Raw genomic sequence first — 67,021 nt, 5'->3', positions numbered from 1 at the left:
AAAAAGGTAACCAAAACCCCCCCAGAGGAGAGCGCAGCTGCTGAGATACGTCATCAACGTGTAGGCTGGACAATATCCATCAGATATGGCAACAAGAGTTATGCAAAATTGGTCAACCCAAACTTCACAAGGGTTTCACTCAAAATTTTACACAAATTCCACTCAAACATATTCAAGATGTTGGAAATTTGCTGATTGCTTCTTTGGAAAATATGCTTTCCTATACGCCCAACACTTTTCATTATTCAACTTTCTTCATATCTCCACATCTTCCCTTTCAAAAAACCGCTGCAATATGCAAATTCATGATTTTCTCTCCCGTTCAGGTGGAAACACACCTCAAGCACATTGAATATGTGGGAAATTAAGTGAATCCTTCTTTGTCAAATATGCTTCCCTACACCCCCAACAACTTTCATTATTCAACTTTTTTCATATCTACACATCTTCCTTCTCAAAATCTTGTTTGAATATGGAAATTCATAGGTTTCTCTCCCGCTCAAGTACACACTCTACTTAAACATATTCAAGATGTTGGAAAGTGGAAGATTGCTTCTTTGTTAAACATTCTTTCCTACGCGCCCAACAACTTTCATTATTCAACTTTTTTCATATCTACACATCTTCCTTCTCAAAATCTTGTTTGAATATGGAAATTCATAGGTTTCTCTCCCGCTCAAGTACACACTCTACTTAAACATATTCAAGATGTTGGAAAGTTGAAGATTGCTTATTTGATATTGTTTCCCATTTATCCAGAATTAGGTGATTCCTAGCATGCTCTTCAGACATACAAATAAGTACCTCAGTACATACTTTGATGCTATTTTAGATGATGGCTATTATCATCATCTCAATAGATAGCAGTCAAAACAGATTATTTTATTCTTTTCCTAATTAAGACAAACTTTGAAGAACAGTTTTTATCTTGGGCTACCACTAATGAACACATTTGAAATTTTAGAGAAGTTAAGCCACCAAATAAACAGATTGAGCTGAAAGATCTAATAACTTTAGATAAAGTCTTGATTAATACTTTGAATCAGTCACCGTACTTATGAATAGTTGTTGAATTCAAAATAAAAAATAGAGTGGATGTTAAGTTAGGATGGTTCACATTGTTAATCCAAGCTGCTTAACAATTCCAAGATCGAGTTGAATCAACTCGATCTCATTTGATGCTTTGAGTTCCCAAAAGTTGAGCGCATGGATGGAACCGGATAATTTGCTATTTAGATGGTGTATGAGGTATGTGCTTATGGAGGTTGTGAACCCCAACCAACTATTTTGGCTACACATGCTCTGTATCAAGCTTTCTCGTTTTCTTTCAACTGCAAGCTCTCACCTTTTCGAACGGATCAATTTAAATCAATCCAATGGTTTCCACACGATCTCATCGCCAAGATGCCTCTATCCCCACTCACAAGAAATCCGCCAAGACTAAAAAGTCCAAAGGTTCTCGAACCAAACCTAAAAAAGTTAAATCAAACGGCCGTAATTCGACATCAACTCATTTGATTGAAGAAGGATCACCTGATGGTTCAAATCAAGGAGATAACGATAGAGATCTACTTGATCCCACTAATCCGGAAGTCGAAGATACCACTAATCCGCAGACCAATGCAGAATTCGAAGAATCAGTTTTCATGTCTCGATTTCCTGGACTAGAACTTGACACTTTCGAAAGCAAATTATCGGATTGGACGCTGGTTACGCTTTGTGAGGCTATTTCTAAGCAAGATTCAAAGAGGAACAAAGCACCGTCCGAGATCAAAACTTTGATCAAAGGTATCCGTTTGGAGTACGAGAAGAAAATGTTGATGGCTGCCCTAATGGGTGCACTTCCTGAAATCGTTGTCTGGAATTTAGTGTAAGTCCATTCCGCTTCTGGAAAAGGCAAGTCGTGTAGAGAACTGAGTAGGGATTAACAAACTAATGGATCCCAACCTAGATTCTCCCATGGTGGAGTTGGTCTAAACTCCTCAAGTGTGTCCTTCCACCAAGACTACCTGGTCTATAAGACCCAATAACCTTTACGTGGTGTGGGGATGGCCCTGGAGGACGGTAGTTCTCGAGAGTGTATAAATCCGTTTACACCGAGAGTACCGCCCGAGGGGCAAGAACAGACCTGAGAAGGTTCGACTTCTCAACCCGGGAGGTGGGTGGGTTTTTATAAAAAGAATTTCCTAAGAATGAATAAAAGGAAATCTGCGACTCGCTAAAGAGACTGGTGGTGCAATGAGAGAGAGAGAAATGAGACGGAAGATAGAAAAAACTTTTTCCTGTCTTCTATTTCTTCTAAATTCACCCGTGCCCAAACCATGCAATACCTTTGAGGTTTCACACGTGTGACTCTCACTTGCTCCCTTCTCTTTCATTTCCCTCGGGAATGGACCTCAGTGTACAGCCGCAAGCTATAGAACACTAACAATCCATTCCGCTTCTGGAAAAGGCAAGTCGTGTAGAGAACTGAGTAGGGATTAACAAACTAATGGATCCCAACCTAGATTCTCCCATGGTGGAGTTGGTCTAAACTCCTCAAGTGTGTCCTTCCACCAAGACTACCTGGTCTATAATACCCAATAACCTTTACGTGGTGTGGGGATGGCCCTGGAGGACGGTAGTTCTCGAGAGTGTATAAATCCGTTTACACCAAGAGTACCGCCCGAGGGGCAAGAACAGACCTGAGAAGGTTCGGCTTCTCAACCCCTCTCCTCACGAGAGCCTGCAGAACCGTGAGCCTTGGGAAGTCGAACCCCCCAACTCTGCGCTCTCGCTCATCACAAGGCCTTTCACAACCCACTTCACACTTCTGTCCCCCTCCCCCGAGATTCTTTTGAACCCACGGGAGTATAGATTAGATTACAGGATCTGCAAACTCGCGGTGTGGCTGACCGCCACCACCCACTGTACATGTACTGCATACTGCATCAGAACCTTAAATGCAAATGATCGCGAGCACGTAATCTGAATATCCAAATCCATTTTACAATACTTCTTCAATGAACAGTCTGTCATCAACTTTCCGACTTATCCAGCTATCAACATTTCAAGACGGTACAACTAAGCCTAATCCAATTACTCTAAGCGATTTCCCTAAACAACAATCAACAGATCTCTGAGCTCTCAGTCCTCCACCCTAATAGACTTCAGCAACTTTATCGTATCTTTTAACTCTTTCTCAGTAAATTTACGTAAGTATATCATATAGGCGTCTGAAGCCCACCAACCACTCACACTGCCAGCATTAAATAGGTTCCCTGGTCGGAACATGACCTAGGCTGGGAATATCATTGAGAGAAGAATGGAGCATCACATCATCTCGCACTGCACATCTGAGCCATAAAGCATACACTACATATGTGCAAACATCTGAGTAAATCCTTAGCTATCAGCTACATACAGGTCCGCTCAGTTATCTGCTCATCTAGATAAGAAAATCATGTGTAATACATGCTGTAACTTTGTTCAGATTGAGACACACATTTCAAAATATTGACTACATATATCACAATGGCTACTCAGGCAATATTCATGGAACTGTGTAACAGTAGCAGAATGGGAATCTGATCACTAGGACCCATATTCCCATCTGGGAACCTCTTTAATGCTGGAAGTGTCAATTTTATCTGCTCCCTGGTTGCCCCCAAATTCCAGCGTAAGGAGGCCCCCCCGATCCTAAAGGAGTGGCCGTACAAAACTTGTTCTTCCGGTGATCTACTCTTGTTCCATAAGATTCTTAACTGCTCTATCACCGCCCTCTTTTTAAATCCCACTATTCTATCTCCAACAGCAAATCCGAAGACGGGGTCCGTTGGTCGTTTAGGTCGAAAATCGTAGAGTAACTTCAAAGCTCTCACCGGGTCCAACATGGATTTTTGGCGTACCAATTGGATCTTCTGGACTTCTCCCGGTTTCGCGGTCTTCGCGTTGTGGAGATCAATTGTGGCATATGAGAGGTCTTCGGCCCATTTCACATCTCTCCAAGCCGGGACCCTCCTATTCGAATCATCCGACACCAGTTCTCCCAGTCTAGCTGTTCCCCAAAAGGCAACCAGAGCGATCGTCAAGAGCGCTAGATCGGCTTCTTCTTTCGGAGACAGAAGCTTTACTAGGGATAGAAGATCTGAAACTAGGACCGGAGGTCGAATCTTCTGTGACAACTGTTGATCGGATTCCACCTTCAACGACGCTTTTAAAAGTAAGTTTACTGACTCATCCTGATCCCGTGGATATTCTTTTCGGTGGAACTTATGCCAAGCCTTCACTCCAGCAATATATGATTTTAAAGTAGTCGACTTCACCGACTCGTCATTTTCAGCTAAGCTTTTGTTTTTCTTCGAGCCCCAAACCACGAAACGTAAGAGAACTTTTGGTTCGATTGGCAAAAGTCTTGTTCTACTTATTTTCTTTACTTCTGCAAACCGGAGTAGTTTTACTACCCCCGAGTTATAATGTCTTAAAGTTCCATCTTTCCAAGAGCCTCTCAGGAAGTGTAGCTGAATCTCATCTGTATCTGACCGATCTATACCCAAGGCGTCTTTCTTAAATGCTCCGAATGGCTTCGTCACCTTCTTTAAATTGATAGCTTTCGAATCGAGGTCAATGTCAGATTTCGTTCGTTGAGGGGCCATCTTCTGCCCTAGAGTATGTTGGTGTGACTTGGGATAGGAGGCACCTCAGATCGTCCGGTACGGAGATCAGGACCTCGTTAAACCAAAGGAGGTTCTTCTCCAAAATACCCCTCGACAATGCATCAGCTTCATTGTCCTTTGACGAAACACGTTTCTCTTTAATATTGCAATTCAGGTGAGTCAGCAACCTCTGAATTATCTTCCATTCGTCATTAACATCTATGTCCCTTGACTTTTGTTTCCGTATGGCATGCTGCGTTGTCGTATTGTCGGTCAGGACCTTGAACCTTCGCCCTTTAACATTGGTCGTCTTGGCTAGTACCAATAAGCCTAATCGTATGGCTACCGTCTCCGCCCAGGCGATCCGCCGCTTTCCTTCAGCTCGACCCTTGGTTTCCCAGTCGGACACAAACTTAAAACACGCCCAGAATTGCCCAATTCGAACCCCTATCCTGAATTGACCAAAACCAAGAAGGAAGCCATCGGTGTGTACACCAACCAAACCAATTTTGTTAGCCGAACTCTAAGCTGACCACCTATTGGCCTCTCACTCACCCGTAAGACGCAGCGGCATCTCCTACCCAACCCACCTCCTCAGAGACCGGGTTGGGGACAATCGGGCATGCGTCAAAGGACTCCAAACAACTGTCCCATTCTTTGAGGTCGTCAACCACATCAGTAGGAGTTTTCCGTAGAGCATATTTGTTCCTCCAGCCTTTCTTCCATCTGTACAGCGAACTGAGGTATGCGGCCATATGGGGGACTATATAAACCGTATGGACGAGGCGACCCACAAAGGTATCTACTTGAGAAAGTTTCCATTCCTTCCCCTCTGTCAGAAATTCTTTTATCTGTGTCTTTCTCTCGTGAAGTTTCTCTTTTGGTAATCGAACCGTGTGATTTGTCCCATTCCAGACAAAACCTAGGAAGCGTTGTTCCTCTTTAAAGGCCCTGTTCTTCTTTGGGTTGGTTTGCACACCCATCGACGTGCTTAGATCTTCTATGTCTTTCAACGAGGACTTTCCCCCCGGACGGCGTAAGATCAAATTATCATCTACCCAGCGAAAGATGACTGGGAATCCAAGTTTCTTCTTCACGATCCATTTCCATGTCTCAGCCGGTGCTCCAAACACACCACAGCTGGCTACTCCTCCAAAACCCATAGCTAAGTCAATCCATACTTGGCCCTTAAAGTCGACAATAACTAAGAATCTCCTTTGTGAAGGATGTACTCCCAGCTGCCTAGACGCCTTGGCCCAGTCAACTAAAGCCATTTCCCATTTACCTGGATTTGCTGCTAGGAAACGAGCTACCGTTTTGAAGTCGTCCCACTTAGTTTCGTAGTTCTTTTTGTCAACAAAGGAGTTTACCGAAGGAATCTCTGGGTCCCTTTTCGGATAGGAGAGATTGTTTATCAGACGCAGGGAACCATCGCCATTAATAGCGCTGCCCATTGGGTTAGAGCGAAAGAACCCGTATTCTTTGAAGACCTCTTCGTGAGTGTACGGACCCGCGATTCTTCCCGCTCTCAACTCCCTTTCTAAAGTCCTCTCTATCTCCTCTTTCACGTCTAGAGCTGATGAATGGTTTTCTGGAGTGTACCAGGACCTATTCCCCAACAAATGCTGAGGGATACCTAAGCAAAAACCCTCCTTAAAGCCTTCCAGTATATAAGGGATGTCATCCACTAGACCTGTTTCCTTCATCAGCGACTCCCACACCTCTAGTACCATCTCGGTCCGAACCGGTGCTGGCCACCGTCCCACCCCCTCTACCTTATAGGTTTTCCTGTCTTTCAGTGGCAATATTTCTTTCTCCATTTCTTTCTTCGAATCGAGAGACAAAGAGCTAGCTCTCGAGCTATCTTCCTCAGACAAACTATCACCTTCAACCTTCGCTTGTTTGGCAATACAATTCTCTAAAAGATTCAAGTCTTCTCTACGTCCTGAAACACTCGAATTCCACCTTCCTGTGTCTGACACGCTAGTCACTAGGAAACGGGGTTCGCAATGGAGTGGGGGCATAACGGGGCAATAATAGAGACATGTTGGTAAGAATTCCATGCACCCTTTCACATCTCTCCATATCACACGCTCATAGGAGTCTATATACAATAGGACTGTCTACGAGGCCTAACAACTGCCCAACATTTCTAACACAGCAAGGATCTTCTAGCCCAGAGGGAAAAAAAAAATGCAAAGAGAGGATCGTACCAGGAAAACACAGATCAACCAAGGACGGGTGTTAAAAAACCAACATCAGCACCCATGTACCCCATCGATAAGCAATATAGTTCATCGGCAAGGTGAAAGTTCCTGAGACCAAAACAACAATGGAGGGGGGTGGGGGGGTGGGGGAATAAGTGAGTAAAGTGGACGATAGTCAGTAACACATTACTTCTTCCCTTAATCAGATAGGAGCTTACCAAGCTACACTATCTCCTCCTTTTTGACCCTTCTCGGTCTTCTGCGACCTTGCGTTTTTACTCGCATGTTGCTGGCCCAGCGACACCCAGTCCTGGCCATTTTGGAACGACTGGCCCGAGCACTGGCTTTTCTGATTCTGGTAATAGCCATAACCACCACCTCTCCCTCAGTTGCCTCCCCTCTTCCGTTTTGATTGCTTTCCCGAACTACCACCATCGAAATCCTTCTCTTTCGACTTCGACTCGCTATGGGTCTTCAAGGTACCCGCGACTGGGGTGTTCGAAGCGCGTGGTTGTCCCGTCAAGAAATCGTAGCCGAATTTCTCTTCACCCGGAGCATAGGGATTGCCGTCATATTTCAAATCACCTGCTGTCTTACAGTCCCACCTGGCCTGTCTTACCGCCAACTTCAGCATCCCTTTCGGTAAGACTACCTCATCCACCATCTTTCCCCTCTTCCCGTTTTTCTTGATCTCGTACATAAGTCTCGACCGCTTCCTAAAGATGGAAGTCCTGATCGCTAAATGGTACCTCAAGCCTACCATCCAACACTTATACTTGACCATCAGACTATTCACAACCTCCTTGTGCTTTAATAGATACTCCGCATACGCATTGTGACCATAGACCTCCGATGCATATCTGGCCTCTAAATCGCAGGCCATTACAAACTCGCCGTAAGTCATCTGTCGTTCTTGGTCTCTCTCAGAAATATTAGCATTGACGCCTTTCTTCCATTCTTTAGAGCCATCGTCCACAGCTGAATGATAGGCTGTAATGTATGAACGACGAAAAACAGAAAGAGGGACATATTTCCTAAATCTCTTGAATGCCTTATCCCAGTTATCTGGAAGATCTGGTAAGTCTAAACCGGAGATGGTGTTTACCCCGAATCCGAAACGCTTCTTCTTAGACTTCTTCTCTTTTTCCGAGTCCTCAGAATCTGAGGAGGAACTAGAAGTACTCGAGGAATCCGAAGAGCTGGAGGAGTCCGACGAGTCTGTAGAATCAGAGCGAGGTCTGGACTTCCCCTTTCTAGGTGGCGAGCTAGAGGACGATGAAGATGAGGAGGATTCATCGACATCACTCGAGTCGGAGGACGAGGAGGAGGAGCTTGAGCTGGAAGATGAGTATTTCCGCTTTCGCTTCTTTGACTTCTTCTTGCTCATCTTTCTCTTTTTTCCTCCCGCTTTCTTGGCTTTCCTCTTCTCCTTCAACCTCTTCACCTCCTTCTCCTTTCTCCTAGCTTCCTTCGCCTCTTTCGAAGCCTTATCAGCCTTCGCCTCTTTCTTCAGTTTCAATATCTCGGCTTCCCTTAGTTCTGATTGCAAAGCTTTTATTGAGACTAAATCTTCATGGTCAATCGCATACAACAACCGATCCATGAGGGGTCTAGAGGGAGCAGGTCTTCCTCCGTCAGCCGTGAGTTTCGTCTCCTTCGTATCACGAAGTAATTCTTTCGAACTCGTCTCGGCTAAGAGTGATGGTGCTAAAACAAGGATAAATCCCCATCCGAATCAAGAGGATGAGATTTCTCATTAGCAAAGGGAGATTCTAGTGATAGAGAGCCATAACTCTCATGGAGTCGCTAATGTTCACACACTCTCGGTCCCCTCTCCATCATATCACACCTATTCGGCTGCTCATTGATTTCACAATCTTGAGGGTGAGTAGGTCTGTCACAACAAAGCAATCCAGGCCATTCTTCTCAACTACCTCCACTAGAAAGTGCAACAAGAGGTCATCATTGGCTGACGCTACAACAAAAGAATTCTTCGCTACGACCGAAGGGATTCAGGAGCCGACAAGAATATTCTGGGAGCTACAAGAGCTTCTACCATATCTAACTGGAGCCTACTTAGAGGCTACACACAGTTCTCTACCCCTACCTCCATCTGCCCTGTTATTCAACATCTCCTGGGGACCAAGTGTGGAGGGGGGTTGCAAGGAAAGAATCTGAAGGAGACAATTGAAGCTTACGGAGGTCATCCTCTATCAAATACTTGTAAGATTTGTTTAAGTCTACCGAACTATTGTTGTCCGTTGACGAGTCCTCCTTCCTAGCTTCTTTCTCCTTTCCCCTTCTTTTCTTCGAAGTTTTCTTCTTCTTCTTCCTACCCTTACTGCTTCCACTACTCAACTGGTCAAAGTCAGAAGAATCACTACCCCCATCGACTCTGTTCTCCTGATCTTTCGGGTCCAAGCCAACGTCCTTCTCTACCTCAACCGTTGCCGCGGACTTCATCTCTTTACCCTCAGACATCGGTAGGTCTCCTTCTTGGTCGACCGAAATCGAACCAGATTGTTTTCCTCCCATCACCGTAGATCCTGGGTCCGGCAAGTTCGAAGCCTCCGTTGGAGGAGCTCTGGAGTTAGCTCTCTTCAGTCTATCTTCGGCTTGTTCCTTCAGTTTCTGAGCGTGAGTCTTCTTCTTTTCTTCCTCTTGGTTCATTGCTTCTATCATTCTCTTTGACTGGTAAGTCGGGGTGGATGTTGACTTCCGTTTGAGCTGTCTCCACATTCACTACTAGGTTTGAATCCAATAAAATCGCTTGTTGTTGAAATTATAGACTTCCTCCGAATCTCTAGTCTAGCACAGTGCGATAAAACAAAAAAGGAATACTATTTTGTAGCGATGATTTATTCTGCTTCCCTTTTTATAAAAAGAATTTCCTAAGAATGAATAAAAGGAAATCTGCGACTCGCTAAAGAGACTGGTGGTGCAATGAGAGAGAGAGAAATGAGACGGAAGATAGAAAAAACTTTTTCCTGTCTTCTATTTCTTCTAAATTCACCCGTGCCCAAACCATGCAATACCTTTGAGGTTTCACACGTGTGACTCTCACTTGCTCCCTTCTCTTTCATTTCCCTCGGGAATGGACCTCAGTGTACAGCCGCAAGCTATAGAACACTAACAAACTATTCAATTTTATCTGGTCAGACTAAACACTTACTCATCGTTCCTTCAATCATCAGGGGAGAAGGGGCAAAGAAGGGCCATGCGAATCCATGGATCCGCTTCTTAGCATTCTGTCCTCTTGCGCTGAAAGAAAAATGTAAGTGTCATTTTTACCAATCAGTTTTCTCTATGACTAATTTGCTTGTTCATTCCACCTCAATCATGTTATGATTATTTATTTTTTTATCCATCGAACTGTTCAACTTGCAGTACCCAAACCGGGCGACAAGGATGGCTGGACTGCTCGGAACCAACAGGTTGCAAAGATATGGAAAACCTTAAGCAAAGACCAGAAGGCTGTCTTTCAAGATCCTTATTTTTTTGCTCTGGCTGGCTTACCCGACCTATCTGCCGTGCCTTTCAAAGGTGATGGCGAAGTTGTTGAATCAGAAGATGGAGAAGTTGACACTAGCCTTCAGCACCTGGATGATTTGACAGTCGCACCTGCGGTTTACAAACTCACCAGTGAAGATAGATTAAAATATCAGCCTATATTTGATGAACTGGTTGACGCTGATAAGCTCCACCTGTGTCATGGTAAACCTGCTTCTTCGGATTCTGTAGCTACACTTCAAAAAAAATCTTTGGTGGAGCTCCGAAAAAGCTCATCATGCTGTAAGTACAATACTGCCTTTTGATTTTAATAGGATAACTAATATCATCCTTATTCATCCTTAAGTTTGCTGTAGTTTGTCAACGATATCAAATAACTTATTATATGGCTGGTGTTAGTTGTGGAAGCACCGAAGGCTGGACTCAAGTATATTCAAACGACACTTCATTTGCAAACTGGGCATCAAAGGATGCCAAAGTTCCCGAGACACTCAGCTCTTACATCCACGGTAAGTCGGCTGTAAAGAAAGTCGAGGGCATTAAGGTACAACAACCAAGTGACAAACGTAAAACTCGCCTAGGGAAGCAACTCAACCACCTACTTGGTAAGCATCTCATAGCAGCAGACGGTTTAGTCCATTTTCATCAACTTATGATGTTTGCTGTTGTGTGATAGATGTTTTCCGTAAAGGCAAGACTTTTCCTAAGCTTGAAGACCCTGTGGATGAAATCAAGATGAAGGGTTGGCCGATTCGTATTGTTCAAAAAGAAGGTAGTCTTCTATCAGAAGAGGAATTGAAGACAGGCCATTGTCTTGCTAAGAGCTCAACGGTCAAGAACTGGCTGAAGGATATAGAAGAAAAACGATTTGTTATTGAACTCATCCCTGATTCAGAGCAATCAAATCGCGAATCACAATGCAAGATCAAAAAGAAGAGAAAAGCGAAAAAAGCTGAACAAGTCTCTACGCAGCATACTCAACGTCACACCAACTCTGATGGTAATGAAAGCCCTCAAGTCACTCAGTCAAATTCAAACGTCACCAATTTAAAACGCAAACTTCAACAATTAGCTAAAGGAGACTGTATGCAGAAAAAGAAGAAGTGCAATCGATCACCAACACCTGAAACCTCAGAGTCTGAAACCTCTGAGTCTGAATCTGACACTTTACCCGAAGACGATATTGATGATTGATCAAAGTCTTTCTATTTCTATTTCTGACTTATCTCAAAGAATTATTTTCTATCAAACACGAAATTCTTGATATCCCAAATCTTTTTATTTCTATATGTGACTCATCCCAAAGAATTATTTTCTATCAATCACGGAGTTTTTGATTTCCCAAATCTTTATATCTCTATTGGTGACTCATCTTTTATTTTCTGTCAAACACGAAGTTTTTGATTTCCCAAATCTTTATATCTCTATTGGTGACTCATCTTTTATTTTCTGTCAAACACGAAGGTTTGATTTCCCAAATCGTTCTATCTTCATCCGGTTCCAAAAACATGTTATGTTTGTTTGCTTGTCCAATCTTGTTACTCTAGCTCCTATCGTAGATGTATAAACTTGGGTTTCAAATGCTAACTACTCGATTCTGGTATCTCGGTTCTGTACAAAATTCAGCTTGAGATATCTTATGTTTACAACTTTGGATCAAATGAATCAGAAAGTTAGTTCAATTGAGCTTCTGTTGCTATTGGTTTAGTTTCATTTGCTTTCTCTGTTCTACAACTTTAGTTATTTTTTCTTTTCGTTTCTCACTGAAACTAGTCAATCACTTAATTGTAAGTACAAGTTTGAATCAGTGCTTGTGTTTTCAGAAGACGTGCGACTTGTTACAAATTCAGGTTCAACACAACATGAGAGATGAAAGCAGACGGAAGGGAAAGTTGAATTGATTCAATGTGTCAATTCAGTTGAATTTGTTCAACGTATCGTTTCAATATATTTGATAAATACATATATCTATATACATATTCAGTCTAAATCAGTCTATCAGTGAGGTAGAAAAATCTGATGTTCACACACAATGATACAAATGTCTGATCAGAGCTGTTGGGGTTGATCGAAGTCCATTGTATGAACAACTCGAAGAGATGGTGTATAGAGCTTTTGTCTGAAAATCGATTTGAACACAAGAGGTCTTATGGTTAGACAGTGACTTCTGCGGTTTGCTGTGGAATAAATATCACCTCGAGTTTGTGAAATCAAGATATTATTTACAGAGGGGTTTAAGAGATTATGAAGCCACAGTGAGGATAACAAGGTGAATTGTGTGAAATCAAGACTTGAGAAAGGAGAAGTGGGTTAAATGATGAAGAAATTATAAGTCTTCAGAGCGCCCTGGAGAGCCTACCAGAGCGCTCTGGAGGTCTCAGATCGCTCTGGAGAGCCTACCAGAGCGCTCTGGAGAGCCTACCAGAGCGCTCTGAAGACTTTGATTTTTTGTGGGTGAGGTGAGATCTCCTGAAGCTCAACTTGATTGCTTAAAAGGTGTGCACTGACTGCTCTCAGCTCAAAAAGTTGATAAAGTGTTAAAAAAATGACTTTAGTGACGAAAAAGTTGTGCTCCAGAGCTTCTGGGTGCTCTGCACGCAGAAGACCGGCTTCTCAGTCGTACGTACAGTACACTGTATGTTCGACTTGTAAGTCTCTTGGAGCAGGTGCCACAGGTGGATGAATCATTGGGGACCGTTCTTACCAATCAATGTTTGAGGAATCCCTCAAAGTCATCTCGATAGTAGCTGCCTTCTTGGCAGGCGAGGGCCAATACGCCACCTTTGAATATCGCCGGTAGGAGTGAGTATCGCTTCCCCCCTCGACTCCAAGGAATTCGCGAGGTCTGTTGACCTCGTCTAGCGCGTCCAAACTGCTGGCCCAAATGTCTTTCTTGAACCAAGCACTCGTCTGAAAAGCACAGCACCCTTTATAAGTCAGCTAAGCACTCACATTTTGAAAAAGGATGAATGAATATTACTGACCAAGGAACACCAGCATGTTTGGGTTCAAAGCCCCAGCTGCATATAGGTACTTAGCTCGCTTCGAAGGGCTTTGATTTGGGTGCACAGTACGTGCTTTCTTGCGAGTTAGGTGGAGGCAATCCTTGAGATCGCTGGCGATGGTTTGCAAGGCCACCCATTCGCCGGTACGTCGATAAACCACAAATCGATACTCATCTAAGTATAGAGCAGGATTGCTATCTAACAATTCTAACATAAAATCTCTATCATCGTCGTCCAGACGGGTGCACCTTCCGAGGCGACGGTAATCATCAGGATTGCGAATGACTGAATACGTCCGTCGGTATAAAGAGTGCCAACGGGATATGGTCCGCCCGCTGACTGGAGACTTCAACAGACGCCGCACCTGGTCGATGGTTTTCCCTGTGCGGAGGTGCTGCACAGCCAGCACCTTGATGCCAACATCATATGGTCCGCGGCGAGATCGCATGTCTAGAATGGTGATGTGGAAAAGTCAGCACGGTGTGTTTATCTAAAGTTCAGGGGAGACCGACAAACCTAGGCTTGATCAGGAGGTGTGATGAGGAAACGGATGAGAATTTTTGATTGGGCCAAAAGAAACTGGCGAAAAATTTTCCTACCGGTAGTTACCCCTACCCCGATATGCGCAGTACCTGTATAGGCCGGTGGCGCGGGGGGAAAAAGGCCATGATTTTTGGCGACCACGACACCAATTCCTGGAATAGCTGTAATTGCATCTAAAAGATGATCATGTAAATTGTAATGAGAAGCTACAATTCCATAATTTTGAATTGAAGTTTTACCTAAATAGACATTTGAGGGTTTACCTCACATAGTTGCTACTTTATCATCTGCTTCTTCTACTAACAAACTACCCGCTTCATGATACCTTTTACCAGAGAAACAACACACAAATCATGATCAGATTTCATGTTGATTAAAAATAAAAGTTAACCAAATCTTTTCTTTATGATTTAAATCAGTTTTTAATCTTGAATAAACATGACTGTCACCTCGAGCAATTAAACAATATCTAACTTGAGAATCCAATCCAATCAATTGAGGATTTAAGAATTTTGAAGGGTTTAAGGTTTTTGAATTTAAGAGTTGATTTGAATGATTTGATTTCCATGCTCCACAAAATGTTTCAGTTAACCAAGAGTTTGGGACCAAATCAAGGAACTCCTTTTCAACTTTTGAGATAGTACCGGTCTCGGAAATTTATTCTTGAGTTGAGAGACTTTTCTTTGTTTTGTAGGAGGCCTGAATCCATCTTAAATTTCATAGAGTTTGTATTTGATTGCCTCATGGTCCACAGAACAAGCTTGCATCTTGGATATGATTCAGTTGTACAAATAATTTGTGTTTTTGTTGAAGAACATCAGTATGTTGATTGTGTAAAAGGAAGGTTTAGATAAGATAGAAAATTGACCTGTTTAAAATACTGACAACATACCTTTCAATCTCCTGTAGTAAATCCTTGTTTCTTTCCTTAGTAGTGCTAAGTCCAATTCTGAAACCATTTGAAGTTCTTATTGAGTGACTTCACAATTACTTCTTAATCTGCTAACACGATTGTTTTGCAGTTGTCTTGCATCATAGGCTAGTTTATCTAAAACAATATCTTCTAGTTTCTTTCCAAAAGCCAATTTCAATTCTGTGCTTTGGAGCTCTTTGATTAAATCTCAATGTAAAGCATCTAATAATCCCCGACAACAAAATAAATATACTTGAGCTTCTGGTGTAATTTGATTCGGTTCAAATGAACCATCCAATGACTTCATCTTGATTGGTGGAGTTGCCGCACAGTTGACCCACCCCACTCCTCCTCTGTATTGTCATTTGAAATTGATAGGAAAGATATAATTTCCAACCTGATATCCGCAACAACGTAACCAAATCTATACTAATAACACTTGAGGACAACATGTTTTAAAAACACTGATAGAACATCTTTACATTTTATCTTCCCAAGATCTCCCAGTTCTGCTTTCCTCAAACATTATTCTTGCTTCCCTTCCTGCTCCTTCATTCAAGTAACCAGTTACAGTTAAAAGTCAAAGTATTCATTTCAAGAACTTAACCTCAATTACCCTCTCTACTAATTTTCTCATCCACACTCCTTCAAACACCCTTGGAATTGATTTTACAGCACACAAATTGAACAGATTTTATACCAGAATGCCTGAGGTGATATTCTGGGTGTAATTGAAATTGATTCAAATCAGGTCAAATCACCATTGGATTTATCAAGGCCCCGTTTGGCAGTGTTTAATTACACATGTTTTTTGTAATGTGGTCTGCTTGTAAGTACTACATTATTTGAAACAGAGTTCCAATACTACATAATATTATTGAACTCTTTCTTGACATGTCCCTCACCGTCAAACTCAATCAATGACAATTTCACAATCTCTGGTACCAGTTCTTGCACCTGGCCTTCTACTGCTACTCCACCAATGATCTTGCTCTGAGGATTCAGGTTCAGAGTTTGAGGATCTCATCCAGGCTGCTGTAGAAAAACTTGCCCGCAGCCTTTGCCCAACAACCCCTTGCTGAACTCCAGTGATAACTGGATCAACCCATTTTCAAGAGGTGTTAGCTCAACAAAAGGCTGCAAGAAATTGTATGGGTGTCATAAAGAGGTTGCAAACATGAGGAATGAGTTTTACATTGTGGTAATGTTTATTGAACTGGAAAAGAATAATTCAGAACAATGCAAAAGAGGAAAAATGTCAGTTTTGGGGAGGGTAATTGATTAATCAAGGAAATTTGATGTGTAGCAGGGAGAGGCTTTATTGGAATACAGAGGAGGATCAGCTTCTTATACATTTTGTTAGGCGGAGAACATGGTGGTGATCAATTTATGGGATCAATCAAAAAAATAGTTATAGTAATTTACCAAAGTTATCAGAAAAGTTCAGCAGAAAAGAAAACTCAAATTTGGAGGAATCTGATCAAGAGAAGCTCTTTCGGCTCATGTATTGCACAATATATCATGATTAGGTCATCTTAGCTCAAAAAAAACTTGTTAAGATTAACATTAAGGAGCACACTATTTGGCGCCCGGTTTCGAAAATCCCCAAAACCCGCTTTTCTAGGTACTTTCCCGCGCGTTCAAGCCAAATTAGGCCGCAGCCGCAGCAATTATGAGAAACCGGGCATCAGCCTGAAACCGGTTTGCCTCATCTCGCCTCTCTTGCTCAGCATTCCTCCTAACTTGAAGACAACACACCAATATCAAATCAGACCACCATTTGTCAGATTAATGAATCTTTTAAGAAAGTCACTCCTAAAGATCTTGAACAACCGGTGATGAGACCTTCTCATCTCCAATTCTGAGGATGAAAATATATTGAACCAAACATTTATCTCTTTCAAACTCCTATTTTGACTGATTACAGCTGAAGTTGTATCTCATGAGCTTCTTATCATAACACTCAAGGCACAACCCAGTTTCTCGGCAAAACTGGATTAAACCCCTAAGCCCTTAACAAGCTGTCCACCTAAGACCCCAGTGTCCAACCCCCTTAGAGGACCCAGGAATGCGCCTGGTAATGTATGTGACGTGAAAAAGCCACTTTTTCCGGGTCGATTTGAAAACCGCCCCAAATAATCCCCTTTGGGGTCACATACATACGCTGGTTTTTGAATTTTTGACCCCCAAAAAACCCCTTCTTGGTCACGTACCTCGAAAAAAAAGAAAAAGGAAGTTCTGGAGCACGCAAGATTCCCACAAAGTTATGTAGATGCATGTAAACATTTGATTTATTTTCATAGTTTTTTCAAACAACATAAGCAATCCCTCTACAAGAAAATCATTGAAGTTATGTATCTAATTACTAAAAACTAATCAGAGATCTCTCCATTGTTGGGCTGAGATCTAGAGCGTGCTAATTCATCATAATAGTGATCAATCAGCTTATCAAGATGTACAGATCCAAGCATATTGCGTATGACTGTTGGAATCATAAAGCAACCATCACCAGCGTCACTGAATGTGGAACCTGCAGAAGGATCAAAAACATAAACTACATCCGTAGCATCTAACAAAGAGTATGTCAACGCAGTGGATGACAAGCCTTGAGTTGGGGTTACAACTGGGTAAGCCGGGTTGTAGAAATAAATTTGTACCGCAATGTGTGACAAACCCTTCCTAGCATTTGCACTTGTCACAAATGCATGCTTTTTGTTGACAAGCTTATAGACAACAAGGGTTCGTGCCAAGTACAGAGTCTAGATGATATCAATACATCAGAATCATTATCACCAAATTCATGAAACACAGGTAACGTACATGATGCTTGATAACAATGAGGAAGCTTCCAGGTTTGATAGGGTTCGCGGGTTTAATTTCGCCACCGTCGAGAAGTCCTTGTAGGTGGACCGGACCAAAATTAGCTGTATCTTTGACAATCCCAGAGAGATTGATCTTGACATTGATATTCCAGCGATGACGGCGTGCTTCGCCGGTTGGAATTTCTTCCAAGTTCTTGAAGCACACGGCAATAATTTTTGAGCAAGCACTGGCTTGTGCACCACCACTCTTAGTTTTGCTTGTCAATTCTGGTCGTAATTCATCCGGATGGATGAGATTTCTCTCATTTCCCTTATTCTTTACAACCTCGCTGTCGTGCTGTTTTCGGATACCTATAAGACTGGCGCCGATGAGCTTTCTATCAATGACTAAAGGACCGAAAGCTATATCGCTTTTGGTGTCATTTGAGTTTTGATGATTCTGAGCTACAGCTATTGAAGCAAGAGAGTACTGTGTCAGTAAAGTGTAGTGAACGCTTAGAAATAATAACTGAAAGGGCCTTACGTGCTGGATTGAGAAGATTTGATATAGACATTGCTGCATTCTGTAAGCATTCACTTTCAGCATCTTCAGGCAAGGCTTCAAGACACATGTCTATGGCATTCTGTTCCTTGGTTAAATGTGCAGCTGCTTCAAGGGCTTCCTTTTCGCAAATGTTGCGAGCTGTGTATCCATATTCAATATCATAGAGTTGAGTAGCACAAACCGATATATCTAGGATTCAATGTTTACATGTCAGTAGGAGTTGGGAAAGTGAGTAAAATCAGTGTACCTGATAAGTCTTCAGGTGAATTTTCAATCGATTCATCCAAATTTGGCCCCAGAACGTTCTCAATGAGAGAATTGAGTGAATTCATACCACAGACAAGTGCAAGCTGATTGGCTCGCTCATAGGCAATTGCAAGATCTTCTGAGATCTCTTCATCAGTCGGGAATTCCGCAAGAAACTTGAGATTTTCGTTTTCAGGTTCGTCGGAGAAAGCATACTGGTATCCAGAATGCATGTGTTCAGACGGCGGTATTTTGATTGTTCCCGCCATGATATTCTTGACGATCGCGTGAATCTTCGGCATCATCATCCAAGCGTCGAGAACTGTGAATCTTGGCGAAATAATACGCATCCAGCCAAAGACGTGTTCACAGGGCTCGCTGCCGTGTTTCCATGGGAGTAATGGGTAGGTCGGATAGAACTCTCGATGAGCTATGATGAGTTGGAGTAACACTACACCAAATGTAATCTTTACCGGGCGGTAAAGAAAACTACTGACATAGAAAAGTCCTGAGGCAACAGGAAGAGAGCTAAAAATCTGAAAAAATATGCACCTTGTCCCCAGATGTTGGGGCGTCATGATGAGTATTTTTTGTATTTTACACGCAGATATTGGTTTATGTACTAACAATAAACGCTGAAAATCATCAAAAACTCACATGTAACAATACCTGAAATTTGGGTCATGAGTATGAAGACAATATTTTGTGGTCTAAAAACTTCAATAACTTTTGCAATTCTGCTCCAAATAACTCGATTTTTGGTTCATTCAAAAGCTGAACTATTCCTCTTCACACTTCATAATGTTAGTAAGGTGCTATCTAGTCATTTAAACACTCTACATATGTTCAAACAGTTCTGCATGAATAGCTCTGTAGGATCTTTTTTAGACCAGCTACAGATGTGATGTTACAATAAAAAATGTAGAGGAAAGGCTCACCTTTTTAATGCACTGCAAATCGGGTGATTTGATTCAGAACTGCAAAAGTTATTGATGTTTGAAGATTCCAAAATCCTGTCTTCAAAGTCAAGGGCCAAATTTCAGGTATTGTTACAGGTGGGTTTTTGATGATTCTCAGCCTTTATTGTTAGTACATTAACCAATATCTGTGTGTAAAATACAAAAAAATACTCGTCATGATGCCCCAACATCTAGGAACAAGGTGCATATTTTTTCAGATTTTTAGCTCTCTTCCTGTTGCCTCAGGACTTTTCTATGTCAGTAGTTTTCTTTACCGCCCGGTAAAGATGACATTTTGTGTAGTGTAAGGAGGTAGCAAGAGTTGAAAATATTTTGAAACTTTGAGCCGATATACAGTTTTGAGAAAAACTCATGAGCTTGTGAGGCTCAGCTTGTCGTTTGAGAAGGTCCTTCTTCCAAAGTCTAAAAAAAAACTCGGCAGTCCACGCTGATCGGATGCGTTCACGATTTCCGATCCAATGGTTCAGCCAGGCATCACACATCTCGCCAATCACATAGAGGTAGATCGATAAACCAAGCCTGTCGTCTTCGGCAACTGAAACTGCTAGTGTGGACGAGTTCAAAGTGCGAAATGCTCGCCCATCGTCCTGTTTGTCGCAGTCAAATACGTCTTTATGAAGTAGTGGACTGCGGCCCGACTGGAGAATCGCCGCAACCTGTTGTATAGAGACATGATACTTGCCTATGATGATTAGACGAGCTCCGGATCCCAGCTGGTTTGCACCAGTCTTACGAGCATGTTTGGGGTCTTGTACCATTACAATTGGTCGTGGAGGATGACCCATAAGAGAGACCTTGATGTGGACGTTGTACGTTGAGTTCGAGTATGATATAAATTGAGTTGCTGTTTCCGCGAGTGCAGATTGAGCACATAGCTCAGTTGGTGCGCCGTCTGCACCAAGCAAAAGAATATTGATACCAGATTCCTCTGCTAAATTAAGGAACTTGATGTGGTTGTCGAGTATGTCATTTGAAGTCTCCTTATCACAACTAGCGATCAGAGCCACTACAAAAGTTGGGACATTAGGCAAGGGAACCTGCAGTGTATAAGCTCGAATCTGTTCAAAGGGGATACACTCGAAGTTAATGATTGGAAAGCTCCTTTGAATGATAAAGCAAAGGATGATAAAATCTGAGAAAGTATGTCTTACTTTGGAGCAGAGATCTTTCTTCTTTACAACTGATTTGACCAGATCTGGGAGCTCAGAAGCATCCTTGAAAGGAATATCCCCACCTTGAGCCCCAACCAAACATCCATTATCATGGCAAAGGCGCTTTACACACACTGTCTGATCTGAAGCAGCTGCGACTGGACCAGAGTAGCCAAGATCTTTCAGCACTTGAGAGATTCGATTGAAATTTGCGATGTGAAGACCATCAAGAAGATGCATTCCTTCTTTTGCTCTTATCATCCGTAGACTTCGATTACTACGGCCTGCAAAGTTGTCGTTGAAGAGACTTAGAGCCCGTGGGCTGATGGCACCCAGAGTGATCACAAACTCGTCTAGACACAAATCGATTTTCATCCCTCGAGTTGTCTTTCCAGTGTTTTCCCGTGCAGCCTTGATTGCAACGGCCTTGATCAAGCCACGTGTCGCGTCCCGATTATCAAACAGTCCATTCCGAGATGATGCTGCAACAACTGTCATGAAATTTCCAAAATCGCCATTTGCAGCTGTGTCAATAGATGTGCAGAGGAGGCGACAGTTGCTAAGTTTCAATAAAGTAGGTGAGAAGCAGTTGTTGTTGTCCTCGTGGTAAGTGTTCCGAGAGTACTTGAATGTTTTGTCGTCGGCAAATTTAGTATTGATGGCTCGGAGTAAGCTACGGTTTTCTTTGACTTCTTCACAAGCATCGCTTATCAATTTCTTGTTGTTTCTCTTTCGACGAAGAAAAGTCTTTGTACAGTTGCTAGAATGAATCGCAGATCGCTCGCCTTGTCGCTTGACTTGCCATATAGATCGAGCATCCAGGGTAGCTATCAGTTCAGCTTTCTGTTCTTTTGACAACTTGCTCTCTTGAGCCTGGCTTCCAAAAAGACTTCTACAGATTTCGTGTTGGTAGTTACCACGATAAATGCTAGGAGTCTTTGAGATAAAAGATGTGATGCTTTGTGTAGCTCGATCTCGCTTCCATGTGTTGTCATTGAGTCCAGGACAAGTTACCTCAATCAAATTCGGATTCAGGGCTGTCGAAGACTGGAAATAAGAAGTCAACTGAGTAGTCTTTGTGAGACCACAGGTTTTGTCCTTACAAGTTGCTGTTACAATTGTAATCAAGAATTAGCCTAAAAGCCTACGTAAAATCACAACAATATGACTTACCACTAGCCCAGTGAGCTTCTGCTGATCTTACACGACCACTGTCCAGCCAAATTGGCTTGGCACCACAATGGCATGAGAATTCTTTGCCTCCAGGACGCTCTTCCACCTTGCATCACTTGCAGGTATTGTCTGGGGTTGATAACGGGCACAATCCGAGTACGTTCGTTTTTTTGACTTGCTTTTGAGCTTTCTTAGTGGTGCCTCGAATGGTAACCTTTGTGATTACCACCTCGTCGTCAGAGGACAAGACAATGGTGTTTGAGTCGTTTGTAGAAGTCGTCTTTGGTTGCTTGGCTGGAGGCTTTGGAGTCTTTGAGGTCTTTGGGTTGGACACAATCCGTCGTTTCGTACCACCCACCGATTTTGAGACGCTCGGCTCTTCAGATTCGTTATCCTCAGCTCCTGCATCTTTCAATATTGAGATTTACATTCAAATCAGTAAATACTCCTGCATCATCCTACATATCCTCCCATCATTTCTGATACAGAACTGTAGAAGACTCACCTTTGAGCGCCGATATAATATTGTCCAGCTTGACCCTTATCAACTTATCACAATCACCGTCCCATGTCTGATGCTTTTGAGCTTTCCGGACCCATTCGACCACCAGTGGAAGTCCAAAGGTCCCTTTTGATATGTTCTTCTTGATACAGTCGCGACCAAATACGGAATCAAGAGTTAAGTTAACTGAATACCACATTCCTTCTTCAGCATTGGTAACTGGAGCATTGGAAAACGTCTTGAAGGTGAGATCTTCACGAGTCCCTTCTCGAAGACTAGGGCATTGGTTGCACAGGGTTGTAATTTTTTGTAATGTTTGCTCAAAAGATAACATGTTTGATGTGTTCTTGTAGGTTATTGAGGGATTGTAAGAGTATGTGATCAGATTTGATCAGATGTGATTGTATGCGGAGAAGCTGTGTGAAGAGGTATGAACTTGTGAACTAGTCTGATGAGGTCTGATGTTTTGGGTGGTAAACCTGCCTCTACCTGACATAACCTACCTGTGTGAAAATATCACCTTTCACAACACCTTGAAACCCCCCTTTCACGTTACGTACATTTTGGTAAAAATCCAGAAAAAAACCCCTTTTCGTCACGTACATCTGCAAGTTTTTGCCCTCAAAACCCCCCTTGTTCGTCACGTACATTACCAGGCGCATTCCTGGGTCCTCCCCTTAGGCTTCCTTAGGCTCAGCTGTTTCGACCCCACCTCCTTTCTTCATGGCCTGTCAAACCAATGTGAGTTATAGATGATCGCCATTCCTTCCAGTTGTATAGCAAACTGATTTGTCCCTCTCATCTTTCCTGTTCACAAAAGAATGTGGATTTTTTCCAACAGTCTCTCTCAGTGAAATTTCAAGCATTTTATGAACCTTCCATAGCACCGGGCATTTCGACTTGAGATCACAATACTCTCCCTGGCAGAGTCAACACAACAGCAACGGTTCTAGACCTTTGAGATGCTAAGAGCAGCCCACTCGATATCAACGGTGATCAAGCACTCTTCACACGTCTCCTATCGTGGTCAATCAGTCTACTAGCTCCTCAGAAACTCTCAGTCCCTTCACTTACAAGTGAAACTATGCGACTGTTGACTGCGACTTATCCTGATGAAGGTCCTTCTCGGAACTCTTCCAATCTGGAGGATACCTCGAAAGCTTACACAAAGTATCATCAAACTATAGGCCGGATGCGACTGGGAAAAATTAACAATGATTGGGTTATTGCATGGAAAATTCAAGGCAGGATATGTACGTCAATCGTACCTCCTGCTGTTGTCAAGAAATCTAACAACAATTGCTGAAATTTTGTTCTCCGTACCAAAAATAGATCTTTTCAGCTCCAAAGAACGCATTTGATCACCATATGACTTTGACCTTGTCATTGATTGTGACTTATCACAGTCTGTCTTCCCAAAGCTCATTTGCAGATGATCTAGGCCCGATGCGACATCTTACAACCCGATTTAAATCAAGATTTTCGAAATCACAATAGGAAAACACGAAATCAACACAAGATGTTTAGCGATCAAAATCTTAACGATTGTACATTCAAATGGAGGAATTTTACAAAGTTTAAAAAGAAATCAATTGATGAAATAAATCTTTCATCAAGGAACTCGAATAAGGAAATTGATTAGTAACTTTTTTGAACACTTTTTGAATGAAGTTTATGATTCTGAAAGTATTACAATTGGAACAAATACGGTAAAATATAATTTGATTTTGGATGTCTAGGTGAGTAAGTTTCATTTTTATTTCCTTACACTGTTCAGCTTGACTCTTTTAAATTTCGATTCTGGATCTTGATGTAAGTAAGTTTCATTCCCTCTTTTGTTTGTTCCATTTGGTAAGTCAATTTCAATTCCTTTACTTCATTTTATTATCCATTGCTCTTTATCGTGTTCATTCTTCATACTAATTTAATCTTTCTTTTTGATTTGACTCCTTTTGATTTGCTTCTGTACTTTTTAGACTCAATTTGACTCGGTCCAATCAATCTCAATTTCAGTCTTATCAGCTGATCACCTCACACTTCTTCCTACCACCCTCTATCCCATTTCCCTTTTGATTCCAACAGTTCATCTCAATTTCCATCATTCAATCAAGATCTCAATCTTCTGAATCTCGATTTTGATCGTTATACAATAAGTAAGTCTTCATTCTATTTCCTTCTTTTGAATTACTGAAACTGACATCATCAACTACTCTTCTTGTTACTCTTCAAACCCCCAAAAACGAATTTATTGGTTTAATATTTCAATCCTTGCCTTTCAACTACAACCTGCACTCTTTAATTCAATTTTGATCTCCAGTTATGATCTTGATATAGTTTTAACTTTGAACCTCAAAATCAAAACTTCATTCTCTTTTAATTTCGACTCTAATCTTTGATCTTGATATGTAAGTCTTTTCTTCTCTTAACTTTCTTTCCACCATTCCTCTTGTATAACACTGACAACTTATATTGTTTCTTTATTTGTCTAGGATTCAATTTTGGCCGTTTTTTTATAGAACGACTGTTTGGACTTGCTTAATCTATTAGGTGAGTATTCATTCCTCATTCATCAATTGTAATCTTATTTGTGTAACATCAATGTTGACATCTTCGAGTTTGACCCCTTTTTCTAAGGTATGTATTTCATTTCATTCATCTTTCTTGTATGTATCATGTTTTTTTGACTTCTCCGTATGTATATACTATACTATTTCAAACGTAGGATTGATGTTCATTGATAATGCCATGTAAAATTCATATAGTGATAATTCAAATTGCAATGATGATCTTGAATGATGATTTTGATTATTTTGCTCACGTCCCATGTGCCTTGATAAGAATTGAAGAGTTTTTTTTCTGTTACTGATAAATGATGTAAGGCAAACAATATGAGATTAAGAAGTGATCATAAGAATCGCTTTTCACAATGTAAGGAAACTCATTGGTTCCTTGATCATCATCCTCTTTGAAGTTTGCACTGTTCAAGGCCACTTTGAACACAACCCAAGCTGATAATGATTGAAGTCTTGACCCTGGGAATCAAAACTGTAAAACTGTAGAGAAGACCACATACCCTCCACATTCTTGTTCACCTTTTTCACTTGAAAGACCTTGAAATCAATCATTAACTTCAAATGATTATAAAAAGAATCACAAACCCAAATGTCTCCGATTACTAAAAGGCATGATTGAAGTAAAGAACAGGAAAAGTATGTTTGGGGTCCTCAAAGCTGCATAGTTCTCGACCCAAACATACTTTTTTTTTCTCCGCCAAAAAAAAATCAAAAAGTATGTGGGAAAAAGTATGTACACCCACATACTTGCTTTGAGTACTGTAAATTTGAAAGGAAAATACCTAATTCTAAGAAGAAAAGAATTGATTTGAATGATGATGAAGAAGAAGAAGGAAATGAAACTGTTGAAGTGGATTGAAGAAAGTGAAGGTAGTAAAAAACAAAAGGTTGTGAATGAAAAAGGAAAAGGGAAAGAAGTTCAAAGTACTGATGATCAAGAAGAGGAAGAAAACAAAGATGATAATAATAGAACTGAGATTAGTTCAAGTTAAACGTACAGATTGTAGAGCAGTAAAGAAATAACAAGAGGAAAACAAATTGAGTTCATGGTTTTACACATTGGGGTTGTTTATGAATTTATTTTTCTTTATATTGTTTCTTATTTTTTGATTAGAAAATTACAAAAAACTATCTTGGTTTTTGTTTTGTAAAATTTATTAGTGTTTCATGATGTGTTGGAAAAAGTAGTACTTCGCCTGTATATAAACTATACATTTAAAGTATCTAATGATACATAGAGATTTTCTTTTTTTGTATGTTTCATTGATCTTTTGAAAAAAGGAAAAAGAGAATGTGATTTTATATAGTTTGTATTGAAAGAATTGGTATGCTTGGTGTTCTGATTGAGTTTTCAAAAAAAGATGTGATGCTATAATCATAGATTTGGTGTTTGGATGAAGGTTTAATATGATATGATGTGAAATGCTTCTTTCTAGACAGAATTTTATGAGAATGGTTTTGATTTTTCCAATCTTGCAACTTTATGGCTGTGCAAGTCCAAGTTTATCTGAACCAATTCTTATTCAACCAGTTGCACTCTTCCATTGGCTCCACAATTTTTTCAGATCTCAGAATTAAGCTTTTTTTGAAGTTGGTTCTTGAGGCAAATCTTATGTAGCGCTTGGAGTTGAATGAGTAGGAGTGATTCCAAGGGATCATCCAGAGAAGCGCCTCAGAATATTGCATACATTCAAAAGGCAACTTCAGGTAGCATTCAATTTCAAACTCAATGAGCTATAAGCTAAACTATCAGATGAGTGAGTACCATCTACAGAGGTTCATCACATTTTTTTATTTGGGCAAGTGATTTGTGGAGAAAAATGGGACTGGCAACTATATTTTACTCAGACCAATTGGTTTGCAAGACTGATTTGATATAACTCAAGGCTTGGCATCTTGGTTTGTATCACAGGGTAGAATGATGGTCACAGCCTTAGATAGTCACAACTGAAGGCTCAAGTGGGATTTCAGGTGAGGAATAAAATGCTTAGCAATTCCTGTAAGATGCCGTGCTATGCCGTGATTATTGCGTGATGCAGTACAACACCCCTGAAGATCTACTCTGATGAAAATACATATATAATTATTCTTCTTTCAACCTTTTTGTATCCTGCCTTTCTTGAGGTTCATCACTGGAGTAATAGACTGACTCCAAATTCCTCTGAACTATTTCAGGATCTCCTATCTCCACATGGTCATAACCTTGTGAACCAAACACTGCAGAGATGACCAGACTCACAAGAACACAGAAGTACATTGTCTCAAACTCAAAGCCGTCATTGTGCGTTTGGCAGGGCGGGGGATCATTTCCACAACTCAAAATCAGGACTTGGCAAAGCAGGAGCAATATAATTAGCAACCAAGCTAAGCAAATGGAACATGGAAAGAAGTGGGAGCTGGATAATTCAACTAAATAAACCTGTACACTACCATTGATGACAGGAACTACATTTGAAACAAGTATATTGAGTGCAGTGCGGTGTGCCAATGTTCAGTTGTTGCGCCCACCTAAAAATGAAAAACCCTAGCCGCGGCGCCCGCCGCTGATTTGCTAGTCATTATTGTATCCAAACTCATCATATTTTAATTGATACCGAGTCAAATGATTGTTGTGAATGTATCTTGTTTTTTGATTCTGGTTGATCTTGATTAGAATGATTGTTTGAAGTTGTATCCTTTTGGCCTTGGTTGTTTCTGAGTACAACAGTCGTTCATTTTATTTGAACTTTACAAATTATGACTGTTAACCACCTCACTCCAGGATTACATTGCAATTGGGGTCTTTGAAAAAGGACCTACCAATCAAGACATTGGATTTCAAAAACTATCAACAATGAGCTAGAACTATGGGCAAGTATGCTTATCATAAACCATGGGTTAACCCGACTTGTGTGTATGATTAAAAACCGGTTTGAAACCGGGCTACGGAAAAATGTAAAATTCAAAAACCAGGCGTTGTGTTTTCAAAACCGGGCGCCAAATATTGCAATCCAACATCAATCATTTAGAAATGAATGACAAAAAGAAAAGAAAGAAAAACATAAAAAAATCCAAAAATATAGGTATACACGCTTGGACATGGTTTTTAGGGTATTTATATTAGGTTTATGGGTGTAGTGAGGTTATAATATAAGAGAAAAGCATTATATTATACAGTGGCAACTTTAATATTGATGGTCAATAAGGAGGAATAGAAGTTATTAAGGAAACAGTACTTTTTTCAAAGTTGGTAAAGAAGGGTTTTACGGGTAGTTTACACATGTAATGGTGGTATTAGTGATATTTAGGGTTTGCAAGAGGATTTTCCGGGATTTTTAAGGTTATAGATGATGATGTAACATTATAGGAGCAAGAGGTAGGGGCAATAGCTGTGTAAAGGGGTGAAAAGGTGTGAATTTTGTCAAAAATGGAGGTTTTCAGCTTATTACATATGTCAGATGACAGCTGAATTGGATGTTAGATAGCTCATTCAGCACAGAAGAGTGGATTACATGCTGTATAAACTTTAAACAATGAGTAACAGAGGTGTGTGAAGAAAGTTATAACAGGAATAAGAAATTGGTGGAAACTTTGAATTTTACTCTTACATGCATACATGTGACAACATTTACATACAAATACCTTAACTTCACGACTCAATAACTCATCCATTAATCATCAGAAGTACTTGATATGGCGCCAATTATGGATCAGTATCACAAGCTCTACAAGATGCACTTTTGTAATCCAAATCTGGACGTCATCTGAAAAACTCTGTAACTTCAAAAATAGGTTTTCAGCCAGTTTACAAGGAAAGAATCACCTGTATTCATCATAAGAAGCGCTTTGTAACGTCTGATTACATTGTTGATCACTTTGGCTGTGTAAATTACATCATCTAATAGTAACAAAGTCATTACATTGCGTCATTATGGTTTTTAGGGGTTTTTGGTCAAACTTGGTTGGTTTTTGAGGCTGTTGACCATTGTAAGAGTTGTAACACATTTATATATACAGTCAAACCTGTCTTAAGACATACCCCTTGGTCCAACCAATTTGGCATGCCTTATAGCAGGTTATGTCATATGGCAGAGTACTGCCATATGGCATAATTGCATGCCTTTCAAATTATCCCTATAATCACATATTTTCATGTCATAAGACAGGTTTTTCTGATAGCACAGCTTTTGAGTATGCCTAATTGCTCCATTTAATGATACTTGAATGGGAATAGGATCAAGGGCACAAAAGATGGATCAAATAAAGTACACATAACATATGTATTTACACACTATGTACACTTTGTGGGGTATTTTATGCCTTAATACCATACTAATGTCCAAAAAAAAGCATGCCATAAGGCATTAGACAGAGAAGGCATAATTTGGCCCTGTCCATGCTTGTTCAGGCCAAAATGTATGCAATTTGGCAGGTTAAGCCAATATACAGGTATGCCATACAACAGGTTTGACTGTATACTCAAGGATGATTTTGGGAATGTTGTTCCCCTTTTTTCTTTATCATTTACACAGTTATCATTTTGTTTATCATTATAAACTTATTATAGCAGTACCTGGTCACTTAAATACACCCTTCATTACAGTTATAAAGAGAAATTCACTTTAGTGTTATAGTCAAAAAGACTTATTGGGAATAATATCAAAAATATATTGCTTTATCTTCTTAGTTATCATATTGGAATAACACTATACCAGTGCTCTATAGCAGTGTTGAGCAAAATAAGATTGTGCTTTTGGGTTAAAAACCGTGTGCTTTTGGTCCTTGAAAGTTACTTTTCTCTGGTGCCTTATCAGTACTCAATTCTGTTGAAGTTTTCATATCATTTCTGTAAAATTCCTACATAACTGACACTTGACTTTATGTTATTATTTCATTCTCATTTTCATTCATCTTAGCATATGTAACACTTATCTGTTTTTTTAGGTTTTGTTTCTGTTTCATCACTCTTATTAACCTATGTACTGTTTCAGAAGAGTTGTGATAAACCTCAAAGCGCAGCAATCATGAGACTCCCTTCCTCATCCAAGATATTCTTCATACTTCTTGGGTGAAAGGTGATTTAAACTCTAATTGTGGGATTTGATATAGTTCATAGAGTTCTGTTCTGAACTTTATCTACCCTGCTCTGACAGATTTGTAACAAATTCAACAGAGTTCCCCTTTCTTACACTGGGAAAATGTAGTATTTTTCCCAAGTGAAAAATGATTGACCTGAAGGACAAAAAAAATTGAAAAAGGTGGAATTCTGCATTCATTCTGCATGTGCATTAACACTGCATTTTTCTGCATTGATTCTGCATTTTTTTTCATTAATGGTGCATTAATGGTGCATTTTTATGCATTAACATAGCATTTTTAATTATTTTTGACATTAATTCTAATCATTTTGCATAGCCGAAAAATACTACATCTGTGCAGTGTTATTGTCTTGTTTTAGGAGGGCAGTCCATAGACATGTTCTACTAGTCATTTGTTGGTAGGTTATCCCCTTCACTCTCTGTATAACCCTTTTTGGGTTAGAAGTTCTACATCATAGAGTGCAGAAATAATGTCAATGAGGTGGAAATTAAAAGCAACAAAAACCATGTGCATAGAACAATAACTAGACAGGCACATCTGATTAGTGACACAAATGTGTGCTTTTTGTTAAGTCTGTGACTTTGCTTGGCTTTTAAATCCACTGGCATCTGCAAGATGAACTCAGCTTTTGAATATCAGAAAAAAAACATAAAGCATCTAAATACATGTGATAAATTGCTATTTTTAACTCTTTCACTTTAGTAGGAGCCAATAAAGCGGGGATGTCCTTTTGGATAATGAGATGTGAAAAGCCCACACGGCAGTGAAACTCCATGGAAAATTCTGTGTGATTGGCCGTCAACCAATGTACAGAAATCAATTGATCACAGAAATGGCCTTCCAATTGGAGATAGAAAGTCATGAAAAGCAATAAGACTTGATACTATATAATGGTGCTTGCACAAAAGGGTTAAAGACCAGGAAGGTGAAGAGATAACCAAAGTACACAGAACTTGCCAGTTGGGTAAGTTTCCTGAGGTACCAAGAACTGACCACTTGGGTACCTTTCATCTTTTAGTTCAAGACCCTTCCTAATGTAGAGCAGGACAAAATTAGAGAACTAGTTGTTAGTTCTAATCTACCAAAACAATAAGAAAATGTGATGAGAGAAAAGACAACAAGTTTCAGGAAAACAATAGAGCTTTTATACAAAACACATTTGTTGTGGTGGTTACAAATGACAAATTATGAAAAGAAGAAACCTAGTTTAGATCACAATATTCCTAACTCTTCTAACCTGTCTGTACCAATCAAGGGTGAGAAAAAGGCTAAGTGGCTAGTCCTCTACAATGCCAAGTCAGTCTGGGCCTTAACAGCTAAGAGGTATTCAGGGGCCTGTAAAAATTGTGTAGCAAATATACATGAGACTTTGGATCCAACACACAGTATCAGCATCTTAAAAAAAACTCAATGTAGGGCTTCTGGATCAGCTGTGCACATGCAAATTATTCAAAGATTTGAGGATTTCTTGGGTCAGATTTAAAGGCTGTGACATATAAGCACAGCTGTGGACACTCTAAACCCCCAGTAACAGGAAATGCCAACCTATTTTTCAAGTTTTAAGTGTACTCCTCAAGAGGTAGTGCCAAAGGTAGACTTGCTGAAGGTGGAGTTAAACAAGACTTCCTTCAAATGACAAGAGATCCATATGATTTTCACAGTGACAATATTCAATTTGAGTCCACATCTTGATGATTTAAAAAAGAGAGGACAACAAATGGAAAACCAAGAACCTTCAAAACAAGTCAAGACTGGAACACATCCAACAAAAAAGATCATCAATTCCACCTGTCACAAGGAAAAGCACATCGTATCTTGTGTACAGTGATTCAAGAGAAGAGAAAAATAAAAATTGTTTATTTCCCTAGCTTTGAAATGACAAGAGCAAAAGGATCTTGAGAGACATTCAAATTTCTGAGTGGAACTCAGCCTGAGAATGTGTCAAGGCTTGCAAGCTGTTGTTTATACTCAGATACCTCAGCACTGAGGAGGAAACTTTCCAACCTGGAGGTATTTTTGGGTGGGAAGCAACTAATGAATGAAGATAGTTTTACTGGGATTATATTTGGGTATTGGGACTCAAACCCAGTCCTCATATATTTGTGGTTACATTCTTGAGTTTGAGACCAGTCTCCTGAGAGTATAGCTCTCTACAATCTTGAGGATATGATTATCCTCAAGATGATGTGTTGAGAATATATTTGCCCAAAACATATCTTACACAATGTCAGATAACGGTTTTTTGTGGTAGCAGTAAGGCATGGACCCGGCCTCAGGACACCTGGAACAGTCCTGGTCCGGGCCCGGGCTCAAGCTTTAACAGCCCATTTGAAATGCTCTTGGGCCCCAGAGTAGTGTGCTCACGGGCCAGCTAAAAGGGCACAACCAAAGGGGCCCAAGGGATTATGGGGATGGGAAGCGATCTTGAGATGCTTAGAAAGATGGCAGGAGTACTGACTAAGGCAGAAAAGGGGGTTTTGAAGGATATCATGGCAGATATGATCCTCTAAACTCATGATTTTGCCCAATGCTGGGCCACGCAGCCAATTTTTTTGTATCACCGGGCCGGGCCGGGCTGGCCCAAGCAAAATAGGGGCCCAAAACAGCTCAATTTCTGAAAGCCGAGTTGGGCCGGGTCCAAGCCTTAGGTAGCAGCAGAGGCCATTTGTCTCCAGTTGGTTCTGTGGAACCAATTGGCTTCTCAGAACCCAGTAGACTCCTTTGGCTGGCCTCTCAGCATTGGGTCTTTAGGCAGGTCAATCTGTCTGGCCTGGTTTGGTTGGGAACACAAGAAAGCTCTTGATTACAAGAGTATACAGGGTGGGATGGTGCATTTTTAATTTGATTCAGACATAACCTTGTTGGGATGTGCATATGAGGAATTGGCTGAGTCTGATTGGTGGGTGAGGATTGGAAATCTTTGTGGTAAAGTTTCATAGACACTGTACCAGATTTCCTGCAGGGGGGTATTTGCAAAGTCTCTGAAGATTCTCACTTACCTGCCTGCCAAGTCCCCATGGGCTTTGAAACCAACTGTGCCTTGTCAGTTCCATCAAAGATGAAAGAGAATGACCTATCAATTGTATATTGTAGTATTATAGATCAGGTCTATGAAACACCATGTCTGCATCCTTGTAGCATGTTTACGTGCACACACAAAGGACTTTTCTTAGACCCTCAAAAAGTCCTTCAAATAGGTTCCACAACAGGTGCATATTCCCCTTATCAAATGGGACATTCTGGGACCTTGACACTCAGTTGACCCCAGCTGCTGACAGAGGATTCTGCATGTCCTATAACTGAATCATTATTCACACTGGGTGCTCAACAACAATCCCAGGCTAAATCCAACCAAAAGACTGATTTTTTTCAAAACTCTCCATGTGTGCACCTCAACAGGCTAACAAGATATTGACATGGTGAAAGACATGCTAAGGAAATTGTATTCTATCTATGACTTGAAGTCAGCAGGTCAAATGTTTGTTTCAGCTGTTCATGATCAATCAACTTTGTTGGTGGGGATTTGTCCAAGAAAGTATTTTTCTGGATCAACTAAAACATATGATGATTCCATTTAACATCTGAGAAATACATACATACAACTGTAATTGTTATGGATTGAAGAATGTCTATTTGATAAATTTAAATGCAACTTTTTTCACTAAATGGTTGTGAAGAGACTTTCCAAAACAAATGTAAAGAAGGAAGGAAGAAGAGAAAGAAAAATGACAATGTTGTGATGTACAAGGTTTGGGAAAGAAGAAGTCCGCGCCACACAGCTTCAAAGCATAAAAGAAGAAAGCTACAAACACAAGCCACTTATTCAAAGTCAAGTGCTAATTAACACGGTTACCTGCGTAAAGAGGGCGTCATTTTGGAAACAGTGCCTTAGTGGGAGTGACGAGTGGTACTCACGGCAAATTCGACGCCTCGAAAATGGCAAAGGATCAGATAATCATATTTGCATCGAACCTCCAGCGGATTGCATCGTCGGTCTAGCAGAAAGTGCGGCATTAGCCTGCGAACGAGCTTTGCGCTGCAGGTCGTTCGCGTCTGAGGAGATGATTAATCAGGGAGATGATCAGGAATGCGGCGGTTTACTTAATTACGACAAAAGGTGGCTCACGAGGAAAGGGTTCCGGTAATCCAGCTAAAGGCCCGCTTGAGTGATAGACCTTAGGTCGAAAGGATTCTTCTTCTTCCATAATCGCGCTGAAATAAGACATCTAAAGTGAGTATGGCACGTAATAGCTATTATGTGGCGCATTCAACTAACCTATTTCGGACTGTTACAAGAAGGTTGAAGGTAAGCATATCAAATATCTAATCACAGAATGAGAACTTGAAACGGGAGACTTACACTTCTCAATAAGGTTCTCTTTACCTTGTATAGAGGCATAGCACATCTGCACGGTTTTTTCGGACACTGGATACAATGGATGTTGGATATAATGGATGCTAAGTTTGATGACAGTCAGACTAAGAGATCGTGGGCGAAATCCCACTTACAAAAGACGCCCCACTTCACGCCAAGCTTTGATTTGGCAAACTTCAAGACGTTCTCCACACTCAAGAAGTTGATAAAAGCATAGCCCACATTCAGGCGCGCTTTGAAATCCATTCTGAGGTACAGGAAATCAAATCCTCGGGGACAAATTTCATTGATGAAGTTGAACAACATTTCATCCGTGATTTTGTTCGGGATGTTCTACCAATCAGAAAGCTTTCGTCAAGTTCAAGATTCATGTCACGAAGAATGAACCATTCATACTTTGATCATACAGGTAGTGCGTGGATCACTTCCACATTCGATTCGATCTAAGTCGATGACGTTACTGGGCGGAACACCTGGAAAAGGAAAAGCCCGAGGTCGATGGGTAGCAGCCACCATGTGTTGATGCTTCTGTAAGTCTATATGTTGGAGGCTGGGTGGCGGGCGATCATGAGGATGACCCATTGGTGCCGAAAACGGAATGGCCTCTGCAATGTTTGAATTGGGGGGCTGATGATAGATAGGAGAGCTTGCAGGACCTGGAACCTGATGATCCAATGAAGTGAGAAAGATTAGTCTCCCAGCAAATGATCAATAAAGGACAAAGTTGAGGTGCACCCGCGCATTCCAAGGAAAGACATAATTGCCAGCGTAGGGGTCGGCCATATAGCGATACAACAACCCGTTGTTATACGGTTCCGGTGCGCTGATCATGGTTGGCGGTGGACGTATGGTAGGGGGAAGCATACAGACTCTGGGATTCATGGGTGGGTTGATTGGCACAGGCTGATCGTTTGGAGGAATGTTATTGACAATTGCTACGGCGAAAAAACACGTCAATCTACTAAACCAAATCGAAATCCACAGGATCCCTTACCAGTGTTTGGAGTCGAGTACATGCGACCACCGACTACGTGTGGCACATCTACAGACACTTGAAAATCCTGTGAAGAACGGCATTTTGTCAGTATTTAATTCACAGGGTCTGATAGCTAGCAGTATGAAGTGCTCACGGCAAAATCGCGAGCTACCAGTTGTTTTTGGGCAGCTGTTGCGCGACGATCGTCGAACCATTCAACGTGCCATTGATTGTATCCCACGTGCTTCAAAACTTTCAGATCACCATATCTGCACAAGTACTCAGTTAACACATCATGAGTGATGATACCACGAGGATCTGTGTCAAAGATAAGTTCACATCAGGTAGTCTCCCAAATAATACACCGGAGCAAAGGGCCCATACCATCAAAATGAAGCATGAGGGTTGCTTCATTTGCCGATAGGATAGGATTGTCGAGGTCTTGAGCCAGCTGAATGACTTCAGGACGGGATATCGGCTCAAACTTTAGATAGGAGCCAAACACAACCTGAAGGAAAGATTCGGTAGCTCAGTGCACAATGTTTTGACAGCATGTAAAATGATACTCACGCCTAACTCTTGTGGGCCTTGTTCCATCATGTTGGAAATCGAACGTATATCATGAAATCCTACAAGAATGAAACCCAGAGGACTGAGCGTATCCACGTAGATGTCTAACAGATCACCGTATCTCTGGAAGAGTATAATGCGATCAGCCTCAAGAAAATTGTCGCTCGAGTCAAAACACATTCAAACTCACCGCAAAAGCATTTCGGACCTTCACAATACCCTTCATGCTACCCAGTAGTTTGGGAGAAAGTCCCAAAATCTTGCAGTATCTAGTCATGAAGGAGGCTTGTGTTCCCCAGGAAGGTAGTCGAGAAAGAAGTACGGTGTCAGATGACCTTCGTTCGAATGAGACGCGAGAAAGATCTGGATTGATTGATGGCGTGAAGATCATCGAATCAACCTCCTCGGTAGAAGATGAAGATCGAGCAGAATCTGGGTTCATTCCACTAGGTGAAGAGCGATCATCCATCCGGGGACTCTCACCCTCCACCCCTTCGTCAATCTCTTCGTCGTTCCAGCGCAAGCTCAACAAGCTTCTTTTCAACATTCTACGATTTCCAACTCCAGCCATGGTACTAGAGCGAGGGCGGAGCCTGGACTGTGCATATTTAGATGGCGGATCATACTGGAAATTACCAAGGTTCGACAATCCAGACCCGTCTGTTCTTACTTCAAAGGCCGAGTAACCTTCAGGTACACATGAAGCAAAGGCAGGATTCTCTGGATTGCCGTCAGCGGGGGCCGTATGATAGCGTTGCCTGCGTTCAGTAGCTCGATGTTGGTCCGAACCAGTAGATGGAGAAGATTCGCCGTTATTTGACTTATGTGGCGGAGAGTGGCCCGCTCTTTGTGAGTGAGGAGAAAGATCGATACCCTGGTCTAGCTTTCCTATTCCATAGATTGGATAGGATGCGGGGGGGTGCGAAAAAGCGAGAGCCGACGGTAAACTGCTGGCAAAGATACTGGACGAAGATGCTGAAAAGATAGGCGCGCCTGTTCCCTGCCCGGCGCGTTTAACTGATCCAGGGAGGTTTGAGCCGTCATTGCGAGATTGGAAATGAGAAACGGAGACGCGTCGAGGGGGATTATTCTCCAAACCGGAATTCGGGATGGGGCCAGCGGTAGAGCCGCTGAGGGTTTCAGAGCGTCTGCGATGTTCTGAGACCTCGTTGACAGGCGAAGACTCTTGTTCCCCATGGCGAGGGGTTATGCCAGATGCAGGTGATTTTCGTTGAGGAGTAGACATACCGTGATTGGAGTCAAAACCTGGACCAGTCGGGTTTGAAGCAGACCGGCGGCGACTATTTTCAGATAGAGCCAATTGCTTAAGTTGATTTGCTAGGGTCATTCCCGAATTCACCTTTCCTGGAACCCCTCCCGGATGAGGAGATGCTCTCGTAGGAGAAATGGAGTCGGAATCAGACGAAAATTCAACAGGCGGGCCACGAGAGCCAGCGAAAGGCCGAGTGTGTTGTTTTGGAACAGTATCAGGAGGTGTGAGGAGTGAAGTTTGACGAATTAGCTTCTCCACAGGTGATTGTATGTTGACCGGAGTTCTGACAGAGCTGGGGTCGTCTGATTTCTTGAGTGGGGTGAAGGGTGGAGTCAAAAGACCACTTCTGAGCGCCGCCACATCTACAGAAGAGGTTCGCCGACGAAAACGTAAAGACGATGCCAAATCTCCTTCAAGCGCCTCCGCTAAAGACGCCGTGGAGGGAGGGAGCCACTTTGACATCTGGTGCGTAGTAGGTCCAACGGTGGCGCGTTTCTTGAAGCTAGAAGCCGGATGGTGAGTTTGGAGGGACGCCGGGAGCCCAGTGTGCGTAATTGACCCGTTGTTGGGGGTATCAGAAAAATGTACCTTCGCACTAGGTGAAGCGCCACGAGGACTCTCAGCATTCAGCGTATCAGAGCGTGAAGTGTCATAGGGTGATCCAGGTCGCAAGAAATCGTTCCGCAATGAGATAGACGAGCGTCGCGGGCGAGGAAGCCGAGCGTAAGGATCGTCCATTACGTAAAGGTCACCAGTGTCATCGGTAGGCGAATTGACCGGAGAGCTTTTCTTTGAGGGCTGATTTTCTTGATAACAAGGCTGCAAGAGACCTGGAGGTGACTGTGCAAGTTGAAAGAACCAAATTTCGTCAAAGGCTGATTTCATCTCTTGAGCTGAAAGACAAGAGCAATATAAAAAAGAATTTCTTACTCGTTCATTGGCAGGGCTAGCGGATGCGCTAGAGTGTTTATGTCCGTGGGGTACAGCAGCAGGGTCCGACTGGATTGAGGCGGGAGTGCTCGGATTTGTCGTAGTTGATTGATGAGCAAGGGATGGTGAAGAAAGAGGAGTAGGGGTACCAGTTCCTCCTGGTTTGGGAATATAGAAGGTATTTACCAAAAGACGAGCGGATTTAGCGACTGGGTTGCTTCGCATCACCGTTTCTGTCGAGGACAAACGAGGCAAGGGTGGGGCAGTTGACTGCAAGGCGCGTTAAGTCGGTAAGAATTCACGGTCAAGATAAAAGGTTTGGTAAAGAAGCAAAAGTCAATCGTCAAATCCCTCTCAAAGATCCACATTAAACTCGATCGTCAAATGGATTCATGTTCGGACGTCGGAGAGCCGTGGACTCCACAGGCCCCTTTACATGATTTATGCCATACGTCGGTCAAGAAGGGCTCGTCTCAAGCAACATATCAAACGTCTTGAGTCTAACCTCTATTCAAATACGAAACCTTCATTCGGAAACCAATGAAAAAAAAACAAGAAGACCAAGAGATAAGCAAAACAAACCTCGTTTTGTACCTTTTGTTCCTGGGCGGCCATTGAGAAAAAATGAAGGGTTCAAATAAGATCAAGCCCGTCGTCAAGAATGCAGCGTAGTCAAATAAAGAAATCGGACCAAGTTTGAGCTATCGTAAGAGCTGGGAGATCCACTAAAGTACGGTACCGTGATGTGAACAATGTGAGACAAGATAATCAGAGCTACAGGCGGAGTGAAGAGCTCTAGGACTGCCAAGATGACAATCGTGAGTTTCGAGAAACTAGGCTGATCAGAGAAGAAGCGTGAGTTAAATCGAGGTTCTTGCGGGAAAATCAGTCAAAGTTAAAAGAAAAAAGGACAGCCAAAATTGGGAGGTAGTGATAGATGATAGATTGATCAAGGAAAGAACAAGGGTGTGTGATGACTGATTCGAGCGGACAGGAACAAATCAACCGATCGTCAACCGGGACGCAAGGAGATGAGTCAAGACGAGCTAGCAAAAAGAAGTTCAAGACGCTTTTGACAGAGGCTAAAGTTGATGATGATGATGATGATGATGATGATGATGATGATGATGATGATTGGGCTGATGATGAGGATGATGAGGATGATAACCGAGCTGACTGAGCAAATAATGAAAGAGAGAGCGACCCTTGGATGATGATGACTTCAAAGCGCGTTTTATGAAGCTCTTCACCGCGTATGAAGTGTCTCTTCTGAACATCAAATTTTCAAGAGGTCACCCACGCAAGTCCTTCATTATACCCATCTGGGTCTCAGCTGATGTTAAACTGAATCGTCTTCGTCTATCACTCCACCGATTTGAAATCCAACATTACTACAAAAGTTCCTGAATTTTTGTTTTTGCTCAAGTCTTTTAGGATTAGCATCCTCTGCGCATTCGATTATATCTTACATCACCAATCCAACCGATTCTCCGGTTAGGCTCCACAATTCTACCCACTTTTCCAAGCTTGACTACGTCTAGCGATCAGGTGAAGACTATTGAGCTCATGTCCAGAGATCACCAAGCCAGAGCTGAAGCCTTGCGTCAGTGTGAGGCTTATGTCCGTTTCTTTCCGGAAGTAGGGCATACCCTTGATTCGAATTGACGCTTGACCCAATCTATGCTCTTCTCGTCAGCTTTTCATCATCTGTGCTCGGATCAATGTCCTGCGTCTTGATATGACTCACTTTTTCAGGTTTAGTGACCCAAGATTGGTCTCACCAACAACGATTCTGCAGAAAATAGCTGTTTAAGACCGAGCTCGGGCCCTGTTCTAGGTCCTAGAAGAGGTAAGCACTCAGATGCTCTTCTAAGATCATTTTTCAAGCTTTCGGGTCAACAACACCAAGCGAGCGGAGTCAAATCTGATCGAGCTTCTCTCTTTACCAGTATTTCAACCCATACCGTTGACCCTTGGCTTATGCTTCTTAATCTAAAGATGAAAGGAAGTTAAGGCGATAGCTGCTCACTCACAGCATGTGCGATGCAATCATAATGCGCATCCGCGCAATGTTTGCCAGGCATTGAGTGTATCTCCTCAAATTGTCCGTATGAGGACAGTTCAGAGGAGGTCAAGACTTTCGAAGCGCAACCCTAGTGAATAAATATTTCAAAGACAACTCTGATGGGCTCAGAGCCACAATCTGAGTGCACAGTCAAGATTGGGCAGCCCGCGGATGTTTATGAAGTCGCTATGCAGCGTGTTCATGAATACCCCTTGGAAATATCTATCATCCGCCATATGAAGCTGTACGCAGGCCCACGGAACGTTAACGAGGGACGCCCGCGGATTCGAGTGACTGGGGTGAGCAATCCTCGGATTTATCCTATTGTCACGGTTTAGACTTGGATGCTGAACTCGTACTTCTTCAAGCTTACTTTTTGCTTGTCCCCAGTTAAGCCTATATACAGTCGTTTTCGAAAAGCTTGTCACAAATTCACTGCCAAATCGCTCGAGTTTTGCGGGCAAATTTGGACAAGCTTTTTGCAAACCACTATAGAAGAAAATCATGGTCTGACCTAAGCAACCGACGAATTGTCGACTAACTCGTTTTGCGTATCTTTCACTCGGTCTTTCTTCTCTGCCTTACTTCGTTTGACCTGACAAGGAAAAGCTTGGGATTGACACTAAGCGGAAAGATTCAGGCATGATACATCTCATTCGAGAATTGGAACACAACAGTGCGAAAGAAGATTACTCCAAAGTGACAGCCTGCCCAGAGTGCACTGAGTGTGCCGCACTGGCCTGGCATGTTCAGAAAGAAAATCTACCTATTGTGCAGACAGTGCCCACATTGAAGAACTACAATTTACACCACAGACACTAATTAAATCCTTCTCAAGCTCGACATTCAAGCTGATGATTTGACTTCTGAGGATGTCGAGGCTTGGATCGCTCACACTTTGTATGTAATGCTTGTGAGCAAAAGTGAGCATATAGGAGAATGCATTCCAGATTAATGTTGGTTAGATGTATGACAGTAGGGCAGGTCAAGCTTTACTGCGCGTTTAGAATTTTCCCATTGTTCGAATGTTTCATTCATTTTCGTGTTAAAATCCAGATTCGAGCAAGTGGCTCAGGCCCAGCAAGCGATCAGAAGTCTGTGCTGAAATAAACTTAACAAAGTTCCACGCTCGCGCATCCTCGCGAGGCGTCGAGCGAGGGACTTACGCCAAATGTGTACGCTCCATAACCTCAGAGATTTGGGTTTGGCAGGGAGCTTGCTTCAAGTCCTTATAACTTTTTCCACACTGAGGATTTGAATATAGTCCAAACAGAGGACTTGTGCGCTGATATCCTGCGCTGAGACTACAATTTTTTTTCCCGAGGAAGTTAATCCCTTCTTGCCAAAAATGTGCTTCAAAGATTGGTCTTAGCAGCAAATTTGGACTCGAGAGAGAGGTTACATGTGTAATCCTCTGTTAAGAGCCAATATTTGATGCGCATTTTAGACAAGAGGGCAGCACATTCCTTGGGAAAAAAAATATGTACCTTATGCACCAGAGCCAGGCGCACAAGTTCTTCCTTTGGACCATATGCAAATCCTTGGTGTGGAATAAGCTATAAGGGTTTGAAGCAAGCTCCCTGCAAAAGCCAAATCTCTGAGCTTATGGAGCATACACATTTGGCGTAAGTCCCTCGCTTGACGCCTTGCGAGGATGTGCAAGTGTGGGACTTTGTTAAGTTTAGTGTTGAAAGAGCAGAGCTCAAAGCACGGGTTACATAAGTATCTCCTACTAGGTTCAATGCTGTTTGCTTTGACGCATTATGGCGAGTAGAAAGACAATTTTTGTGACATCTGTATACACCACGGGAGGACTTTTTGTCTGAAATTGGCCAGTGTGAGGGGTGGGTGCTCTTTGTAGGGGTACTCAGTGCTCACTAATGGGTAAATGGTAGGTTTCTTAATTTTCACTTCTTTATTTCAAATATGTAGTATGTACAAATTGAAGTAAAGAAGGAAAAAGAAAGGAAACAAAAAAGGACTGATTGTTATAATCCATAACTCACATTATCTCTATAGCTAGTTATGCTTGTACTGTAGAAGCGTGAGAACTAGTCAGTGCTCGAGGTATCAGGATTGATACCTCATACTTCAATCTCAGTTATAATATAAGAAGACCTTCTCTGATCTCCATAAGTCCTGAAGCCATAACATATTGAAGTATCTACATTTACAACCCTGGACGTCAGAGAACAAGCAAAGAAGAAGTTAAGAAATTGAAATCAAAGAAATCTGAAGAAAGGAAGAAAAAGTCTAAATCAAAGAAGAACAACTAGAAGTGAAGATCAATCTAGGAAGTTTAAAAATACTCTTATATTCAAACTCAAACCTTATTATAAACCTGAACAACCTTATCACCACCTTATCACCACCGTATTCCCCGCATAAATTCTTTCACCACGCCCGAATTCCAAGTACCTCAAAGTCCCACTCAGTTGCTCAGCTCTGATTCAATCGCATACACCTCTGCATCTTCTAACGAGGTCGTTGAAACCGGACTAGATCCCGTAACTTCACACGAGATGTCGGGAATGCAGATCTCGGGAACGGATCCGATGACTGCAATCCTAGCACGGCTCGAAGCTATGGATCTGAAACTAGCCGAAGAGACCCAACGTTGTGAAGCAGCTGAACAACGCAGCGTCGCTGCTGAACAGCGCATGGCTGAAATGCAACAACAGGCCCAGCAGGCCAGTCAATCCCAAAGTGCTAACTCAGCACCGGCTATCCCGGCGATCGTGTCAAAGGACTCTGCTACTGGGTTTCAAGCAAAACCTCCCAAAGTTGGGACACCCGACAAATTCGATGGGACTCGAGGCAGCAAAGCTGAGATCTTTGCAAATCAAGTGAGACTATATATTTTAATGAACCCGTCGCAATTTCCCGATGACCGTACCAAAATCGGATGGACACTATCCTATATGACTGGGAAGGGTGCAGAGTGGGCTAAGCCAGTCACCCATAAGCTTATCCACGAACCTGACAAAGCTATGACTTGGGATTCCTTTTCAAAAACGTTTGAGGCCACTTTCTTCGACTCTGAACGCATCACAAAGACCGAAAAGGCTATCCGAGCGTTGGCTCAATCCGGCACTGTATTATCCTACTCGCTTCGATTCAATGACCTTGCACTTGTGGTGAAATGGCCTCAATCAGTTCTTATAACTCAGTTCAAACAGGGCCTTAAACGGGAAATTCAAGTGCAAATGGTGAGAGATGTCTTCACTAGTCTCGACCAGATCATTGAACTCGCGATCAAAATTGACAACAAGCTTCACAAACGGACTGAAGAGAATCAAGCGGAGACAAGAGATGCACCAGCCCATGATCCAAACGCGATGGACTGCTCGGCTTTTAGATTTAAAATCTCAGATGATGAGTACAAACGTAGATGGGATAAGGATTTATGTTTTAAATGTGGTAATTCAAATCATATTGCAAGAGAATGTTATTCGGGGAAAGGGAAATGGAGGGGTAAATTCAGGAGTCATAGAGAAGCAAAAATAAGTGCATCAGAAGTTAAATTAGAAGGTGAAGAGAAAGGAAGTAAATCTGAAGAGTCAAAAAATGGAGAAGCTCAAGGTTGAAGGTCGTGCCTTCCTTGAGCTTAGAAAGGAGTGGATCAAGTGTATCAATGGGATTGGTTGAACTGGAAATTGACAACTTTGCAATTAAAGACAACCACATTTTTATCACCGTGCCCATTTATGATCCCTCCAAAGACACGACCCATTTTGCCCGTGCCATGCTTGATTCCGGTGCTACTCATAACGTTCTGAATGAAAAGTTTGTATACCGAAATAAGCTGACAACTCAGACCTTAGATCAGCCAAAACCAGTAACTGGTTTTAATGGATCACAATCTTATATCTCAAGAATAGGAGAATACATCATTGAAGTTAATTTAAAAAGAAAAAATCCAAATTTATTCCTAATATCACAGTTGAAAGACTCAGTAGATGGTGTATTAGGAATTGATTGGATGAGTGAAAATCATGATTTAATTGATTGGACAACTCGAACGTTGAAGACTGAAGAGACTGATATCGCAACTGTGAAAGCAGTGTCGTCCTCACCGAAAACAACACGAGGAGACTCAGATGGAGTGTCCTTGGAGCAAGCTAGGAACAGTGACGAGGGGGTGTGTATCCATGATACGCTAACACCCCCGCGATGTGAGTCTTTTTATCTTTACTCCAAACCGCCTATAGAATCAGCTGGCAAGCTTGGTCATTTCCTAAATAACAGATATCAGGCAACAGTGGATGAACCGGAACCGGACCAAAGAAAGGAAACAACCGATGAAATAAAAGAATATGGGATGGTTGCAGCTGATTTATCAGCTTCGTCAAATCTGAAAACAACACACGGGGATTCCAAGGGAGGACCTGTGGAGCAAGCTAAGAAAATTGACCAGGGGGTGTGTAATCCGAGTGATACACAATTAACACCCCCGCACCATGAGTCCTTTACAGCACCTTCAAAACCGTTAAATGTAACAGCTAGCAAGCAGGCATACTCTCCATTTAACAGGTTTAACCCAGTCTTCAGGAAACAACAAGCGTACCAAGTCCAAAACTGGAGCAAACCTTGGACAGCAGCCCCATCACCAATCTCAACCCCACACCTAGACGCTGCAAGAGCCTCGTGGAATATGTCAGCAAAACTAGCAGCTGAAGCTAGTAAGGATACACCTCAAAAAGCAGCAGCCAAACTAGTACCACAAGAATACCACGAGTATCTGAAGATGTTTGAGAAGAATGAATCAAAAGTCTTACCTCCACATCGACCATATGATTTTCGTGTCGATCTGGTACCTGGTGCGGAACCTCAAGCAGGAAGAGTTATACCTTTGTCACCGGCTGAAAACAAAGTCCTAGATGAAATGATTGAAGAAGGCTTAGCTACAGGAACCATCCGGCGAACTACATCACCGTGGGCGGCGCCTGTTTTATTCACTGGGAAGAAGGACGGAAAATTACGACCTTGCTTTGATTATAGAAGACTCAATGCTCTTACGATTAAGAATAAATATCCCCTACCCCTAACAATGGAGCTGGTTGATGGGTTACTTCATGCTGATAAATTCACATCACTAGACATGAGGAACGGCTATGATAACTTAAGAGTCAAGGAAGGTGACGAAGCTAAACTAGCATTTATATGTAGAGCTGGGTAATTTGAACCGTTGACTATGCCATTTGGACCTACCGGCGCCCCAGGTTATTTTCAATATTTTATTCAGGACATATTCAAGGATAGAATTGGAAGAGACATGGCGGCATTTCTAGATGATATATTGATTTATACTAAACCAGGTGAAGATCATGAAAAGGCGGTTAAAGAAGCATTAGACACATTACGAAATCAAAATGTATGGTTAAAGCCTGAAAAATGCAAGTTTGGTCAGAAAGAAATAGTCTATTTAGGTTTACAGCTTTCACATAACAAGATCTCAATGGATAAGTCAAAAGTGCAAGCAGTAACAGCATGGCCAACCCCTAGGAACATCAACGAAGTCCAGCAATTTGTGGGATTTGCTAATTTCTATAGACGCTTCATTCAAGACTTTTCCAGAATAGCACGTCCACTCCACGAATTAACTAAGAAGGACGTCAAATTTGAATGGAATCCTGCAAGAGATAGTGCATTCAAGTTGTTGAAAGAAGCTTTCACGTCTGCGCCCGTACTAAAAATTGCTGACCCTTATAAACAATTTGTCCTAGAGTGCGATTGTTCTGACTACGCACTAGGAGCAGTACTATCCCAAGTGTCCGACGACGACGGTGAACTTCATCCAGTAGCTTTCCTCTCAAGATCACTTATACAAGCCAAACAAAATTACAAAATTTTTGATAAAGAATTATTAGCCGTAGTAGCCTCTTTTAAGGAATGGAGGCATTAATTAGAAGGGAATCCTTACCGCTTGAATGTGATAGTTTATACGGACCATAAAAACTTAGAATCACTCATGACAACTAAGGAATTAACTCATAGACAGGCAAGGTGGGCTGAGACATTAGGGTGTTTTGATTTCAAAATTCGGTTCCGACCGGGTAAACATTCAACAAAACCAGATGCGCTATCACGACGACCCGAACTGAAACCAGATGACAACTGCAAATTAACTTTCGGGAAGCTACTTAAGCCTGAAAATCTACCAACAGATGCTTTCATTTCAGAACTAGACGATTGTAGTAAGTGGCTAAGTGAAGATGAGGAATGCATGGAGTTTTACTTTGATAATGAAGAGGAGGAATTAGCCCATATAATGGTAATGGAAGAGGAGGAGATTTGGGACGACTCATTGATCCTAGAAGAAATCAGAAAGAAGACAAAAGAGGACCCAAGAATCTTAGAACTGATGCAAGGAATTAAAAATGAAAAAAACGAATACTCATCTCATGACGGACTATTGTATTATAGAGGACTAGTGGAAGTCCCAAACGATCACAAAATCAAAATGAGAATTTTACAATCAAGACACAATAGTTTATTAGCAGGCCACCCTGGGCAAATGAAAACTTTAAGTCTCATCCAGCGAACCTACCACTGGCCCTCCATGAAAGCTTTTGTTAACGCATACGTCAATGGATGCCACTCATGCCAAAGAGTAAAACCACGAACTACCCACCCATTTGGCAGTCTACAACCCCTACCAATCCCCGCAGGACCATGGACTGACCTTTGCTACGACCTGATAACGGACCTCCCATTATCAGAGGGTAAGGACAGCATTCTGACAGTAATTGATAGACTGACAAAAATGTGTCACTTCATTCCATGTAACACCACCATGTCGTCAGAAGAACTAGCTCGATTGATGATAAAATTCGTTTGGAAACATCACGGAACGCCAAAATCCATAACTTCTGATTGAGGTAACATTTTCATTTCCAAATTAACCAAAGAATTAAACCGCCAATTGGGAATCAAAACCCAGTCGTTGACTGCCTATCCTCCACAGACCGACGGGCAATCAGAGATTGCAAACAAAGCAGTGGAACAATATTTACGCCACTTTGTTAGCTACAAACAGGACAACTGGACAGGATTACTCGACATGGCAGAATTTGTGTACAACAACAGTCCTCATACATCAACAGGAATTTCTCCCTTCAAAGCAAACTATGGATACGAAGTTTCATACTCACGAATCCCGTCTAGCGAACGTTGTATTCCCGCAGTCGAAGAGATGCTACAACAGTTATCTGAAGTTCAGGAAGAATTGCAAAGCTCCTTAAGACTGGCACAGGATACAATGAAATATCAGTACGATAAAAAGGTTCTGGAAACACCATTGTGGGATGTAGGCTCACCTGGCTGAATAGCCGGCATATATCAACAACACGCCCAACAGCGAAGTTTGGTCATAAATGGTTGGGACCATTTACCATTGCTCAACGTGTATCAACTAACACATACAAGCTGATCTTACCTGAGTCTATGAGCCGGATACACCCTGTGTTCTCTGTAGGTCTTCTGCGACCCTACAAACCAAGTTCAATCAAGGGACAAATTCAATCTCCGCCAGCACCAATCATTGTGGACAACAAGGAAGAATTTGAAGTTAATGAAATTCTTAATAGAAGGAGAAGAGGTTCAAAAGTAGAATATTTAGTCAATTGGAAGGGGTATGGACCAGAGGAAGATTCATGGGAACCGGCCAGCGGGTTAGACAACGCAAAAGAATTGGTAGATGAATTTAATATACGTTATCCAACAGCTGAAGAAGATTATAGAAGGACACAGAGAAAGTAGAGAGGGTAACGGCTTTTTCCTTACGAGGTTTTTTAATGCCTACCCGGGGAAAGACGTCGGCTCAGCAAGAGGGAGCGGGACGTAAAGGGGGAGGTAGTGTTATAATCCATAACTCACATTATCTCTAATTGCACAATCACTCGGTGATCGTGCGGTGGCTGGGTAGACCACCTAAATCCTAGGTGGTCACTCCATCGCACGATCACTCGGTGACCATGCGGTGGCTGTATAGACCACCCAAATCCTAGGTGGTCTACCTTTTAGAGTCAGACCACCTAAGGTCCCAGGTACTATACCTTTTAAATTTAGTGACTCAAACTTTCAAAGGTACAGTAACGGGGACCTTAACGGTCCAAGGTACTTGGAAAACACTTGATCACTGAGTGATCGAGTGGAAAATGGGGCTGTCAAGTTTGACCGCCTAAGTGCTAGGTGGTCAAACTTCAAAAGTAAGGCCACCTAGCAGTTAGGCGGCCAGGCCATCGCACAATCACCCAGTCATTGTGTGATGAAGCTACAGTCGGTCTGGGGCCAAGTTCAACATCTTTTTGGCCCCGGGCTCCGTCGCACAATTACTGAGTGATTGTGCAATGGCCGGGCCACCTAACATCTAGGTGGCCTTACTTTTAAAGTTTGACCACCTAGTCCTTAGGTGGCCTTGTCATTGCACAATCACTCAGTGATTGTGTGATGAGGCTATGGTCAGCTCGGGGCCAAGTTCAACATCTTTTTGGCCCTGGGCTCCATTGCACGGTATGACTTGTGCTATTCTTTCTAAAGCCTATATCTCCATGGCGAAGACTAGCACCACCAAGCTGACAGTTGTAGGGGAGGATGAAAATTGAATGGAACTTGAGTGAATGTTTTGTATAATCTATGATTTGTTTTTTGCTATGGTCACAAAAAATTATTATGTATGCAATGTCAACCATCATTGGGTCTTGAGTGATGACTATTTTGGCCCATCAACATTTGTGTGCACCATATGTTTAAATGTTAGATATTTAAACATATCAACTGTAATGTGTAAGGCTACATGTGCATACACAGTGTAATGGCTGACCACAACTCAGCCACCATTCGAGTGCAAGCATTTAACCAGTCCTGTGTTCTCTGATTCTTCTGATATTATTATTGAAAACCATTCTGTCCGCTTCCTTCAATTCTTTGAATCAACCAAGGTAATCTTTGATGTTCCTTTGTCTCCCCATTACTTCCATACACTTCAGGGAGATGAAGACAGAACATATAAGAACCATGAAGAATCTACAAGAAGCTGAAACTAATTGAATCAAGATTAATACATGAAACCTCAAACTATTCAAAATTTATCAAACATTTTTTCAATTAACCGCAAAAGAAGACTCATATAATTCAAAAGATTTACAGCTCAAGGTTATTCACATTGACTCATGGAAGACGGAAGTACTTGAGATACATGCAGAGATGTTTATGTCTCGTGAAGGGCAGGGCAAGTGACTGAGGGGACCCCCAACTACCAGCCTAACCCTTTGCTAAATGTATCTCAGGGCTTCCTGATCCAATCCTCAAGAAAGTACTTTATCGATCATTCCTTCAAACATTATTCATTAACGCCAATTAACTTATATCGAAAGACTTACAGCTCAAGGGTATTCACATTGACTCATGGAAGACGGAAGTACTTGAGATACATGCAGAGATGTTTATGTCTCGTGAAGGGCAGGGCAAGTGACCGAGGGGACCCCCAACTACCAGCCTAACCCTTTGCTAAATGTATCTTGGTGCTTCCTGATTTCAATCCTCAAGAAATTACTTTATCAATCATTTCTTCAAACAATTATTCATAAATTTATATATTCATGTAATTCATACACAATCATTCAATCCATCAAATATTTAATCACTCATTGTTTATTCACTTTATTCATTATTTCATTGCATCCCCACGCAAATTAAGAAATCTTGATTTTTTGATGAGCATTCCACTAATCAAAACAATGTTTTTCTTACGTAGATGCCAAAACCAGTATCAGACCTCAGAAAGCAAGACCTTGCGGAGTACCAAAAGAGGAAGAAGGCTCAACAACACAATGCCAAACAGGATCCAGTCCGGGATGTTCAAAGAGAATGTGTCAGTCAAAGAATTAAAGCAGGAATCAAAGACTGGTTTGGCTTGCCAGAGGACTGTGATGTTTTCCAAGTTCCTCAATTTGGGGACAGGAAAGAGCAAGTAGTGACCTATGGAACTGTGGTACTTGTGAATCTGGCTGGAAATAAGCTTATATGTGTTGCTAGGTTCAACAAAGAGGTCAAGTCCCTCAAGCTTTATGTTGTTTTCACATGGCTGAAATTCTTGCTGCAGGACCCCGCCAGCAATGACCCTGCCAAAGTGACACTTTGGAAAGACTTTCAAAGGGCTATCAAGATCATGCAGCAACACTCTGAAGCCCTGGGTGTAATCAAGGAAAATTGTGCAGTCAAGATGCTACCGCCCAACGAGCCGCAAGGTACTATGAGAGCATTCGGTCACAGATTATCTGAGCGTGCTGGACAATATCAAAGCGGAACAGTCATTGGTTTGTTTATCTGCACCTTTTCACATGAGGATCTTTTCAGAAACATAATATGTTCCATTTTTAACACCCACAACCTATGCCAAAAATTCAGCTACCAGCAAGCATCCAGCCAAACTAGACAATGATGAAGCCCGCCAAGATGAATGTCCTTGGGTAGTGGACTTTCATGATGAAAGGACATGTTCTTTATCTCTATTTGTGTATGATTCCAGCAAGAAACTGGCAGAAGAGACTGATGCCCCGTGTGTTTAAGATGATAATTTTGTGAGCAAAGTAATTTTGGAATTTTTTGGAATTTTTAAGAGCAACAAATTTTGGAATACAAGTTGAAATGAAAGAATTTACTCCTCATTTTACACCATGTGCTGATCTCCTGCTGGAATATGAGTTCGTGCCCCAGATTCACCTCCATACAACAGATCCATCTCCTCCCATATACTTAATCACCATGTAAATATCTGTGTAGCACGTCGACGTGCACACACAAAAGCCTCTCCGTAGAACCTGTAACAACCCATCAAAGAGGTGCCACATCAAGCGCATCTTCTCCTTATCACCTGGGAGGTTGAAAGGCAGTTGACCCCTGCTGACAACAACGGATTATGCAAATCCTTTGAACAAATCACAAAGCACAAAGGGTGCTCAACAGTAATCTCAGTCTCATTTCAACCAAAAGACTTTGAGATTTATTTCAAAACTCTCCGTGTGTGCACGTCGACGTGCTACACGGATATTTACATGGTGAATTGTGCTATTTTTGGGCGGAGCAACCCAAATTGCTTGCATATCCTATTGCATTTGCGCTGGGTATAGAAATTCTGCAAGCCTTTCCTTCCAGTGTTTCCGTCCCACCAAGCCATGCTGGGTTATGGGTGAAACAAACAGTCAGGCAAACATTTTGCGTACAGGCACCAATCTACTTACTTACTTGAATCCACAATCAAAGGGTCTGTCAATACCAAACCCACCCCCTGAAGATCCGCAACCATTCATCTTATGTTATAGTGTTTATGAGACCAATTACTGAGAGCTTGCATTACTTCATTGACAAAAGGACCTTCAGAACCCCAGAGTTCAAAGTTGGGATTGCTGGTATACTTGTGGTATTGTTAACATCATGTACTTCTTCAAAGAAATAAGCACATACAGTGGTAGCACTGCTTCCTGCATAGACCGGAAAGTTTTGAACCATTGGGAAAATAAAACACGGGATTGAGCAAGCTTGAAGAAAGTGTATTGATTTATTTGACTCACACAAATGCTGAAAAGAAGATTGAAGCCAATTGAAGAATACTAAAGAAGATCAAAGGATATTGAAGATGATTGAAGATGATTGAAGATGATTGAAGCTGTCAGCCCTGAGTACATATACATGTACCCAAAACTAACTTGTAGCATTAAAAATAGGATCCCGGTATCCCCACCACCCCCCCTTGGTAGCCTCACCACCCCCTCCCTTTCACAGCTAGTGAAAGTGCTACTTACCAGTGACACAAGCTGTGACAGTAATGCACCACGGGCTTTGCCTCTAGCTGTCCTTGAGATTACCCACAACACGTGTGCAGAAATACCAATTGAGTTTTCAATCAAACCTTTTACTTGAGCCTCTCTCCGCATCAACTCCACTTCGACCAAACTCAAACCACTTCAAACCTTATTACCATTCAAATTCAACACACAACCTCGGAAATGAACATAGATGAACTCCTGGTCTCATATTCATCCCTACAGGAAGCTGAGGATGCACTACGAAACTACACCAAAACATTGGGCTACTGGCTGAAAATCACCCGAACCTGTTACGATAGACACAAGAGAGCCAAGAAGCGTGTTTTTGTCTGTGCTCATGGTGGAACTCCTCAGCCGGTTGAGAGTAGGGTTCGTTCTACATCGAGTCAGCAGCTGGGTTGTAAATGGTCTGCTACAGTCCGACGTGAGCAATTCACTCACCGGTGGAACATTGAACTCACCAATGATCAGCACATCAATCACAAGCCTTCCAAAACTCTTGCCGAGATACCAGCTGCACGGAAGCTTTCACCGGAACAGCTGACCACTGTTCTTAACATGGCAAATGCAGGTGTTCCTACACGACTCATTCTACGTACCCTGAAGGCTTCTGACCCAAGTAACTTATCTACAAGTCAAGATATCTACAATGTGATCAAGAAACAAAGACTTATCAATCTCAATGGACGCACACCACTTGAAGCTTTAATTGACAACCTGAAGGAAAATGATGTCTTCCATACTTTTGAGCTAGACTCTCATCATAGACTTCTGCGCTTCTTCGTTGCACCCAAAGCTAGTATAAAGTCAGCTGCAGAGTTCTGGACATCTGATGTGCTGCTGATGGATTCTACATACAAAACCAATCGGTGAGGTATTCTCAATGAACTCATCTAGAATCAAGACTCAAGCTGACTTTGGTCTCTCTCTAATTTAGTTTTCATATGCCACTTCTGCATGTTATAGGAGTATCACCAACTCATCAGTCCATCTCCTTATGTTTTGGTCTAATGCGACAAGAAACAGAGGAAGACTATCGCTGGATTCTGGAGCAAATGAAGTTGTGCTATGGGCCAAAGCTTGCAAAACTACAGGCTGTGGTGACTGATCGAGAACTTGCTTTGATGAACGCGCTGACAAAAGCTCTGCCAGACGCCAAAAATCTACTGTGCAAGTGGCACATCGAGAAGAATGTTCAAGTCAATGTCAAAAACAAGCTATCCGATGACGAATGGAAGAAAGTTCAGAACCACTGGATGAACATTTGCAGCTCACTCTCTGCCGACGAGTTTGACACAAACCTTGAGGCACTTTGGACTATGATTGATGAGCCTACATTCAATTACATCAAGACTACGTGGGTTACTCACAAGGAAAAATTTGTCACCGCGTGGACAAAGGATATCAAGCACTTTGGTCACACTGTCACTTCTCGAGCTGAAGGTGGTCATGCAGGTATCAAAGGCTGGGTATGGCAGTCAACCAGTGATTTGGCAACTGTATATAGCAAGCTTGAAATTCTATGTCAGCAGCAATATGATAAGATATCACAAAAGATAGAATACGATCAAACTCATACCTTATCTCGTCTTCGTCCTCGGATCTGGAGCGATGTCAACCAAAAAATTTCACACTACGCACTACTTGAGGTAAAGTTCTTTCTACGTTTTGTAACAATTTCTCTCCTCTGTTCATCATTCAAAGTTCTAAGCCTGATATGCGAACAGACCTACAAGCAATACCAGAAGGCACTTTCTTTGGACAACACCAATACATGCACCTACGTACTCTCTGGGTCGCAAGGGTTACCTTGCGCTCACTTCCTCAAGCACCTCATCTCATCTTCAAGGAAATTGGCTCCAACCCACTTCGACTCTCATTGGCATCTAGATCAAGGATTTGTTGTCCCTATTATGCACGAGCAGGTACCTAATTTGGAGGCACTACTAGACAGCATACAGACTCGCCATGGAAATCTCCCTGCTCATCAGCAAAGCGTGTTGTGTAATCAGTTGAGTCGGATCCTCATCAATCCACCTCCCACCATTGGTGATCCAGATCCGATTCGATCTCGTGGTCGGCCTGTAGGGTCATCGAATAAATCCAAGCGTGATCTCTCACAATACGAACATCAGGATGCCGAACATGAAGGTCGTCGATGTAGTCAATGCCACGGGACAGGTCACAACAAAAGAACGTGTCGTGACCCAGCACAATCAACAAACTTTGCTTAAGTTCGATTCAATCAGCATTCAAAGGCAACAACTTCAAAGAAGTCTTAGTCTTCATTTACATTCTTCCATTTACAACTCAATTCATCAAGAAACTCAAATTAGAGCTGATTTAGCTTCTACTTGTTCATTGCCTTCTTATAAACCGAAATATTTGATAGTGGCTTTTGGAGACTTTGAAGCGGCTGCTAATTTGGCTCACATGCTTGGTTTTGAACGGGTCATGAATATGTCAAGTATCACTTGAGTTCATGCCTCTTACTTCAGTAGAATTTCTTAATTTGTTACAACTTTCAGTCCTTTGTATCTGATAATGAATGACTCTGATAATGATTGATGTGATTGAGCAAAGAGGATAAACATTTTCCCTTACTGAATCTACACGGTAAAAAATCAAATCGTTATCTCGTCGTGCTCTTCTATAATGTCTTCTAAATTCTTTAAAAAGCGTTCGGAAACTTTGAAGGCGATTGTATAGGGTTGTAATTCGATCTTAGCATTCGATTTGTTGTTTCCCATGGTGTTTTTTAAAAGATTGATGGCTTCTTGTAATCTACCCGCTTCAATGCCATACCTAGTAAATCAACAAATTCATCAAGATCTATAGTTTCTCTAGAAGAACTGTAGAATAGGTAGTACGGGATGAAAAAGACCACTCGACACAATTCATTCTATTGTTCTGGTTCATTGGTTTGAATCGTTCTCACTAATTCATCTTCATTCTAAATTTTCAATCGGTCTGTTGAATTGATTTTCATTTGGTCTTCATTTTCAATCGATCGGAGTAATCTTGATTCATCTCGTCTGTTGATTCATCTAGGATCTTGTGGGAAAAAACTGGAGAAAACTGAGGAAAACATGTTCCAGGCAACTTCGAGTGCGGAAGACGGACGTCTGGAGACTGTGTTACGGTCACAGCTTGTGTCACTGGTAAGTAACGCTTTCACTAGCTGTGAAAGGGAGGGGGTGGTGAGGCTACCAAGGGGGGGTGGTGGGGATACCGGGATCCTAAAAATATTATGTATAAATTAAATTACATGTACATACTGAGTTTAGACTACATGTAACATGTAATACAATGTACCAAAACACTCATTACATACACATGTACACTTAAAACAACATGTAATATGTAACAAAACACTATTTACACCTCATAACTCAGTGTCAAGAGTTAAAATGCTTATAGTACATATTATACATAACATGTATATGTAATTAAGCATTACTAGTAATAATCATTAACATATATTAATGATCAACCCTGAACAAATGTAGTGATAATCACAAATATCACCACAGTTAGGTTTAGAGAGGAAGGTATATAAACCCCTCCCCTCTCAGCCTTCAAGGAATTTCCCCCAAGCAATTATTACACTACACTTTTAAAGAACAATATTAAAGTTCTACAGAAGTACATATCAAGAGTCTTACAAAGATAAGACTAGTGATGACTTCTTACAACTTTAATCAGTTTCCTGATTAAAAGTAAGTAATACATTCCTTCACATCCCTCTGGATCCTCTACTTCCCCCAGGTAGAAATCAAACTAGGTTGGTGACCTCTAACAGCCCCAGGTTAGTGACCTTAAGAAGAACTTTCAGGTTGGTGACCATAAGAATAACCCAAGGTTAGTGACCATAAGAACAACTAGTTTGGTGATCTTTATCTCACCCTTTAACTCTGTCCACAGAAGATTAAAGGAGGGTCTTGGATCCAACCCTCAACCATTAATAATAAAATTAGTTATTAATTATAATCTCCTTTTAAGGAGTCACTTAACTGTAGTCTGTCTGGATTTGTCCCAACAGACTACTAGTTCTATTTCATTTCTTTCTTTTCTTTTCTTTATTTCACTTGTAGATACTACATATATGAAATAAAGAGTAAGAGTTATTGAAATCCTACCCACCAATTGCCCAATTAGTGAGCCTAGAGTCCTCTTACTGAGCACCTACCCTCACAGAAGCCGATTGAAGAATACAAAAGAAGCAGATTTAAGCCAATTGAAGAATACTAAAGAAGAAGATTGAAGTTGATTGATGAATACTCAAGGAGATTGAAGCCGATTGAGGAATACTAAAGAAGATTGAAGGTATCAAAGAAGATTACAGAAGATTGAAGCCAATTGACAAATACTAAAGAAGATGGAAGCCGATTGAAGAAGATTGAAGAATACTTAAGAAGATTGAAGCTGATAAAAGAAGATTACAGAAGATTGAAGCCGATCCAAGAAGATTGAAGAAGGGTGAAGCCAATCAAAGAAGGGTGAAGAAGATGGAAGCCGATTGAAGAAGATAAAGAAGATTGAAGCTGATAAAAGAAGATTACAGAAGATCAAAGCCGATCCAAGAAGATTGAAGAAGGGTGAAGACGATCAAAGAAGGATGAGGAAGAGAGAAGACAGTCAAAGAAGTTCAGTGTAGTGTAGGTTTTGTTGAACAAGGTGGATGGGTGGAGACTATGACAAAAGATGGATGAATGTGGATGAATGACTGGCCAATATAAGATGATCGGTGATGGTGTGTGTGTATGGGTTGTGTGATTGGTTGAGAGGTAGAGAGGTAGAGAGGTGGTTTGTACAATTTTCATCATCTAATGTGAAGTTTTCATCTTTGGCGTCTTTGTTTATGGTTTGTTAATTGTCGTTTTTTGATTATCGACATTTGTTTGTTGATTTTCGACTTTTGTTTTTTTGATTTTTGAATTTTGATTTCCTCTTTTGTGGCTTTCCTGGTACTTTTTGTGTCAATGCGACAATGGGGTGACAAATGTTGAGTTTCAAGTTGTAAATCTACTGAAATTTGGGCCGTAACCTGGTCTGAGAGGGGTTTCTGCCATGACTTTTACTCCAGTACAGGCGTTTTTGCCCTGTATTTGAGTATTTTCTGTAGTTTTGTCTTTGATTTTTGAATTTCACACTTCGTTTTTTGATTTTTGCATTGTCACCTTGACACCTCTTGCATTCCGTAATCCTCCATCATTTCTTCAAAGATCATAGAATCACTCTTTGGAAATCAGATGTCGACGCCGCTTTTAGAAATTTACCTGTATCTTGCCAATGGCAACTTTGTCAAATTGTGAAAGTCGGTAAAGCATTTCATGCGGATAGGAATGTCAATTTTGGCTGTTCAAGCTCCCCCAAACTTTGGTGTGCTTTTTTCTCCCTAGTGCTTTGGATCACATATTATGAATTTAATATCACTGATCTCAATGCCTACATGGATGATTCTTGGGGCATTAGCCTCGCCTCCGATTTGGTCTCTTTCAAAGGTCAAAAGATTCCCTTAAACCAAGCCAAATTTTTACAAATATTCGATTTTATCAATCTACCCTGGGCTTGGGAAAAACAGATTTCCGGCAGTACCCTTGACATCATTGGTTACTCTGTCAACTGTGAAGACCTTTCCATTTCTCTTCCTGAAGCGAAATGCCTTTCCCTCATAGTTGCTCTCAGATTTTTCACCTCGAAACTTTCTCACCCCTTATTCGACTGGCAGCAAATCACCAGTTGGGCAAATTGGGGCCTGAACATCTTCCCTCTCGGAAGATGGTCCCTTCAATCTTCATGGGATAAAATAGCAGGTAAATCTTTACGCCATGCACATATTCCCCTCAAAAGACTGAATGTGGAAGATCTAAATTGGCTACCGGATGCCCTTGAATCATAGGCAGGTCGTCAAATGCTCAAATCTCTACATTGGAACATTAACAAAGCAGATGTCATGTTCTTCTGCAACGCATGCCCTACTGGTTTTGGGTTTTGGCAACCTTCCAACGGACATGCCTGGAGCTACACTCTTCCGCCGCCTTTCCGTTGTAGCTATTGGGCAGAACTTCTGGCCGTTGTGTCAGCTGTCCAAAAAGCAACAGAATTAAAAGTTTCTAAGGTAGTCATCTTCACTGATTCAGAATCAGTAGCATACCTCTTCTGTTCTCACCGTCCTACCCCATCGGGTAGGTTGCTCTTTAAATTTGTGTATCTCTCATGCTTAACAAAAACATAGATGTTAAAGTAGGACACGTTCCTAGAGAAAATAACCGAGTAGCAGACGCCCTGTTGAAAAATAAGACTGACCTAGCTTGCGCGATGGTCCCAAATATTCAAATCAACAACCTTTTTCCTGACGCGTCTATTGTAGCTGGAGGTTATCAAAATAGGTCCCTCATCCTTTCGTCGGACCGTCAATAGCGGCCAGTTCTTTCGGCTTTTCCTCAAACTTCTCAGAATTTTTTTATCATGGTCATTTCAAAAAACCCAAAACTTTCCGCTCCCACTCCACTAAAAACCCTAAACTTTCAACAACGAGAAAAGTTAAATCAAAAAGATATCTTAAATCATTTAGAACCAGCTACCATCAGAAAATACAAATCAGGGTTTAACCGATTCAAGAAATTCTGTGAAGACCATCTCATCCGCCTCTGGCCAGACAAAACAAATTTAGCTCATTTTGTCTCAGTCATATCTAGAGAGGTTCAACCAGAAACAGTAAACAAGTACCTTACAGGAATAGTTTACTGCCTCAAGGAGAAATTCCCTTTCTTAGTAGAAGCTCGTCTATCGACAAAGGTCAAAGCATCAGTTCAAGGCTGTCTTAAGACAAGGTCAATACCAACGGTACAAGCTAACGCCTTCACCATTAGGGACATCAAAACTTCAGCATACTTCTTCAATTCTTCATTCGACAACGCCTTATTCAACACAATTATTGCTTTAGGATTCTCAGGCCTTCACCGTCTCGGAGAACTTACTATTCCAGACACAATCAATCTCAAAAAAAATCAAAAATCAATACGTTGCTCATCTCTCATCTTCTTGATCTGTGGTACTGTAGCTTGTTACAGTCAAACCCGCGCAATCACATAATTTGGGTGGAAGACTTTTCCTATGCATTTTGATGGGTTATGCAATCCCGTTGTCAAATTTGGCAGTGAAAAGCATCAAGATTGGGGAATTTTTCTATGCATTATCACGGGTTATGCAGCTGCGCGGGTATGCAATTGCGCGGGTTTGACTGTATAACCTCCCGTACCACAAGGGTGACCCAAAGTTCAAGGGTACCCCTGTTTCTACTGTCAATCATCCGGGCAATAAAACCTGTCCAATCCGTACAATCCTTCATTACACTCACTATCGAGACAAGAAGTTCCCAATTTTTCCTTTCTGGTTAGTCAGATCAAACGGCAAGCAACTGACTCATTCTTGGTTCATGGAAAGAATGAAACAAATCTTTGGCAACGAAAGAACAGGTCATTCTCTTTGAGCAGGAGGAGCAACGGCCTTTGCACAAAGTGGTATGGAAATGGGCACCATTCAAACGATTGGTAGATGGTTATCCAAAGCGTTTCAAACATACATCCGTACACACCCAATCCTCAATTTGAACAAAACACAACGTTATAATCATGCATCAGGCTTTACCATAGGAGAACATGTAGAATTCCCTGGAGCGGTTCTCGTGAGTCAACGGTTTAAAATTGAATATCATACAATTCACAAAGGTTCCTTTGGAACTCTTTGACACAAAGCCATGCAGCATAAGCTGACATCTTGCTTCTTCATTCTTTCCTACAGCCTTGGGCCAGTAAAATGCAATGATTCCCATTTGATTCCACAATCATGGGGCGCGTTGAGTAAGTCTTAACTTCTTAAGATTCTACTTCTTGACAATGACACTCACAAGAGTTTCTTCACACAGAATCTTGTTCATAGAACCTCTTCCCTGTAGAGTTCTACAACTGTTTTATCGCTCAGAATCTTTTGTGATCAGCACAATTGTCCCAATAAAACAGTTGAGCTTTCATGTCCTTGACTGACATCTAAAAAAGCCTCAGCAGCTAACATAGGCGTTTTGGCACGGATTCATACAGATATAGAGAAGTCCAACACCTTTCACTTTGCTGATACGAAGAATCAGCACATCACTACTCTATACCTACGAGGGCGGTTGAACTTCGGGGTTTTTCTCAAGTCCTCCGAGCTTTGTTCAGTCTGTGTTTTTGTCCTGTCCTAGCTTTATCATCTGGTAATAAAGCAAGCCTCTGTGGCCGTTGAGCGTAAAACCCAGATACCAGGTATCTAGAACCAAGAGATACATTCCCTCGGGATCCTCCAATAACCCTCACTGAGATCACTCGTGTTCTTGCAAGGTACGTTGCTCTTTCATCACACTTGTGATTCTCCAATAACCGTCGCTGAGACCACTCGTGTTCTCTCAAGCTTGACCTTCTATAGGATATGGTCTTGGAAACAACGTATCTTCTCCGTCCATTCAACAGTGTCAAAAAGAGATTTGACTTGTCGGTGGCAGAGGCAGGGATGATGAAGTTCCACGGCTCATTATTCTTTACAAAGAGGATTTTCCCTCTGATGAAAAATTTTATGATCAAGGATTGCAGATCGTTTTCATCAGGAAATATGGTCACTTCTACCTTTCTTACCTGCACCGTAGCTTCCCCAGTCTCAAAGTGCGCTTTGATAAATGATGCGCATAACTGAACGTCACGGGTTTGCATTCCTGCGTTGGACTCGCACGCGTTTCTTTCAGATTGCTTTGCTGTCGAATATGATCAATCCAACTCACCTTCACGATCCGTAGGACACATTTATCTCCACTTCAAAGATAATCCACACACAACGTCCTCCTCAAAATTCCATGACGAACGATAGACACAATCTTCGCCCCACACGCTCACATTCAGGCTCGTCAAACATGTGCTCAGATTCTGGAACAGTGATTGAGGAAAGCGATCTAGCGGACCACTTCAGCCTTCAGGAAAAGTCTCATGCACAAGTAACCTCGTCTGAGCCGTCTTCTGCTTCGATTCAAGACTCGGCTCTATGGTCCCCCAGTCCGCTCTATCCTGGATTAGTCACCTCGCCTTCTTTGAAGTTTCATTCGCACTTGCAACCATACCCAAGCGGTATAAGTGCCAGTCCTTCAACTGTAATGAATAGGCAGATGGTCGAGGAGGCCAACTTTCTTGCGTCATTCATTCCTCAGTCAAGTCATGGTACATCTTTCCGTGACCCCTTCGACTCGCCGCAATTGAAGGCTCAAGATAATCCGGAAGGTCAGAATTGGGAAGCGATTCTTCGAGACAGAGAGTCCATTCCGACTCCTCTCAAAGAAGTGCTTTCTACAAGGTATGATCCTTATGATCCACCGTACGGTGTAGCGCAATCTCCAGGCTCATCGCATGGAGATTTCCAAGATATGGAAGCCCGCCGCCTAGAAACCATCATTTTATCAACTGTATCAGATTCTCAGGCGCTGCAGCAAGGAAATGCCACCGATCATGGTGACCTAAAATGGGAAGATGCTATCCGAAAGAAGCATCGTGTCAACTTTTCCAAGTATCCAACGTCCCTAAAAGACTCCGAAAGTGAACGGGAGGCATCGAGTCCTACTTATCAGATGTCTAGGAATCAGCTCCATCCTCCCTTCTTCGGTCCTGCACCACGTCGAACTATGTTCGACCGCCGAGGGAACTTCAAGCTGGGGGACTCTAAGATACGCGACTTGCTACGAATTTTTCAAGGCCTGGGATCCATAATAGGGTTTTCCATCCTTACCATAACTAGCATTGTAAGTACTCATAATCAGCGCCTTGTCTGTAGAATGTAGCATATGAATACCTTCCGGTTAATAACCCACACGTTACGGCTTACTTAGGCCGTTCATCCAGACCCAGCGCCCCCACAACTCAAGTCACTACAGGTCTATCTCTATTTTCTCATCTCGATCCTATGTTTGTCATTGAGTGTATGGCGTCTATCCAAACGATTGTGCGGAACTCCGCGCGATTCTTCCGCGAGAGGGCGCGCCGATGAGGATGATGGCTGGTCCTGGGGTCGGCGGGAGCGCGCAAATTATAACCGACGTCGTAGGATAGAATCGGGACTGCGTGATTCCTACGGTTACAGAAGTACACCCCAAGCTATATCAGTCAATTTCATCGTCGATGGGCGCGTCTTCGCGGGTGCAAGCCCCAACATAACAGAGTCACCGAATACGTATGGCCAATCATTGTTATCGCTGGATCGTCGAATGGACAGACCGGGAATCGCCGATCAGTCCAAGTCAAGATGGGGGGATTGGCACGAAACACTCATGGTGGATAACCAATTCCATCTCAGCAATATGAGCCCACAAAAGCGGCACATGTTCGGTCTACAATGGTATGAAAAAGCTCGAAAGCTCAAACAGGATTCTTGCCTGGATGTTCTCTTTGCACTAATATGGTTTGGATGGGCTATCTGGACAATCGCATTTAAAGACAAGTGTATGATAGGTTCTTTTGAAGGGTGGTAAGTTGATCAAGCTCGAGATACGATAAATCATTGAGCTTCGCGTCATGTTTTCCAACGGCAGAATACCAAAAGCTGACATGCTATGTTATATGATTTGTTTGATAGGTGCCATGCGTACAACACGTCGATTGCCATAGCAGTCATTGTTGCCTTATCATTTTTGGCCAGTACATGGAATATGATTTGTCTGATAATCCGTAATAATCGTCTATTTAGATGACTCTTTTTCCAAACATTGGTTAGGGAGAAGCCATCAGTTTGCGACTGCGGATCAAGTGGAATGCAACCCCAAATTTGTTCTCCTGATAGCTGATGACACTTTCATAATCAAGCAATGGTGTGTTTCAAGGTACCCATTCTTAATCCTATCTTCATGATGATATCCATACCATCCCACCTGTATTCTCAGCGTACTCGTATGTTATTGTTCTGCGGATATTCTTGTCTGCGTATTGAAGCGCTAAACAACCCCCCGCTCAGAAGTGTGTTTGTTCCTCTGTTACCGACCTCCGACCCCCTACTCATTTTTCTCTATAAAAAAAATTGAGATATTGATCTGCTTACAATCCTAGTCTGCTCAAGGGTATCTATCTGCCTCTCAAACCGCCTTGAAAATCATGTACTACTAATTTGGCAGCGAGCTCCGGGGCGTACGTGGTGGAGACTGACGTGGTGACACCCCTGTCTTTCGGAGGCGTCGTGGCGGGCTGGAGTAAAACTTACCTCAGCGTCCAAGACTGGCTAGATTCCGGCCAAAATTATCAATGTGTTGGTTACTAAGACTTGACCATGTGAAGTGAGGAATTAAAAAACGCCTTGTGACATCAGCCCGGCCTTTGTAACGAAAGCTAGTGTTTGTGACAGCCACTCCTCACTCTGCTCCTAATGATCAGTTAAGCTTATGTATTGGGCCTATCCGGCCTTATTCGCGCCATGCAAAGATTTGAGCAAACAAAAGTCTGTACATGGCAAAACGCTCCTTGAACGAGGCAACTGACAGTGCTATAGTGCTTATCGCTGAAAATAGGAAATGTAGAACAGGGTTGTGCCCCAAAGATTAATTTTTGATAGGTGCCGCCAACCAAGGAACGACTTGGCAGCTAGGTCCATGACTGGGGCGGTGGTTGGAACGGCTATAAGCATATGCCTATAGCGAGACCATGGCGGCGAGCTTGGAAAAATGTTTTCCTTCGAGGAAAGGAAAACGTATCGCTATTGTGCGCTCCAAGCTCGAAGACCGCCAAGCCCAACACACCCAGTTTTCCTCATTCACATTTAGTATCAATTTCCTAAGTAATTTATCTGTTTATTCTTTGACATAAAATCATCCGACACAAGACGACAGATAACCAAAACGGTACACAAAAAGGCAAACGGAAGATCAGACTAGATTAGGAAAATGGCAACGTTTCTAGAGGAGTTGGCAGAGGAGGCGCTTCGTAACGGGGAATCAGGACCAAGACTGAGGAGCAGGTCCAGGAACCAAGACGGGAATCCAAATTAATTCACAATAGACGAAGAAGGTGGAGAAGAAGAAGAAAACGAGAACAACCCACAATCAGCCGACGATGACATAGAGTTCAAAACCAACCACAAAGTGACATCAGGTGTGACGGCAGCCCCAACAAATTCGGGAAACCTAGGCGATAGAGCGGCACCAGGGCTGATATGCCCTTTTGGCCCGGTGAGGATGGAGAAAGAGTCAACGGAAGGTAGTAGCGAGTTGAGCGAGGATGAAGAAGGTGGCGTAAAGGGAACTCACATAAGTGGTAAGTTTCCTGAAGACCTGAATGACAGTTTCCAACACTTCCCCACGCACACCATCCACCAAATCTCCCTTGTTATCCTTTCCAAAAATTTTCCCACACACGCACACGCCCCATATCCCACTCCACCACCATCTTTTCTCTTAAAAATTATACAAAAAATCATGCACAGAGGGTGCGGGTCTCGAAATGTACCCACCGGCATCGCTGAGGCCAACCGGAGCTATATCCAGGGTTTCTATTCACAACCTTGTCCACTCTACCACTAGTTGAACAAAACAACAGAGAAAGAGAGTTTTAAATACGTCTAACAATCCGGCGGAGACCAAGGCAAATGGAGCTAAATCCAAAAAGAAAAACATAAAAACTCACAAATAAAGTGATAGTTACCCGGAATGATCTACCAACCTCGCTTGCCTTTCCCCCCCCCCATTCCCCAAACCACAACGCACACCGAAATAGAGTGAAGCCATAGAGAAAGGAGGCTGACAATGGTGGGCACTCCCAGATGAATCGCTAGATAGCAGAAACAAGTGGTGGATGACCATCGTCGACACGTTCTATCGTAACGAGGTCATGCTGGGAAGAACGATGTTAGCAGCGTTCAAAGCCACGTACGGCCACATTCCCTTCGATCCGGAAGCGGACGCGAGTCGCGGCAGAAAGCCAAACCGGGAACCTACCTACCACGCTAGGAGGAGACCGAGGACGGAGTCACTGATCGCCGACGAAACGACGCATTCAGCCAGACCATACACCTCATAGGCAAACAAGAAGTCTCGTAACCTAGAACCGGCACCTAAGGAGACAACCGGACGAGATCAAGTCCAAAAAGTCAGAACAAGCCAGCGTAATCTAGACAAACCAAGTGCTGGAGGGGAAGGAGAGGAAGACGTCGACTCACCAGACCTAGAAACCAAAGATAAAGCTACGAACAAAGAAGACAAAGACTCGGCAAATCCAGAGGAAGAGATTACCTTTATTGATGACCAACAACTCCCAAACAACAGTCGTCTTAAGCTGTCACACTGCTTTCATCAACGAATGACAAAACTGAAGTCTTTTGTACCCCTGACGGTTTTCAACATGGACTGGATAGACCGTGACGCGGAAAAAGCTAGTCAGAAGAAAGTAAAGAGCGTAAAGGAGTTGCAAGAAGGCGACGACACCATGACTTACTCAGGTTTAACGCCGAAAGACGAGCTACTACTCTCATATGGAGACTGGCTTGATCACATGGATTTATTCATCCGCTACGTGGACGAGTACTACAACATAAAACAATGCGCCGAAAATTTCCGGAAGCATAAGCTGAACGTCATCGAAATCCGGAGATCAACGTCTTGCTGGATGGTGGCTTTACGTTACTGCATTAAGGTCAGGAAGCTGGTGATGCAGTACAGGCTGAAGGGAGGCAAACGGGTGATGAGCAATGCCGGAATCCTTCACGAGGACATCCTCAGAGCTGCAAAAGACAAGGCGGAAGTGATGGGCAAACGTAGCCACACGGACAACCCGTACTCCAGCGTATCCGAGACTTCAGAGCACACGGCGGCGAAAGAGCGGAGCCTGATAAAGCGAGAATTCGCTGCCGCCAATCAAGGCGGAGGAAACCCGAGCTGGAAAAGCCAAAACCACGAATACGTCCACGGTGGGAAAAGAGGTGGTAACAAGTTCAATAGAGGCAACAGCAACCGAGGTGATAGGAGGGGTAACCAAGACCGAAACAACTCACACGGTGGAAGTAGGTTTTACCCAAGAAACCAAATGAACCATGGTTTTCAATCATTTGGTCACCAGTACCAGGCACCGCCAAGCGTCAATTATTCCCCGTACAGAGGCTATCACTACCAACCGTACCCGTATGCAAGCGGAAGCAGCCAAGGTTTCCCCCAAACAGGCGCGCCACCAGGTCCAAGTGAACCTGGGAACCAACTCGCGATCGTCCCAAAACCGGGAACGAGCAACGGCAGCAGTCAAGGGGGAGCCCTGGCAATAATCCACAGGAACAACCAAAACAAACAATGGTAAGCTAAAATAATCCTTACTTGCCTTTCCCACCAGTTCCTTACTTGTTTCATATCCCCGCACACCATCAAATAAAGAAAAAAGAAGATCTGCAGCCTCGGAGGCTTTTGGTTTCAGCCGCTGGCAGAGGGGAGAAGGCAGTAATTGATGATGCCAAATCAAGAGGGCCAACTAGCATTAGTTTTTGTTATCCCCCATCTTACAAGTTACTCCACTCACCATATCAAGAGTGTAGAGAGGCAGCTGCATGAAATGAACATCTTTTGCAATTATACAGAGCACGATGTTGTGGAAACTGCCACATATCCGGCAAAGCCAAACAGACGCAAATGAGAGAAAATGAGCCAGGAAGAGAATCAGTGAAGAGAGAGAGAGCTTGACAAACATTGACGCAATCCTATGCAGAAGAAGATATTGACCCTTCACGTATTGACCTCCCACACAGCGTGATAACCAACGATCGTCCCGAGGAAGTTAGAGCGGGTAGAGAAAGTCTGACGTTTAACTACGATCTGGCCCGAGACAGAAAGAGGGAGAAGGGGAGCCCCGGAGTAGTCGCAAGTGGAAGTCCAAACGGTAAGCCAGGACAAAAAGCGTAATCGAGACCATGTTTCAGAACTGACTCTAGGAGGAACCAAATTAGATAAGGGAGGAGAAAAATTGACCCCAAAGCTAAAGCCGAACAAGGTTTGGCCGACCGAGATAGCATGCAAAATGGATCTGGTTGAATGGGAGAGGATGCTACGGAAACACAACATACTTGAAAAGCATCAGAAGATCTTG

General features: G+C 42.2%; 7 protein-coding genes across 7 annotated transcripts; 3 read left to right on the top strand and 4 right to left on the bottom strand.

Annotated features, from left to right (window-relative positions):
• Positions 1-10,185: 10,185 nt before the first annotated feature.
• MELLADRAFT_87071 (uncharacterized protein) lies at positions 10,186-11,545 on the top strand (the record flags this gene model as incomplete). Its single annotated transcript, XM_007403890.1, has 3 exons — positions 10,186-10,633; positions 10,708-10,956; positions 11,028-11,545. The coding sequence occupies 3 exons, from the start codon at positions 10,186-10,188 to the stop codon at positions 11,543-11,545; spliced, it is 1,215 nt and encodes a 404-aa protein (XP_007403952.1).
• Positions 11,546-18,053: 6,508 nt separating this feature from the next.
• MELLADRAFT_87070 (uncharacterized protein) lies at positions 18,054-18,774 on the bottom strand (the record flags this gene model as incomplete). Its single annotated transcript, XM_007403675.1, has 3 exons — positions 18,054-18,103; positions 18,158-18,367; positions 18,426-18,774. 3 exons carry the CDS (start codon positions 18,772-18,774, stop codon positions 18,054-18,056), a joined length of 609 nt encoding a protein of 202 aa, XP_007403737.1.
• Positions 18,775-19,963: 1,189 nt separating this feature from the next.
• MELLADRAFT_87069 (uncharacterized protein) lies at positions 19,964-22,564 on the bottom strand (the record flags this gene model as incomplete). The annotated part of the gene is made up of 6 exons (XM_007403674.1): positions 19,964-20,014; positions 20,061-20,480; positions 20,556-21,664; positions 21,729-21,834; positions 21,889-22,136; positions 22,234-22,564. The coding sequence occupies 6 exons, from the start codon at positions 22,562-22,564 to the stop codon at positions 19,964-19,966; spliced, it is 2,265 nt and encodes a 754-aa protein (XP_007403736.1).
• Positions 22,565-22,919: 355 nt separating this feature from the next.
• MELLADRAFT_54516 (uncharacterized protein) lies at positions 22,920-24,994 on the bottom strand (the record flags this gene model as incomplete). The annotated part of the gene is made up of 8 exons (XM_007403673.1): positions 22,920-22,971; positions 23,051-23,483; positions 23,563-23,969; positions 24,052-24,081; positions 24,207-24,383; positions 24,548-24,635; positions 24,720-24,777; positions 24,953-24,994. 3 exons carry the CDS (start codon positions 24,975-24,977, stop codon positions 24,548-24,550), a joined length of 171 nt encoding a protein of 56 aa, XP_007403735.1.
• An 8,405-nt stretch (positions 24,995-33,399) lies between these two features.
• Positions 33,400-35,304, bottom strand: MELLADRAFT_70498 (uncharacterized protein; the record flags this gene model as incomplete). The annotated part of the gene is made up of 9 exons (XM_007403672.1): positions 33,400-33,735; positions 33,798-33,935; positions 34,009-34,094; positions 34,159-34,168; positions 34,243-34,308; positions 34,392-34,590; positions 34,654-34,920; positions 34,993-35,192; positions 35,252-35,304. 8 exons carry the CDS (start codon positions 35,271-35,273, stop codon positions 33,838-33,840), a joined length of 948 nt encoding a protein of 315 aa, XP_007403734.1.
• A 25,539-nt stretch (positions 35,305-60,843) lies between these two features.
• On the top strand, positions 60,844-63,224 carry MELLADRAFT_58667 (uncharacterized protein; the record flags this gene model as incomplete). The annotated part of the gene is made up of 6 exons (XM_007403891.1): positions 60,844-61,719; positions 61,807-62,441; positions 62,550-62,611; positions 62,661-62,781; positions 63,017-63,027; positions 63,082-63,224. The coding sequence occupies 6 exons, from the start codon at positions 60,844-60,846 to the stop codon at positions 63,222-63,224; spliced, it is 1,848 nt and encodes a 615-aa protein (XP_007403953.1).
• A 2,753-nt stretch (positions 63,225-65,977) lies between these two features.
• On the top strand, positions 65,978-66,837 carry MELLADRAFT_101334 (uncharacterized protein; the record flags this gene model as incomplete). The annotated part of the gene is made up of 2 exons (XM_007403892.1): positions 65,978-66,237; positions 66,684-66,837. The coding sequence occupies 2 exons, from the start codon at positions 65,978-65,980 to the stop codon at positions 66,835-66,837; spliced, it is 414 nt and encodes a 137-aa protein (XP_007403954.1).
• Positions 66,838-67,021: the final 184 nt, after the last annotated feature.

Source organism: Melampsora larici-populina (genome assembly GCF_000204055.1).
Source record: "Melampsora larici-populina 98AG31 unplaced genomic scaffold MELLAscaffold_1, whole genome shotgun sequence".
Lineage (NCBI taxonomy): Eukaryota > Fungi > Basidiomycota > Pucciniomycetes > Pucciniales > Melampsoraceae > Melampsora > Melampsora laricis-populina.
This window is presented reverse-complemented; position numbering and strand designations above follow the sequence as displayed.